This window comes from Epargyreus clarus, unplaced genomic scaffold, assembly GCF_041222505.1.
Source record: "Epargyreus clarus isolate Ecla_fem2 unplaced genomic scaffold, WU_Ecla_fem_2.2 ptg000019l, whole genome shotgun sequence".
NCBI classification, from domain to species: domain Eukaryota; kingdom Metazoa; phylum Arthropoda; class Insecta; order Lepidoptera; family Hesperiidae; genus Epargyreus; species Epargyreus clarus.
The window spans coordinates 10683511-10755599 of NW_027332227.1; the positions used below are offsets into that span (position 1 = coordinate 10683511).

At 34.5% G+C, this 72089-nt stretch overlaps 1 protein-coding gene across 1 annotated transcript; it reads right to left on the bottom strand.

Annotated features, from left to right (window-relative positions):
• Positions 1 to 28881: 28881 nt before the first annotated feature.
• Positions 28882 to 56335, bottom strand: LOC140750108 (uncharacterized). The gene is made up of 5 exons (XM_073083468.1): positions 56141 to 56335; positions 35171 to 35386; positions 31827 to 34949; positions 31021 to 31313; positions 28882 to 30658 (listed from the first exon to the last, which is right to left on the bottom strand). The coding sequence occupies exons 2-5, from the start codon at positions 35319 to 35321 to the stop codon at positions 30089 to 30091; spliced, it is 4137 nt and encodes a 1378-aa protein (XP_072939569.1). The 5' UTR covers positions 35322 to 35386; positions 56141 to 56335; the 3' UTR covers positions 28882 to 30088.
• Between the last annotated feature and the right edge of the window lie 15754 nt (positions 56336 to 72089).

The window sequence follows — 72089 nt, forward strand, 5'->3', positions numbered from 1 at the left end:
CTTGAGGTAGTCCATAAACTTATTAAAACAATAACTGATGAGCAGCATAGCAGAATATACTAAGTAATGTGAATTATTCGAATTCATATTACTTATTATATTCGGCAACAAAAACCTGCAGCTAAATTTGCTTCAAATTCACACACCTTTGAAAACTATCCTGTTTTTAAAACCCTCGGGCATGCAGAGATCTTCGCGATGCTTCCATGCACTGTTACAGCAAGTGTAATAAACTATTAAGCCTTCACTACTTTTCAAAACTGTTTCATCTGGTATGAAAGTATAAAAACATTTTAATTTCATAGAGCATACCTTTTGAATTTGAATAATGACATGACAAAATGCTTCGGTCGTCTCGTAACTTAAGGGCAGATATTCCACCGCATACGACTGGTTTATTCATTTTTCTTTTTCTGTTCAGGCAGTAATATCGTAATCATCTGTATTGTTTAGTTTACATAATATGTATGTATTTGTATATATTTTGATATATATCTGAACTATATATATACGTATATATATATATATATATATATATATATATATATATATATATAACATAATTTATTTTATGTATATATAATTAACACCTGCCGCCATTCTCTCCTTCCACCCAGGGTTGACTGGCAGAGAATGCCATCAGGCATTAAGTTTGCCCTATTGTATCTTTTTATTTTTATAGAGGTGCAATAAATAAATAAATAAAAAATAAAATAAATAAATAATGTGAGCTCGCTTATTTTTAATACGCTTTTTTATATTTTAATTCACAATACAGATGATATACTTGTAATGAATTAAGGGTAATAAATTAATATGACGCTTCACGTCTTATAAGAAAGACAAAAAAGAAACGGAAAGATTGAAACTTGAAATGGAAGGTACAAAACATTTGTAAAAGGAATTCTATTCGGAACAATCAATTACTTCGGTGTTTCTTGTAATCGCTCCAATTTCTAAGCAGTTTCGCCGACATCCCACTCTTGTTTGGTTTTTTAAAAGGAAAATTATTTCCACTTTGATAAAATATAAAGCCAGAGGCTTTTGTGTCGCCGGAGCGACGATTCAATCTAATACTGATGTTGAAATAGGCATTTGTCTCATGTTTCCCGGAAGCCGAACAGCATCTGCTTCTGTATTGTGTTTCGACTGATAACGATTATAATTGATTTTTTGTTAGAAATTGGATACGTTCTAGATGATTTATTAGAAATTAGGTGTGAAATATTAGGTATCTACATCATTGTTTTATTTATGATTTTAAGTTAAGATATTCGCGTAACTGATACTGATGATTTTTCAAGCTTTTTTAATATGTAACGGGTTCTCACGATTCGACATATTTTGATTTTCTTTACTGCCAATGTTTTATTATTATAAAATTGACATTATTTTTTGCACTTTAATTATATATTTAAGTTGTTCTGAGACGCAAATTCTAAATCGAGATTTTTTAGTAAAAATGTATTAAATATTGCTCATTATTATATTTCTCCTTCCTACCCGATTAGCAAACGTAAATAAATAAACGTAAAAACATTTCTAAAGTGTTAAAATACATTTCTAAGTATTTAATCGAATAAAAGTGAACCGAAACCTTTTTTTCTAAATAGTCGTATTTTTGAAGTCAAAAATATAATTTCTTGAACGACCCTACGAATAAAAATTGAAATCTAATGTAGGCACTATCAAGATTAATATAGTTACTTGCAAAATCATGCAGATCAAAGAAAAGTGGATTCTATACAGGATATATAAAAATTCAATTTGAAAAATGTATAAGCTTATACACTGGAATGCTTATGAGAAAGGTCTAGAGTGGGTTCTATTTATGTTTGGGATGTTATAAAAACAGGATTTTGAGACAGGAATAAGCGCCCCACGGATCACATCTCTAATATTAAACGGGAACCAAGTTGTGTACGTATACAGAAAATATAAAATAATATTTTTATTTTTAGTAATCGAAATAATACCCTATCGTCCATTTATAACCTAAAGTTTGAATACATCAGCTTTAACACAGAAATAGTCTGTGGAATTAAATTATTAATTTACGTCCATTATTAATAATTGATCCATCCAACGTTTCGCGTACCAAAGAACGAAGTATGACAATTACCTAGTGCTATTTAATTGTCCAATTTTTTGATTCATTATTCAAAACGGAATTTGATACTACTCAAACCGTTTACATATTTCAATACTAGCTCTGCACGCGACCTCGCCTGCATGTATTGGCTGTACATTTATTCCATTGGGATATTTTCGATTGCTACTTCATACTTATCCTCTGTGTCTTATAGATCTGAATATGTCGGATAAAGAGTTTTAACTAATACATATACAGTATTGTTAATAATCTAATCTGATAATCTAAGATATCTAAAATCTGATAATCTAAGATACTCGTAAAATTAATATTCTTGATGAAAAAACTTATGTTAAAAACGGTGTATTAGTTATAACGTGTTAGTTATAACGTGACACCAACCATTACGTTAAAAATTACTCACTTAACCATTTTACGTATTGAAAGTAGACGAAGCCGAATAAAAACACTAGTAAAGTAATAACCTCAGAATAAAGCCGTACTTGTTTACAAAAAGTGGTCAAATATTAGGAGGGTGCGCAGTTTATTCTGAGAGGATCATCCGAATTATGCAAGACCTAAGTTATATGTAAACACATAAAACATTATCCTTTCTATCATACATTTTATTTGCAATCCTAGTTTGTGTACAAACTGGCATGTTCTAAAAAGCTATCGTTTTTATAGATATAGATAAGTATACATATCTCACTGCCTGGAAAAGGAAGGACGGAAGCAAGGAAGCCTGAAGATTGACTTAAACAGCTGACAACTCTGTCAGCCGTTTAATGGCTGTCATGGTGTGATTTACGCGTTATAATGCCGATGCCATGCGCAGTTAAGACAAATCGAAATCGAAACAGAAATCGAAGAAAAAGTGCGAAGAAATATCGTTTAAATTAATAAAATTAATATTTTTCAAACACGAAAATAGTTGACAGTGACAATTGTCAAAAGGTTACATTTTCTTGTTAGGAGCGACTAATCTTTACTTATCTATGGTTACATATTATATCTTTCACATAATATAGTAACAGATGAACATGCAGTCCACCTGTTGGTAAATGGCTTCTGCCGCTCGTGGACATCTCTAATCAATCCCAGAAAAGATTAGTTTCTTACCTGAGGTCGGCGACAGGAGCATCGCAATCCCTGAATACTAAGCTGGAATGCCTCGGGAAATAATGCCTCCCTTACCACACCTAACCTTAGTTAAATGCTTTATGTGATATTCTCGTTCTTATTTACGATAGCCTAAATGTATTATTTTGTCCGTCTGTAAATTCAATTAATTTTGAAACAAAATATCCAAAGACATATAAGGACCTATGATTTTCTAATCAAGTCAAGGTATTTCATGTATTATAATCTAAACGTTCAATACTCAGAGTGCACAGCAGCGTCGTCAAAGAATTCACGGTGATAATTAAATACAGTATTAGGTATTTGCAAACCAGAATTTATACCTATAAGCTATTCACGTAGACTGACCACTCATTAATATAGCTTTCTTCTTTTACCAACATCAAATACTACAATATGTATTAATATTGTGTATTTAACCATAAACAGCCACTGTTACTCTTTTTAAAAGTCAAAAGATTTTTATATTTAAAAAAAACAACTTACTCCTCCCAATAGAAAAAAGTTCTTTTACAAGTATTTTTAGATTAAAAAAGATCTTTCCATTTAGGTTTACAAAACACTAAAAATGTTATTACGCAACTTTTAAAACCGAAAGGTGGAGATGGCGACCGCAAAGTTTTTCGTCCACCTTCCTAATAATCTTAGGAATTAACTGGCGTTTCTTAAACGAAGAAATTTTAATTCAAAAACTTTGTTTTCAGCTTATTAAAACGGTGCTTTTTCTTTGCCTTTTCTAGTTTATCCAACGGCCACTTTTGTGATAAGGTTATATTTTTTCATTATTTCAGAGAGGCTTCGATCCTTTCAAGAGTGGTTTAATTGAATTTTTATACGATTGGATTTCAACTTTAAAATTCGGGGTAACCGAGGGTTTATAAGTAAGTGGCTATTTTATACACGTATGAAATAAAAATAAGTTGTAAACATTTATTCCATTTTCAAAAAATATATAACAAAAGTAGCATTTCTAAATTAAATTAACTTATTCACCGGAATTTATTCATTGTTGTTCTGGTGCGGGGTTCTGTATCGTATTTTGGAATATATATAATATATATTTACAATGCTTAAGTTGATAGAGCTTTTTTTTATTATGTTGATGTAGCAGACGAGCAATCAGTACCTGAGGTTAAGTAGCCACTGCCACCCATGGACATCTATTCAACCTCAAACAAGACCAGATGCCCACTTGAGGTCGGCCACCGAAGCACCACTACCCCTGAGGACTGTCTCAGAAAAGTAAGATGGAATGTCTCGGAAAAGTATGTCTCCGTTAGTACAACCTTTAAACCAGAACGCAGCAGCGCTTTTCCCGGATTCTCTTTTATTTGTAGCAGAATTATCCACTTAGACTGACATACATTTAAAAGATTAATGCGCAGGTCGTGTCGCTTTTTTAGTCGTCAACGAAATTACGGATTCACCAGAAATTAAATTTGACTTCACTATCCGATGAAAGAACTCAATTTAAAATTTTTGATGGAAATTATAATATCAGAAAATGTGGCAGTGACTCGACAACTTCCTGAAGTTTGATGGTGATAGTAATACTTAAAGGCCAAGGTAACAAACAGACAAAAGGCAGACGCAAGCAGACATTCCATACCTGACTTTAATTTTTTATATATAAAATTCTCGTCTCTTACTGATTTTCACCAAATTTTATATGCATATTCAGTAGACCTGAGGATCGACTACTATCTATTTTTCATACCCCTAAGTGATAAGGGTTGTTCACCCCTAACATTTTTTTGTTTATATGGCAACACAACGTTTTCCGGGTCAGCTAGTAATTTTATAAACACAAAAAATAATTGAGAAATTGGAGTGTTTTAAGAATAAACGTATTTTTGTATGCAAATGAGGTGACATATTATCCTCCGTTTAACTCGAGTCTTGTTCCAAAGTAAGCGAAGAAAAAATATCGTTATTGACATTTTCTAAATGGAACGAAGCTTCTCTACACGTCAAACATGAATAATATACATAATTATGCATGACATATACGAGTATGTTACCTACTTATACACTTAGTTTGCCTACCAATGATCGACATTTAACAATTATTGTAACCACAGTTGTCATGTTTTGATTTTTGCTAGACAAAACCTTAATAGGTTAGAATATTATCTAGTTACATTATTATCTAATTGAACTTTTTATCTAACCTATCAAACTTTACTATTGTAAACAGGTATAAGACAAAACACTGTATTATAATTTTCTCTTTTGTTTGTTAATTGAATTTTTTATCTAGCCTATCAAACTTTACTATTTTAAACAGGCATAAGACAAAACACTGTATTATAATTTTCTCTTTTGTTTCTTAATTGAATTTTTTATCTAGCCTATCAAACTTTACTATTGTAAACAGGCATAAGACAAAACACTGTATTATAATTTTCTCTTTTGTTTGTTAATTGAATTTTTTATCTAACCTATCAAACTTTACTATTGTAATTATTATCTAACCTATCAAACTTTATTATTGTAAACAGGCATAAGACAAAACAGTGCATTATAATTTTCTCTTTTGTTTGTTAATTGAATATCTTTATTTGTTTATTTAGTAATTACTATTTAGTTGCTTTTGAGTTTTTATTAAAAAAAGATTTTGGGAGAATTTTGACTACCTGGCAAACAACTCGTATAATTAATATTTTAAGCAAGCAAAGTAGTATATAAACAATAGTGAAACGACACAAATAATGTCCCCCAAAGCGGGACTAAAAGCAAATAATATTTGCGAATAGTTTTATGAGTATTGTTTGCGAAACCGAGGTATTAGTTTTCGTTATCTCGCAGTATGTTATAACATGTGGGCACATTACTGTCCCTCTCATTTTTATATCGGCAAAATTATGTTTCTTCTATTATTTTTGCTGTCAAGTTTGTATTACCATTTGTACGTTAGCTAGCTACGGTGAATTCCCGTAATTGTTAAAGTGGTAATGGGCCGACCACGTTATTAGAAGGAATAGCTGATAGGGAAAAATTTTCCTCGAATATCGAATACCATCTATTATATATAATATAATACCCATTGCGTAAAGCCTAATTATTAAAATTAAACCCAAGAAATTTGGGCAAGGTTTTCATTTTAAGATGTAGACACACTAAGAATTTTTTTATGTTCCACTTCTAATGGGATAAATTAGAGCTTGAAGTTTGTTGCAAAATCTGTTTATTTCAAAGCAAGCACTTTAAAATTTAGCATTTCTTTACTGGTAACACAAAATTAATAAAGATGTACAACAATACGCAAAAGTTGTCAGGTAAACTAAAATTAATTTGGTTATTAATTAAGGCATTAAAGAAGGCATTCTTTATTAAAAGCTAAGTTATTCTAATTATTTTTATAAGCTCTCCTTGAACAAAATATAAAATTTTCCTCGTGTATTTAGACCGAGTGACGTCAAAATGGCTCCTTAGTTATCCCCGCGGGCGCGGTTCACAAATAAATTTATCTACGTTTTTCTTAAATACTCGTACCACCAAATATTTCCCTGTGAAAAATTTAATGAGACCTCCTCAAATAACATAATGGTAGGTACTTCCTCTCTTTATCAAATTCTCCTAAACGAGGTCGATAGAATTTTCGTTTACGCTTAATATGCTGTTTATGTAATATTTATACGGAAATCTTTTTTTTCCATCACATATTCCTAAACCTATCACCCGCTTGCTGTGAATCTATGGTGGAATATAAATTGTTTGTATGTCTTAGGCAAAGGGAGATCTCCCGCCGGGCTAGGTGATCATGCCCAGGGAGCGGCCGTGCTCGGACAGTCTTAGTTCGGAACTTGGATATATGAAAGATGTTTAGAAAACTTCAATAGCGTGATTCAACAGCGCCATATCTTGACGAGCTGCTGGAGGCTGGAAGACGCTACGCGTCTATTAAGTTCAACATAAATACAACTATATACATTATGATACGCGGCCTATTTCACGAGGCTGATAACTGCTTCGATAGAGCTTCGTCGCCTGTCGTTAAAAACCGTCTATCAACCCCGGTTGTGGAAAGAGACGACCGTCGACTGTCACGGCCCATCACGAACTGTAATTAGCTAATCGTCGATTTAGTAGAGAAAGAGAATGTGGAGTGAGTTAGCAAAGAATATATATAGTAATATCATAGATTAGTAAAGATTACTCACTCCTAACAAGAAAATGTACCCAGTTTCGAGAAATGAAATAGTTGCGTAAAAAAGTTTTGCCACGTCTCCCCTGCTAAAATGTCCCTAAAATATTTGAAATAATTATTTATTAATTATGTAAATTACGCAGTATTAGTTATTTATTCGTAAATTTTCTCTAAAAATGTTTTTATTTGTCAAGAATTCAAAAAAAGAACTTACTTACTAATAAGCCGTTTGTGGCTTTCAATTTCAAGGCGGCGAAGTATCTTTACTAATCTTTGAGTAATATAAAGATAAAGAATATACATACGTAATGTGCCTCTTTGAAGAAGGGGAACATTACGTATGTATGTATTCATAGCTTCTTTTAAATGATATTGGTTTTTAAAATCCATACGGACGACGTTGTGTGCTCGGCTAGTAATCTAAAACAGACATTTTAATTATTTTAAGATGAACAAGTCCTTGTAATAAGCCTACAAAGATTTCCGACACTTGTAATAAACTGTTATAAGAACAGTTCTCAGTAAATATTTTCGTAGGCAGCCGAAAACAATTTCAGTACCTCTATAGTAATGTTTTCGGTAGTGGAGAGAAAAAGGAATAATGAAAAAATGGTGGACCTTTGGCGTTGTGCCTCATAATGTTCCCTTTTTGTACACCTAATTTATGACGTGGAGCACGTATCGTATAGAAACGGAGGACGTGTACGAATATGCAGGTTTAATTTTACGGCCTTTTGTAAGAGAATGAATAAGGGCAAGTCTTTAATTATGAACAAACCACTAGTTGGTTCTCGCGTGAAAAATGTAATTGTAAAATGTACAAGTACAATACAATATGGTACAATATTGTATAGTGTAAAATACAATAGTTGAATGTTACTGACATTGTTATATTTGTTCCCATTTTATTCCAAATCTTTTAGTAGTTTAGATCAATTCGTAGCGATGCTACTAGCACCGCAATTTCTTCTTATAACATTAGTATACCGATGAGGTTTTTTAGATTTCAAAGTGAGAGGATCTAGGCCATAGCATACCACACTGGTCAAGTAAGGTTTAATAAACATCACACACTTTTGATAACTTTACTTTTTAAATAACTCTAAGGGTGACAATTCATGGGCGATTCTAGCGTTAAATTAATAATCGTAATATATATTTTTATTTAGATGGTTATTCAACAATATATAAAGCCAACGGTTTATATTATAGTCTTTTATGTGTTTAAAGCCGGATGGTTAGAGATAGTGGTAGATAGTACAGGGGTAACAGTTCTAATGTGTGGCCATAATTCAGAGTCACTCTTATTCATAAAGAAGAGTATGCTAAAAACAGATCTTTCACAGATATCATGTTATCAGACGGATTAGGATCGGCCTTATCTCTTTCTTGAGATTAAAAGTGAAAACAGCTTTATAATTAAAGTTTATAAAATAGCGACAATAATAAACCATAAAATTGTATAAGCACTACTTCATTTGATATAAAAGAAAATTTCCCGTTCCGTTCTCTAGATAAAATTTACGTTGCCGGCGAGTAGCGTTGGCATTCGCGTACTTAAGTCTTCTTCGAGAGCAGTTTAATACGGAACTGGATTACACATCAGCTGTGAAACAACGCGTACTGGAACCATATAAAGGAAGCGGACTATTTATAAGCGTGCGTTAATATCGTTGTTTATTGCGGTCGGTTGAAGCCAACCATCGCCGCAAATTTTGTCTTAACATTAGTATAATGATGTAGTGTTGTGATTTCATAGAGGGGCCTACTCCTACTGCTATTCCTTCTACTCTTGATTACTTTTTTTAATAACTCTGAAGTTTTATTATATTGCAGTATTATAGGTAGTTTGTTGTTGTTTGATTGTTAGTTTTTTAGCCATTTACGTCCTGTACATCGAACGATCGAATTTATAATACTTGTTTAGAAACAGTGGACTGTTGTAAAGACACCGGTTCTTATTAGTGGCCATGATTCAGAGCCAATCTTAGTCATGAAGAAGGAAATCAAAACAGATCTCTAACTACTCTCGTGTTATCAGAGGAAATAGGATTGGATTTATTTTGACAGTTTATGAATAGCGACAATCAAATCCCATAAAATTGTATAAGTACTACTTCATTTGATATAAAAGAAAATTTCCCGTTCCGTTCTCTAGATAAAATTTACGTTGCCGGCGAGTAGCGTTGGCATTCGCGTACTTAAGTCTTCTTCGAGAGCAGTTTAATACGGAACTGGATTACACATCAGCTGTGAAACAACGCGTACTGGAACCATATAAAGGAAGCGGACTATTTATAAGCGTGCGTTAATATCGTTGTTTATTGCGGTCGCTTGAAGCCCGTTTTATGGTTTGTTGTTTATTCATTGTCTGTTGAAATGTTGAGATACTTCTGTATAGAGATTTATTGTTGTCCAGTTTTAATGGAGACAAGTTTAGATTTTTAGATTTCATAATTAATGTTTTGTTGTTTTTTATGTACGCCGATTAGGGTTATGGACTTAAACATGTTTGATTATTTACGATCTCAAGAAGTTTTCTCAGTGAATTTTAATGACAAATTAATATGATTTATGAATAATTTACCTTATTTTATTACTTGCTTCTTAAATAATTTCTTTGAAAGTTTTACATAGTTACATACTTAAGCCTCACATATAAAACTAGTACTAAAACATCCAAATCCTAAGTCTAAAGTCATCATCATAATATATGTGTATTTGTCTATGTCTATTTGACCGGGAATCGAAAAAGTGAATCGTGAAATAAGACCAAACGCAAATTTTGTACTCAAATAGGTTATTTCCTATTTTCTAAGTTAATGCAAATTGCAAGTCCGAATATATCACACCAGACATGAAAGCTCCGCTCTACAGCACGTGAGTAATCCTACGTAAGCTACGTAACCTATTCCAATCTGGACTCAGACCTTCCCGTAATGTAGTTCCCGTAATGTCTAATTTACATAATCTTTCTATTCTAATGTATTCGTAAAAATATAATGTTATTTACATTTTGTTAACCTTCTATATATTTATAGCTACATAGATATTTGATTCATTTTTATTTTACTTCCTGCTCTACCTTGATGTTATAACGGTGAGAACGAGAGTGTTTCAAAATTCATAAGACCGCACTTTACAGCGGCTAAATTACCACCGCGGTGCAGAGGCGGTCACAAGCACGGCGAAAAATAATCGGAAATCGGATGCATTGACTAGACCCTCAGTTGAACCATGCCCTGTGCCGCACAACACACACCCGCTTGGGATTTCCGTGCACAAAAGGCGTCAGTTGTCATTTACCAACATATCCATATTGAATACTGCAACTACATATTGAAGTGACAGAAAAACGCTCCGTGAGTTGGAGAAATAGATGGAGTGTAAAGAGTTCAACGAAGACAACATTTAACTTTAACCACCATTGTTGTTTTCTAGTGTAAATAGCTTGGTAGCGGAACCTAGAATTTTACCACAATTCTCGTAAAAGTGTCTGCGGCGACGCGCGACGTAGTGATTTGCATTCAGTTTGCGCGCTGAAATTGTGGATTACATTCGAATGTTTTGGACTACGAAAAATTTAAATGAAATAAAAAAGATAAAAAAAGAAAACGAATAATGTTGTGTCAGCTAATTAGACGCTTTGTACAACGTCGGAGGATCGAGCGCCGGCCGGCGTATTTAGACACTTCTTGTTTAAACCCACGATTTATTGACGAACTTTAAAAGAAGGAGGTTCTCAATTCGACGCGATTGTTTTTAGTACGTTTAGACGCTAAATTTAAACGCATTTTATTCTGATAACTCTGTACATAAACGCTAAAAAAAAATATCTGTCTTATCTATCCATATATAGCACCTGTGATTTTTCGGATGTGCGTATTAGAAATTAATTATCACTTGCTAAAACGGTGAAGGAAAACATTGTGAGGAATTCTGCTTACCTAAGAGTTTTATATAAAAAATAAACTCAAAGGTATGTGAAGTCTACCAATACACACTTGGGCAGCGCGGTGGACTATGGCCTAATCCTTTTCATTCTGAGAGGAGACCCGTGCCCAGCAGTGGGACAATAATGGGTTGATGATGATATCTATCCATAAGACATAATAAATGTCTATTATAAGGAAAATTATTATATGAAAATCGAAAAAAATATGAAGCAAAAGTAATACACCATGTTAAACACGTATGTTTTATAAAATATAACATTCCATGTGCGGGAGTAGCCACATACCATCAGGTGGACTGCATGCTCGTCTGCTACTCTTATATTATAAAAAAAATCGGTTGTCTGTAAAGTCGGTTTACTAACGATAGTTTAATGTGACAACGTCATAAGAAAATACTGATGGAATGGTTGCATTTTTCAAAAGTAAATTTTAATTTAATTTGTTTGATAGATATTTTTTATGGATATAGAGAAGGAGGTAGATGGAAATCACAATGGAATTGACCAAGTTACATTAATTTGTACGCATAAATACAATTATGTCATTTCGAACGCTGCCGAACGCGAACGCCGATTGTGCCTCTTTGTCGCTCGTTCCGCGCTCTCGCTTGCACTTCAAGCCTTAAATGGAACGCCTCAGAGTGAGGTAACGCCTCAGAGTGAGGTAACGCCGCATGAGTAATATTTTTTGGTGCGTGCAGCCGGCTCCATCGAATTATAAGACGTTGTCACGTCAAAAACAAAGTAACTTTTGTAGTGCTATTCTATATTTCTACAATAATTTATTAAATTCTATTAACCTCGTGAATGCCATAGTGAACAAAGCGAACAATTGCAGCCAGGTATAAGTTGATATATACATAGTTTGAACAATTCTAACATTCGTATATTTCGTACAATGGAACGTGAAAACTGTGTTCGTCCGTTGTATTTGACTAGCAACTCGTTTTGCCGTATAACCTTGTTAGTGAAGTCGCTTGTTCGGCGGTGTAATCTCATTGTCGACAATAACCAAATCAAACGACATAGGGATAGCCGGATCGTTGATTGTATTCAACGTTTACGTGTGTTTTGGTAAATGCCTACATTTTTTACGTACTCGTACCTAAAACAAATGAAGGAAGATGGAACTTGTGTGGTAAGACAACATTGCTACACCTTTCAGTGTGAAACAATTTAGTTTCGGTGAAAGTTTGTGAACGCTGACTGAGTTTATGTGGTGACTTACTCGTAGTTTTCAGTACCCTTACCATGAGTTTTTAAAACACCCCACACTTTTATGTTACGTTTACTCAATCCTTTATTCTGTTCCGTTCGCTTCAGTAGACTGAGTAAACGTAACAATAAGTAAGTGCTCAAGTCTTTTTGTTTGCCTCACATGTTCGCAAAAAAGAGACAAAACATAAAGCTCCATTTTGTCAATTTCGACATTTAATGTTACGTTACTGACACTATAGTTCCTATACAATCCGCTGGGAGCGCTGATTGGAATTTGTAGGAGCAAATACGTAAACAAATACCAAAACAGTCTTGTCAAAACGTAAAAACCTCATGGTAAGTGTACAGAAGTGGTAACGCATCTGTTATCAGCTTCTGAAACTCAGTTACTTATTGAGACAGTGACTTACCTTAGGTGACTTCATATTCCTTTCCTACTCAAATAAAAAAATACATATTACTTAAGAAATTAATATTGTAACTTGCAATTGCAATCGTGAAAATAAATAATTTCATGTAGGAATTAGGACTGATAGATTTTTCATCCCTTTTTCTTTCGATTTAAAAGCAATTTATTTTTGATTTGTAATGATTTGTAATTGCAGCAAGTCTCTATAAAACATCATAAATAATAAGTTTTGATGCTATTATTAGTATATTGGTCCACTTTGAGGTCTATATTCAAACATAAATCATAGCGAATTGAATAAAGGAACTTTCAAAAGTCCTATGAATAAAATTATGAACTAAGCGAATGGATATCGGGAGCTCATTGTCCTGAAGAATCGTATTTCTTCTGATTGACTGAGCCAATTGTGAATAATCATTAGTCTTTTAACAAATGAATTTGAGTGAATTGAGCTGATATTTTTGAGTTTTTACAAATAAACGAGCTAAAGATGAAAAATTAACCATCAGTTTTCTTTGGGATACATTTTTGATATTCATTATAAGAGTATAGACATATAAATAACACTTATTGTAGCCACGATAGTGACATATCAGTAATATTTGTACTCGTATTTGTCTGCATTTGCATCTGTATGTATTTGCGTATGACTATGAGTGGGTGTTTGTATGTTGTACAAAATCTGATCATAAAACAGGAAAATAAAAAAAACTATGTTGATAAATTTTGTATCAAACGGAAAACTTACTTTAATAAATAAATATAATTACCCGACTGCCAAGGAAGGGTTATGTTTTTCGCGCGTATCTTGTATGTTTGTCTTTCTTTATTTGATCCGATCTTACGAACGGCTGGATAAATTTCGAAAGTTAAGGTGTCATTATATTCGTCTCAATGACCCGAGTGTCCTTAGATAGGTATTAGAAAAATAAAATCAAAAGGGCGAATTTATGGCGCGAAATAGTGACACATTTAAAAAAAAAAGTTAACGGAACCTATCAAGTGGGGTATCAAATGAAAGTAAATTAAACGTAGATTATAAAAACATATTTGTATATATATAAAACTGCAAGATGACTGACTGACAAACTAATTAAATGACTTTTTCAGTTTTTAGAAATCAAACTACAGCCAAAACCGCTCAACTTAGAGTTCTGAAATTTTGCACAAAGGTTCACTATATAGCGTAAATAAGTACTAAGAAAGGCCTTTTGGAAATTCTACCCCTAAGAGGGTAAAATAGGGGAAAATGGTTTTTTTGAAATCCTTTAATTTTGAAGCAACTGCTACAAAATTTTGTATTTAGCTTTCTGGATAGGAACAAGGACACACCTATTTATCCCCATCCAAAAAATTGACCCCGTAGAGGGTAAAATAAGGGTTAAAAGTTCATTTAAACAATCGTAAATTTTGAAGCAAACACTATGAAATTTTGTATTTAGCTTGTTGGATAAAAATAATGAAATTCTACCCAATACGAGGTAAAATAATGACCGAAACTTTGAATTACTGAAGTTATATATTTTATGGAGCGTAAATGGTGGATTGTTTTTGCGAAATAGTAACACGTTTTAAAAAAAGTTAACTAAACCTATCGAGTAGGATATCAAAATAAAGGAACTTAAAAGAGATTATACATACGTTATATAATATATACCTATGTATTACTCATCGAGATGACTGTCTGAGTCATCTTGATTGTTGCTGTGATAAAGATCAACGCAAAGGGAAACCGCTGAACTTAAGAGTGCTGGAATTTTACTCATAGGTTCTTTATATAGCGTAAATGAGCGCTATGAGGACAAAATAGGATAATATTGTTAGAACATCTTTTATTTTTGAAGCAGATACGTACTATGAAACTTTGTATTTGGCTTTCTGGATTAAAATAATAAAACGCCTATTTCTCCGTTTTTGGAAATTCTACTTCAGCTTTTATAGTGCAGTCGGGTTTTTTGATTTTTTAATTAATTACTTGTTGTATGTCTTACTCGTATCTAGGAGCGATAAATCGATCTAAATAGATAAAATCCCTCGATAAAATATAAATAACAAGGCTATACTTAAGCTTTATTTAATCCTGGGGTCCTACTACCATCTCGTGAAACAATAATAGTTTAATCGTACATTGAAATTTCGTACCACGACCTCGTTAAAGTAGGATTGTTTTTATAATATTACAAAAAAGTGTTTTATATGAAGTCGGTCGAATTCTTTTTTTGCAGTAAATTTACTATTTTAAGCAAAATATGACAATTTAAGTTGGTTTTATACAATGGATAAGCAAAAAATGAATAAGGGTTTAAGTTTACATCGCTCGGCAGGAATAAAACAAAACTGTTTTAAGGAAGTCGTGGTATCAAATAAAATAATGTTGATGCAATATTGAAATACAACTTTCCTGAACTATGATTGTTTTTAAAAGATGTTGGTAGGGACCCTGAACTTATTTCGATCGATCAACATACACTATAAGTAACAACTGATACTCAAATATAAGAATACTTTCACTGACTATGAAATAAGTCATGCGAGGTAAAATAACAGGAACTTTGTGGCCAATTCTTATAACAGACCAATAGTCACGGATGGCCGCCAATAAAATATTCTATAGCTGTCATTTGTCCTTTATTTATGACAAGTAGTAATTGCGTTCGTTTATTACGTTTATCTGAGGAACAAAATTGAGCAGTCTGTTTATTCTTTGTCAATGAAACATTTTCCTTATCGGCCGATTCCTTATTAGATTGGTACGGAGTTAGCCTGCATAGGGCTACTGTGTCGCCTCTTGTCTTCGGATATTTGTCCTATTTTATGCAAAAATTCCATAAAAATTATGCTCTATGCAAATGCAATAAATGTAAGTTGGTGCGGCAAGATTTTATTTCTAAAACTCGTTTAAATTTCTACATGCCGTTAATATAATTCTTAGACTTATAAAGTTTTATAATTATGATATGTTTATCAAGTTATAAATAATAGTAAAGCTTTTCGGGGTAGGTGTACACTTCACTTAAGACGCTTTTTACACTCCCATCCCAACAATGGGATTCTTTGTATTGTGGGTGCTCTTAATACACCCACACACAGAACAAATATTCTTCAGACATTTGTTTGGCCGGGGATCGAGTCCGAAACCCTTTCGAAATAAATAATTACTTAAATAATTTCAGATTAAAAAGTTACTAATATGCTCCCTTCAAGTTATTCTTTAACCAGTAACAAACGTGACGCGTCTACTTTTTTTATTGTGATAAAAAATATCCCGAAATTACGAACATCTGGTCCTGGAAGCGTATGGTAACCCTACCCTCACTTCCACCGTCAGACAGGCTTTCTCTTATTGTTGTTATTCAGTTAGCGAAGGGATCGCCACTGACGCGCGAAACAAAACTTGACTTGTTATGTCTCCTATCTTGTATTTGTTATCGTATTAACTGTTACTTCAATGTTGGGAGTGCTTTCTCCAAGTTTCGCGGAGTTAGGTGCGTGCAATTTCTTTAAGAATTTTATTGGGAATATCCTTTTTGGAGATAACTTACCCAGTTTATTAGAAAGACGATGATAGCTGATGAAACTCAGGATGAAGTATGTTTAATTTTAATACATTAGTATCATTACAACTAAGTAAATGTAAACATCTTAAATGCTAAACTTCGTCATAGTCCCAATGGGGTGGTATGAAGAGTCTAAAATATAACATAGGTAGGTACATGTAAAATGATTAATATCAATCCAGCTTAAATATTGGGAAAATACCCTTCCTGGACGCTTACGGACCTGGACGTGGCTACTGACTACGAAGTGAACTGTATGCTCATTGCTCATTTGCTAATTCAATCATATAAAAGTTCTATGTATCCACGTTAAATCACCCAGACCGTGAATAGGTACTTAAATATATCATTTAAACTGAGGATAATCCCGGATTTTCTAAATAGAGCGTAATTGCGTTCCACATGGAACGTATGTAAAGATAAATAAATAAACAAATAAATAAACACTTTCTACACTCACAGCCCCACACCCTGTGTCGTGGGTGCCATGGACCCACACATAGGCAAATACACAAACACCCAGACCCAGAAACAGAAATCTAAATTCATCATTTAGATATCTGTCCGGCCGGGGATCGAACCCGGGACCCTTTGCGCGTCAGACCTGTATAGTGACCGCCCCGCCACGCGGGTCGTCAAATGTTATATGAAACAAGTTATTTGAAACAGTTATATGAAACAAGTTATTTAAGAGCTGTGTATTAATTTAAAGGACTGCAGCAAACCTGGATTTATCGCTACACACACGAAATCCGTATTTTCGCACGTTTCGATCACTACTCCGGTGCAATTACGGATATCTATTTTTGGTGAGTATAATACATTTGATAATTCCACCCAATCAATAATTTATGTTAATTTAAATCCTTAGTAATATTATAAATCCGAAAGTAACTCTGTCTGTCTGTCTGGTTGTCTCTTCTTCAAGCCCAAACAACTGAACCGATTTTAATACAATTTTGTACAAAGATAGTTCCGAGAAAGGACATAGGGTAGTTTTTATCCCGGAAATCCCACGGGAACTAGGGATGGCGATCTAAGATCGATTAATCGGAGAATCGATCTTTTGGACCCAAAACATCGATTATTTTAATCGATATTAGTAATGATTGAATCGTAAACTATTCATTTGATCAAGTAATGATCTTTAGCAAAGTTAAAGGTACGAATTTTCAGTTTTATGTATGTTAGTATGTTATATTATTTTCTTTTAAACGCGGGCTAAGCCGCGGACAAAAACTAGTAGTATATATGTGAGTTCTTTGTGTTAAACTCTTCTGAAATATCATATTATATCTAAAGTTCATAGATTGTTTAATATATCGGGGTTCAAGGGGCGTACAGTATATTTGCTTGTAAAAGTATTTTTTATTTGAGCCGCGATCCGCGATATATTAATATGTACCTAATGCGTATCGTGAGTATCCGATACATATTAATATGTTTCAATTCCTCGATATTCATCATCAAGCCGTTACTGTTCCACTGCTGGGCACGGGTATCCTCTCTGAATGAGAAGGATTAGGCCAGAGTCCACCGCGCTGGCCAAGTGCGTATTGGTAGACTTCTACTTCTGTTCCCGATGTTATCTTGCAACATATAACGGAAGGGATAAAATAGTGTTAAAAGTACCCAAAGATTTGAACACTACAACATGAACACCGATAGGTATATGCACATTTACTAAAATAGCTGAAAACGATAGCAGAATAGATCGTTAAAACTTGCATCGTGCAATAGCGTTCCCGATGTTTACTTGCAACGTATAGCGGAAGGGATAAAAATAACTCATAAGCGTTCAACGGACCCACTGACCGAAGGTAACGTGTATTGACTTGCTTGTTTATCATGAATAGTGGATATAAATCGTTTTCAAAAGTTCGTACGATGTAGATAGATGTAGTTTTGCTTTTTATGTTAATGATTGTCCAGTGCCTTACTTTAAATAACCAATATATAAGCAAAAAAACAGTGATAGCAAAATGGTTGAAATTGAGCCTCTTGTTCCAGGAGTCCAAGGTTCGAACACACCTCTGATTTTCCAAGTTAAATTAATTATCACTTGCCTTAACGGCGAAGAAAACTTAGAACTTTACTTACCTGAGACATCTAAAAAAAGTTCTGAAAAGTGTGTGAAGTCTACCAAGTCTAACAAGATCTTCTCATTATAAGAAGAGACCCGTTCCCAGCAGTGGGACGGTAATGGGTTAACGACAAAACAAAGAAAAATTGAAAGCCGTAGGTATATTTAATTTTGCTATCAACTTGTAGTAAATATATATAAAAAACGCCAGTTATATCGATGAAGTCGTTTAAAGTAGAACGCGTGTCAACGAAAGAAAATCAAGACATACAAGTTTATTAATACTTGAAAAGTTATGTCTTACTGCCATCCATAGCTGACCTCCTTTGCTTGTTATGCACTTTTTATTAATAAAGAAAGGCTTAAGAATAAGCATATACATATTTATATATACATATTCAAACAAGACAAAACTTTTTTATATTATCTTTATATATCTAACTAAGATAGAGGATTGTACCGCGAATATCAAAGGCTATTTTTACCTCAAAAATATCTCGAATTCCACTCTTGTTTTGGTTTTGAATATCGGAAAATTTGAATCCTAGCCACTCGTTAAAATTCATATTTAAAAATCCAAAACAAATAGCACTGAAAAAATACGTTTTACTTTTGTCCTAAATAACACATTTCTCCCTGACATGCAGTTTTCTAACTAGAAATAAATAGTGACAGGATTTTTAAAGCAGTTTTAGATTTGTAGTCAAATGGACAAAATGGACGAGAAAATTGAACACTGTGCGCATTTTTTTCTTGTTTCTGTAACGTTAGTTTTATTTATATTTAAATAACGCTATACTTTATGATAAAAACTTCAAATGAAAAAGCGAAAAAGATTTGTTATTAAAACTGTACCTAAGAATTGATGTCTAGTCGTTATCTATTTTTTTTATTGAAGTAGTCATCGAGTAGTTCATCTGATGATAAAGGGCTCCTGCCGCCCATGGACATTTGCATCAATCCCAGATAAGATAAGAACCTTACCTGAGGTTGGCAACAAATCCGTTGCTACTCCTGGTAACTTTGTTGCGATGCCTCGGATAACTATGTTTCTCTTATCACTTTCAAAGCGGGACACAACAGCGTTTAACACTGCTGTAATTTGTCAGAAATACGTGTATTAGAGGTGGTTCCAGAGTCGAACCACAAAGGGTTCTACCACTTTCAAAATCTGCAACTTAAATGTAATCGAAGTTATAATGTAATCTGGTGTGAAATCAATATGAAATTTGTTACCTTTGTGTTGAATCAACTAATCTGCTTGCTACGGTACGTTCCAAGTTAGAACTATAATTACAAACGGCTTTAGTAGTTGTTCAATGTTCATAGCTTGGCACTTAATAGTGAATTTCCAGAAACGGTCAAAGAGAGCAAAAGCATCAGTCAGGGAAGGATTAAAATTTCATTGCCGTTTGTAATAAGAGACTAATGCTTGAGACTCCACTAGATTTACCTTACAGAATTTCAAATTCCATTATATTGTCTGCAAACATATATTAATCACAAAGAATTCTGCCTGTTTTAAAATTATAACAATTTTTTTTAGAGTTTAACCTAACGAATAGGCAGACGTGTTACCTGATGGAAAGTAGTCAACGCCGCCTATGTACATTTGCAATACCAGAGGAGTCGCCAATGCATCGCCGCCTTTGTATGAGAGCTCTTTTTGCACCTTTTTTGAAGAGCCCCATGTCATAGCGCTCCGGGAACATACACAAACATAACACATATTTACATTATTATCTATTCTGTTATTACTTTGTAGTTATTCACAATTCATATATCTCATTCCGCGTCACCTTATCTTTTTAATTTGTCTATGCATTGTTGAGGAGTGACATCACCAGCGGAGCATGACACCTGCGAGCGTTTCGCGCTTAATTCAAAAAAGGTAGAAAATATGCAATTATTTGCCACAATATTTAACGTATTGTCAAATCAATATTATTTAAAACAGTAGACGTGACTTCAAATAGTAGCACCGAAGGCCTAAGACGCTTAAAGTTTCTTGAAATTGTCATGTTTCCTAATTCGATAATAATTAACGCACAGATGTGACAGCAATAAGCTCTGCCATTATCTGAAATCAGCTAAATGACAGGATATTAGGAGGAAATATTTGTCGACGCATATGCAACTAAATTGGATTGTAATGGCCTCTTCCGAAACTTCCGAGGCAATATTATCCCATTCTTAATTATCCGCGTATTCATAAAACAAGAATATTTCTATTTGTCATGATGCCGGAGGGTAGTGTTTTCGAGCGAATGTATGTGTGTGTTTGTGTGTGTGTGTTTGTTTGTACGTCTCATTCTTTGGCACGCCCTGCACTCAAAACGGCTGGATGGATTTTATCACATGAGGTGTTGGATTTGTCTTAATTTTAAGAGTGGCTACATCATAATAATACGATTATGTTCGCGATATCTATTTAGACGACATAATTATCGAAGTAGTGTGTATTTCGCTTAAGAAGAGATATTATGTATATTATATTGTTATTTCTGCAAATAAATATTATTCATGATATGTTTCAATACTTATCATTTGATTTTTCATTTGTTTTGTACTTTTGATGTAATAATTATTAATGACAATTAATTACGTAAGTAAGTGGGGCTAGACTCTTCAATATGCAATATCGTTATATTCTTCCTTATGACGATACGTTTCGAGTGTCGTTCTCAATAAGATGGCTGACAACATCATTAGGCACTTGACCCACATGGGCGGCAAGTCATATTGTGTTACAAGAGTCATTTGGACTGAGCAAACGGGCCACGAGTGTCTACTACGAGTATGTGCACTTGTGATATCAATGTCGGTGCAAGTAGTTAGGGGAACTTACTTATTAAATGATGCTTTCTTTTTTTACCCGCTTGCGGAGAGTAATGTTTCTCGAATGCATGTATGTGTGTACGTATGTCTCATTCTTTGGCATGTGTCACAATTCTAACCGCTTGTCCGATTTGGACATATGAGACGTTTTTGGATTCGTGTAAATTATGGGAGTGTCATAGGGTTTTTTGTTTTTATAATAATGACGGGTTAATTTGTATTCAGTTAATTGTAACGATAATGTGCGGGATATTTATTTAGACGGCTTAATTATCTATATTATATTGTGTTACAAGAGTCATTTGGACTGAAAAAAACGCGGACCAAGAGTGTCTACTAGGAGTATGTGCACTTGTGATATCAATGTCGGTGCAAGTAGTTAGGGGAACTTACTTATACAATGATGCATTCTTTTTTATTCGATTGCAAAGGGTAATATTTTTCGAGCGTATGTACATACATATTAATGCATGGCACTGGCACGCGCTACAATCCATACGGCTCGACGGATTTTAACATATGAGGTGTCGTTGGATTTTTATAATTTGTTGGAGTGAGATAGTCTACTATCCACTTATTAGAGTAAGTTAGTGGCTATTTCGGTCTTTTAATATTTGCAATTCTATATAGAATTACATAAGAATCTTGTCTGTGGCCAGTCTTAGATCCACCCTTAAATGGGCATGTGACCACTGTCGCCCATGGACACCTGCAATCAACCTAAATAAGATAAATGTCCTTTTTGAGATCGGACACAGACGCGTTGCTACCCCTAAGGACTAACTTGGAACTTGGATAAAGGGAGGCACCCTTACCACTCCCTTCAAACCGAATAAAAGCAGCCAGAACATTGCTGTTATTATTATTAGGCAGAAAAAGCTGTGGCCGTGGCCTTCAAACCACCTTCAAACGTATCATTTAACACAAAAATAAATTTGTCTATAATACAGCATTTTTAGTGAAAAATCTGACTGATCTGAGGTAACAATAACTCGACTTTATACGTAGCGCTATTTGCTGAAAATCTGATATGCCGACTAAAAAATCCGCTGTTGAAAGACACAACAATGCTAGCTAGCCAGAGCTAGAAAAATGAATTTTGAAAAGAGATCTCTCTTCAAACATAAATATCTACGGTCCGGATTTTCGATAAATCGTCGAGAGCGTTGTATGGACGATGCGTATGGATTTGTAGGTATTCGTTTGTTGTTGTCGTTAGTAGTGATAGTCGAGTGGTAGGTTTTTATGACATAGTAGTAGCAGACGAGCATGCACTCCACCTGATGGTGAGTGGCTCCTACCACCCATGGACATCTCTAATGAACCCCAGATAATACCCTGAAAATGTATACCTCCCTTTAAACCAGAACACCGCAGCGCTTTATAATGCTTTATTAGGCAGAAAAGTGTATGGCGGTGGTGCCGCTGTTTATCTACTTAGTCTAAATTGATTAAAACCAAAAATGATGCGCATATGATAATGCGCATCACCACGCGCAACCGATATAAATAACTTTTTAACTACGGACATGAAAATTATAAAGTTCCATTCTGTAAAAAAAATCTTCGAAATCGCATAGACGGAAGCCTCTATAACATGGATTTTTTTGATAAAAACATATCACGGCACTTTTAATTAAATTATGCACTTGTATGATTCATCCGATTCGTATATATGCATATCGTATTCAACCGTAAATAAAATAATACCCTCTTTGTAAGCCCTGTACGTGGATGAATTTTAAACTTGGAAATCGAAAATATTCATACATTTACAATTATGCAATCGGGGTTATAAGATATAAAAGTTAAAATATTTTCATCGAAATAAATTCAAAAGGATTATACAATATTGTGGGGCATAATTGTCATATATCTACATAGATTAGTCACTCTTAACAAGAAAATGTACCCAGTTATGACAATTGAAATTTTCACTGTCATCTATTTTCGTGTTTGAAAAATATAATTTTTGAAATAGTTTGTAGAGCATTTACGAATGAAACGATATTTCTTTTTCTTCGAATTCGTGTTGTTTTTGCACCTTTTACACCATGACAGTCGGAGACGTAATGGGAAAACGGTCTGCCATTTTACGTATGGGTCTGCCATTTGTGGCTTCATTCAATTACAAGGCGGTGAGATATCTTTACTAATATATGTATATCTGCTAATATTGTTTTAAATCAAGGTTTTATAGTAACAAAGAAAGAAAGAAAGAAATAACAAAGTGAAGTCCCTTTTGGTTCAACCCCGGCACCACCATCGCTACACCTTTTTTTTTTTTTTCTCGAGGGGGAAACCTTCAAAAGGTACCCGACGACGTGGGAGCGACGCCGGGTTATGTGGGATTTTTACCGCACTAAAACCCCCCCGGTGGCCGTCCTCAACGCTTGTTGGAGAACTCCGGGATCTCCAACGGAACACAACCGGAGCCCTCCAAGCGCGATGCCCAACGGGCTCTACCCTGGGGGAGCAGTTTTCGCTCCTCCCACACCACGTAGTGTTTACGACGATATGCGACCACACATACCGCCGTCCTTCCCGGGGTCGCTTGCTGGACTATTTCTGCCTAATAACAGCTGTTTTAAGCGCTGCTGGGTCCGGTTTGAAGGGTGTGAAGGGTTTAAGTTGGACATATTTTTCCGAGGCTTTCCAGGTTAATCAACAAAGGTAGCGGAGCGTCAAGTAGGAATCCAATCTTATCTGAAGGTGATTAAAGACGTCCATGGGCGACAGTAGCCACTTACCGTCGGGTGGGCTGCATGCTTGTCTCCTATATTATAAAAAATCGTGGAAAAAGTGTGACACATTTTTTTATGTGACCAAACGTACATCTGTTTAGTGACCGCAACGCCATTTACACGTGTTGCCGTTAACATTACTGTTGTTTCGTGTCACATAAATTTTTATGTTAAAATTAAATATGGCGAAAATATTAAACGGGGACTTGGCGGCCGTGTAAAAAATAAATTAAATACTTTTGAGTTTCGTCACATCACAGGATCACTGTTAAAATAATTTACATGAAGTTTGAAGTCATTGTGATTTTATGGTGATGTTTTTTTTTAATTTGTAACGTTTTTTAATTGTTACAAAAAAATGAATCTTTTATTAGCTCCATAAAATGTTGAATTTTAAACGTAATCACAATTTAGAATTTATTAGTAAGTATTCTGAATTTTAATTACCTTTGCAATAATAAGTTATACACTCCAGTACAGTGACGTAACCACATACGTAGGAAGCTTTTATATGCCAATGCGTATTTTCTTCATTTAGCTAAAGTTAGACTATCTACGGATAAATGGCGTCAGCGGTAGTGGATGTCGTAGGCGGCAGAGGACGGCGTAGGCGTTGACAAAGAAGTCTTTAAAGGTGGTGCAGCGTTCTCATGTCAAACTACGGATACAGAACAGAATACAGCAGTATTAAGGCTCTTGTTATTGGGTAAAGACTGAAATAAATAGACACCAAGCAGTGGCATTGAACTAATTCCTTATTGAGTCAGACGTATGTCCTGGTGTGGGTTTCTAAGCTAGGTTAAGAAGCCATAGCTACATCATCTAGTTTTATTAAAAACAAAATATTAATACTTTTTTTTACACATAAAAATCTAAACTTGTATACGATATGACTAACCGGGCATAACAGAACAGAAGTCATCTATTTTTATGATTACATTAGATCTACGTGTTACGGCCCGGTCTTATCTTATTATGCTCGTTTGTCCATCTGAACATAACGACGATGGTTTTCCGATCCGTACCGCGCGCTTTTGTTCGTGATTCAATGTATAAGGGCCTGTTAAACCAAATGACATATCATTATAAGTAACAGCGAATTTTCATGGTAAACGGATTATGGACATTATTTTAAATTTAGAAAGGTGGTAAAATCAATATATATTTTTTTATAATATAGGAGTAGCAGACGAGCATGCAGTCCAACTGATGGTAAGTGGCTACTGCCGTCCATGGACATCTGTAATCAACCCAGATTAGGATTAGATATTCCTACCTGAGGTCCGGCACAGATGCGCCGCTACCCCTTAGGACTAAGCTGGAACGCCTCGGAAAAGTCTGTCTCCCTTACCACACTCTTCAAACCAGAGCACAGCAGCGCCTAACACTGCTGTTATAAGTTAGAAATAGGTGTGGCGGTGGTGCCGCCGGAGTCGAACCACAAAGGGTTCTACCACCTTCAAAAATAAATATCATCGCAACATCTATTTTTAGCGTGAAGTTGTACTTGCGTTTCTATGAAAGCGTGAGTCCCGGTTGACTTATGTATGCGACTTTTATGATCGTGTTACTAAATTAAGAAACGGCAAAACTACTGTGATCGGCTTCAGGAGACCCTCTGTTCTATAAGTGCTGCAGTGCTATAGTTTAACGAGTATGATAAGGATGAGATGAGACCTTCAAACTTGGGGATAGTAACGCATCTATGACGGATCTGAATAAGATTCTAATACTAGAGGTGATTGCAGAAGTCCATTTTGTCCACTGACGGATGTTACCATCATTAGGTAATTAGTATTATCATTTGCCACTTCTGTAACATAAAATATTTATGTAGATACTTATTTTTTATTTGTTCCACCACATCAAAGCAGGTATGACAAATGCGTTTATTGGTAATATTTGTTGGCAAATCGGTATCAATTAGTTTAACAGCCATTTGTATTACGCAATCGAGTTTATTTTATCGTGTTAAATGTTTAGCTTGATAAAACGCTTCCAATTTATTATTTCTATAGTCATTTTAGGTGTAATTAAATGGTTTATGTAATGCGCTGCTAATTACTTTATTGCGATATACATTTTCATAAATAATGTGGATATTAATCACAGGGTTTATTGGTAATCTTAGGGAATAAACACATAAGCGACATGTCATGTCGACGATTTTCGGTGAAGGTGACGAGAGGCGGCGACAATCGACGAAAGTCTGCGGCGATAGTCGACGAAAGACTGCAGCGACAGTCAATGAAAGTCCGCGGCAACAGTCGACGAAAGTCTGCGGCGACAGTTGACAAAAGTCTGCGGCGATAGTTGACGAAAGTCTGCGGTAACAGTCGACAAAGTCTGCGGCGACAGTTGACAAGTCTGCGGGGACAGTCAACGAAAGTCCGCGGCGACAGTCAACGAAAGTCCGCGGCGACAGTCGACGAAAGTCTGCGGCGACAGTTGACAAAAGTCTGTGGCGATAGTTGATGAAAGTCTGCGGTAACAGTCGACAAAGTCTGCGGCGACAGTTGACAAGTCTGCGGCGACAGTCAACGAAAGTCCGCGGCGACAGTCAACGAAAGTCCGCGGCGACAGTCGACGAAAGTCTGCGGCGACAGTTGACAAAAGTCTGTGGCGATAGTTGATGAAAGTCTGCGGTAACAGTCGACAAAGTCTGCGACGACATTCGACGACAGTCTGCGATGAGCACTAACGACAGTCGGCGACAGTCACAGACGACAGGCGATGACAGTAAGCGACGGTTGTTAAATACTATTTATGAGTGATAAAATATCGTTTAATTGAATATAATGTAATTTTTTTTAGGTATAGTTATTAAAAAAAATAGTATTGACATAATAAAGTAAAAGGTGCGTTGTGTAACATATTTTTTACTATTATATTTTAAATATTTTCTATTATCATTACTTTATGACCATTACATTTTTTAAATTAGCTTTATATCGTAAGAGAATTGTTAGAAACTGACAATACTTATTGAATACAATTTATAAAAGCCACATTGTGACGAGATCCAGTATCTTTGAAGGCTTGGAAAGTAGAAATGAATAGAGCGGCCGGAGGAATCAACGGGTCGCGACTCTTTGTATTGAATAATTCATTTAATCCATTTAATAAGAGGACAGTATACTGGGTAAATGAACGTAAAAGACAAGTTCTTGTATATTAAGTAAATTACGGTCTTATGGTTGAATATTCAAGTAATAATGTTGTGTGGAAAGCGCGCCGGTTTGTTTGATTTGTCGTTATACAAAATTAAATGGCGTCTGCTAATCAGTTTGTAAAATGGTGAAGGAATATTGTAAAAATGTAAATAATGTGTGAATAGTCCGTGGAAAAGACCTTTTTTTTATTTGTAGCAGACGAGCATGCAGTCCAACTGATGGTAAGTGGCTACTGCTGCCCATGGACATCTGTAATCAACCCCAGATAGGATTGAATATTCCTACCTGAAGTCAGTCAGATGAGGACTAAGTTTGGTACGCCTCGAAAATGTCTGCCTCACTTACCACACCCTTCAAACCGGAACACAGCAAAGCTTAACACTGCTGTTATGAGGCAGAAATAGGTGTGGCGGTGGTGCCAACGGAGTCGAACCACAAAGGGTTCTACCACCTTCAAAACATGCCGATTTGTAACAAGCTAAAGGAAAATCATTTAAACAACCATCGTTTTGTTTTCGGTTTTGCGATCGAATGCTATTATGAAAATACCATGGCGCATTGTAATAATAGAGTAAGCAAGTCTTGGTGGCTTAAGCTCGTTAGTTGGTAATAATCGAACTCAACCAACTTGTCCTGCCCAAAGTTTGAAATTCGTCAATTTTTCCAGGCTATAATTGACAAATTTTGAACTACGGAAAGCAAAAATTGGTTAAGTAAATAGCCATTCCTAATAGGCTTAAGTGATTTATTTTAGTGTCTATATTTGAAGCGAGTAATCAGATATATAATCATATTTACGGAATACATAGTTCTATATAGAATTGATTTGGTTGGGTTCTCTTAATTAAACAGGGACTTAAGCGAACCAGGTACGCCATTGCCCTGCCAACGGCTACTGTCAAACAAAATATAATTAGAAACATTCACAATCCCGGAATCTGGTTGGCGCACTACCGTACGTCTTAATTTGTCTTCAGAATTAAGATTTTATTTTAACAGTTGTTTATCTATACTAACATTATAAAGAGGAAAACTTTGTTTGTTTGTTTGATTGTAATGAATAGACTCAAAAACCACTGGACCGATTTTAAAAGTTCTTTCACTATTCGAAAGCTACATTATCCACGAGTAACATAGGCTATATTTTATATGAAATATATTTGATAAATAAATTTTGAGGCGGTACAAAGTTTGCCGGGTCAGCTAGTACTCGTATAAAGTACAATCGTACAGCCTGCAGATGACATACTCGTAATGTCGCAAAGATTACGATAAAATTTGTATTTTGCCGTATTTTATGTTAATATTATGTAGTTATTTCAATAGTATAAGAATCTATAACCAAAAATAATACTTAGTATAACATTATATTTTTGTGTATATTTCATATTATAAAACTATTAATGCTTAAGTACCCGTCAAATTATACAAAATATTTTTTTCTTATTTTAAATGTGCTTCTATTAGTTTTGAACCTTGAAGTTTTTATAAATTAAAAGGACAATAATAAAACAACATGTTCCTCGAAAAGTTTTATTACCAAATACTACATAAATTGCTAGTTTTAAACGCATCACGACGAATTTAAAACAGGAATCCAAGAAAAATTGGTACATTACAATTATTTAGTTACACTAAATTAAAGTCTGATATTTCGTTTACATAACACTATTATTATTTATATATTAACCTTATGTTAAGAAGTTTGCTGAATATAAATATTCGTTACATACGTATATTTTACGATACATCTATTTTATTAAATTACTATAATACAATCATACATTATAACTTTGACAAAGTTTGAATTACTAATCTTACTAATTATACAATTTATTTTTACAACCAACTAACAATTTTAGTAATCACAAAATTATAGTCCTCGCCAAACAGCTAGTCTTCTCTGAAGTTGTTGCGAGCAAGTGTAGTCATACAATTTGCTATGGCGACGTGACTTATTTCTATATTCAGAGCAGACTAGTAGTTTTACGCGGACTATACAAGAATAAACGTTAGACGTTTTGGTAACAAAATAATTCTAAATAGATTAATATACGAAATTATTATTATAAAAATAAAACTAAAAAATAGTATAAAACAGGTACATGATAAATAAATACTACATACGTAAAAGATGAAGTTAGCACATATTACAGGGAATGGGTGATAGAACGTAAATTACTCCGAGAAAAACAAGAAACAAAAAAAACAATTATAGTTTGATTCATAGGTAACCGACGTTATCGTGTTACTTAAAGTAATCTTATTATTTGTAAACACTGCTTACAATATTACTTGAAGTAAATAATTACTAACATCTGACTTTTAATTTTGTGTTTGTATCTATATTGGCGTCAGAAATCCAACTCCCAGTTTTTAATATACATTTTTGCGTCATTGTACTTGGATACATTGAATATAATAATAAAAATGACATTTATTACATGAAACATAATATAAAATGTATTTACTTCGTTATTATTATATACACCGAAAGTACCCCGTTAAATGAACAAGTTTTTCGATTATCACACATTTCGTTATTGATAGCCGGCAATAATTCATTCAAGTTAGACGAACTGCTCCAAAAGAAGTTCCGTAGATGAAAAGGTACAAAAGGTTTTATTTCTACACGAATAGTATTATTGGATTTTATTCACAAAGAATCTAATTGGACAAAATTTGGTGTTCTGTACAAGTTTTAACCTGATGGTGAGTATTATTGTCTATTCACACGGTTTGAACTGTGATTTCGATTTTTCCGTTATAGTATTTATGTCCATATCGGTCGTTTGAACCTCCACATTCGGTGCCGTAAAATTGTCATAAGATATATACTGGGGTGCTTGTTGCACTTCGGCTTTCGCAATGACCGGTCGTTTTTTGGTATTTATATAGCCGAATGCTGATACTAAAACTATAAAAACGATGAAACCTATACAACAGCCGACTACTAAGCTAAGCCTTCTGGTTAAAATGTCAGCGATACCCATGTAAGTATTTGAGAAAGGGCTATCTACAGCTGTGCCGAAAATCTCTATCGTACTTACAGTAGTACATTTGGTTGTCTGTGAATCATTCATGTTTGGTCTGAGATGGCTAAATATTAGTTCATCTCCATACAAATGAACGCTTGAGTTTTCTACGGAGGGTGCAATTCTTGCATCTGGTATCGAGTATCCCGACGATATTCGAAAGTTGCCGATGGCTATGACGCAAATTGTGTACCGGGCGCCGGGAATCAAATGATTCAACCTCGTCGATCTGGTCGTAGCGTTCAGGATCTTCCCGCGTATCTGTCAAAACAACAAACAATTTATCACTTTTACCAAACGTCACTCACCTATTTGTAACGAGTGGCGAAAAAATTTGTGGGTCATATGAACCATTGTTACAAGGGAAGATTTAAATGGATTCAGAGTACAACCGAATATCCACGAGCGAGAAGCATAAATATTTTTTATGGTCCATTGAAGTGATGCACAGCCTTTGTATTCAAATGTTTGTTGTAATGGATGCTGGGCGAGTTTTATATTACACGTTTTAGTAATCATTACAAAGTATTATTTATATGTACAGGTATAACTATTTTATATGGCTATTTCCCATGTTTCTAAACAAATTGCGGTAGGATATATGAAGTTGAAATGTTACTCACAATTGTTGGCGTCTGTTCCCCGTAGTAAGCCACTTGATATCCATTTAAACCGCTTTGATTACGGCTTTGCCAGGATACAATAACTGAATATGTTTGGATATCTTGTATGGCGACTCGGATTACGATGGGAACATCGCATAATTTCTGTGAGGTTATTTTGAGGAAACTATAACCGTGGAGCTCTTCAGGGTGTTCGCAACGAAGGTTACTGCTTCCTTTTAAGACAATTTTAAAATGATCTTGCATCCAGTTCCATACATTTTGTGCCTCGCAGTTGCAAGTTAAGGGATTCTCTGAAATTTATTGATGAAAATTAGCAACAAAGTTAAGGGCATATTATTATAAAAATAAGGAATACTGAGTCTACTACAAAATTAAAGAAATCAGGAAGATTAATAATGAACCAAAATGTCCTTTGACCTTTATATTATAGAGGCTGGTAAAGTCTCAAGGAATAGAAACAATGGCAAGACCCCTCAACTTCACGTTAATTAAAACGTAATAATCGGCTGTCATTGCGCGACCCTCTGAGATATTACAAGAGGTTCCGTTATAATTTTGCCATGATTTCAAAAACTAATTGACACAGAAATTGACAGACCAATTTTTGGTAGCCTGTTTAATAAATAATTCTTATAACAACGTTATGTGGGTTGGTTATATTAAGTGTTTTTTTAAGCCGAGATATCCCTGTTTAAGATTTTTAAACAAAAATCTTCGCATACATTTTAATCTAGCTCAAAATCAAGTCACATGTGTGTTTTGAAGTTTAGACTTAAGTAAATTATTATTTACGGAACACATACCATCAAATGATATTGATTTTATTTGCGTTTCCAAAGTCGTGAGGATCTTCATCTGTATAATTTCGAAGTAATTTCGGCTCAAGTCTATATGTGTTATTTTATATAACTTCTTGAAACTATCCGCAGCTATTGCTGATAACCAGTTACCACTCAAATTTAATTCCGTCAGACTGTGGAGATTCCGGAATACGTCTTTGCTGATCCTTGTAATATGGTTAGCAGAAATATCTAACTTTTGTAGAGATTGCAGATCCGCTGTAAATTCTTCAAGTTCTCGTATATTATTTTGGGAGATGTTGAGTAATCTTGCAGAATATAGTCCTTGTAGCCGCTCTCTGGGAATATTTTCTAATTTATTCTGACTTATATCCAGCATCTCTATCTTGTGCAGTTTGGAAAATGAGCCCGGAGATAGTCGGATAATACAATTCCCAGTTAGGATTAATCTCTTCAAGGAAGGAAAATTTTCGAAGTCTTTGCTTGTTATAATCGTTAGATTTGTGTTTGTTACAACTAATTCTTCTAAAAGTGGAAACTGCTTGATTGGATATGTTTGTAACAACTGTACGAGAGAATTTGATGACATATTCAATGTAGTGAGTGCTGGCAATACGGTTTCAGAGAGCCCATTACTTGGAATGTGTTTAAAGTAGTTATGAGATAAATCGATTTCCTTTAAACCGATTGAATGTTGAAAAAAATTTGGCGGAAGAACTGTAAGCATGTTTTTGCTCAAGTTTAATGATATCAAATTTTTAAGTGACGGAGAATTAAAACCGTTTAAAATTGATATGCGATTATCGCATAGGTTCAGAGTCCTTAAATTTTGTAAACCTATAAACTTGAAAAAATCTACACTGTGTAACTGATTATGGCACAAATTAAGTATCTCTAGAGAAGTAACATTGAAAAGAGCAACATGAGGAAATTCTGTGAAACTATTTCCTTTCAAGTTAAGTTCTTGTAAAATGGTTGTATACGCAAAAACGTCTTTGTGCAAATCTTTTAGGTTATTATTTGCTAGATTGATTCTTAGGAGATTTTGATTTTTGATGAAAGTTGCGGGACGTAATTGAGATATGTTAGACATTTCCAAGGACAGTATTTGTAAAGAAGGTAAATGAGAAAAAGTCTTGTTTTCTAAGAAAGTGAAATTATTATTTGACAACACTAAGGATTTTAAACCAGGAATTTCAATGTGAATTACAGCCTCCCATGTTATGAAATTGTTGCTTAATTCTAAGTCACTTAAATTTGGCAATGTTTTTAGCGAGTTCCCTTCGATAATTGATATTGAATTTTTTCCAAGACGGAGTTGCTTAATTGGAAGTGATGCGATATCAAAGTCCAATATAATTATTTCATTTTGAGATAGATCTAATATTTTTAACTTCATTAAGTGCTTAAAGGTGTCCTTTGATACTTGTCTAATATTATTACATTGCATGTACAGTTCTTCCAGAGTAACAAGATTAAAAAATGTTTCATTGCTTATTTGAGTGAGTTTATTATAACTAATATCCAAAAATTTTATTTTTCTTAAGTGCAGAAAAGTTTTATTTTCAATATGTACAATACTATTATTTTTTAAATACAACCTTTGTATATTAATTAAATCATTAAAAAGGTTTGAAGTTAAAACCTTAATATTATTTTGGGTTAGCCACATTATTTGAACATTTACCTGTCCTCTGAGGGAGCTATTTTTCAACAATGATAAATAATTTACGCTTAACTGAATCGAAACTAAGGATGAATTTCTATTTGGAAACACGTCCCCTATCGTAGTTAAGCGGTTACCCTGCAAATTAATATGTTGAAGGTTTCTAAGTGTTATAAATGCGTGCGAATCTATGTTTTGAATCACATTATTTTGTAAATGCAATTCTAATAACCCAGGTAAAGGGCTAAATACATTACGCTTTATATGACTTAATTTATTATTTTGTAAACGTATTTCTCTTAATTCTACTAATTTATCAAACATTAATTCATCTAGTTCGTTAATTTCATTGTTATCTAAACTTAACGTAACTAATTTTCGATTATTTTGAAAAATGTTATTAGGAAGCTTTGACAGAAAATTTGTTCCCATGTGAAGTTGCGTTAAATTTGTTAGAGTAGTAAAAGAATTTGGATGTAATTTCTGAATAGCATTGTACTCTAAGTTGAGTACAGTTAAACCCATGGTATTTAAAAATGCATTTTCCGGAATTTCAAGTATGTTATTTTCAGATAAAAATATCTCTGAAAGTTGGTGTAAGTTAGAAAATACACCGTCTATGTGGTGTAAATGATTGTGACTAAGATCTATTGTGCGTATGTTGTGGTTTCTTTGAAACGTGTTTTTTCCCATGTTTATAATTTTATTGCGACTTAAATCTAATGTCTCCAAATGTTCTAATGAATAAAACGCCTGCTCATCGATTTCTTGGATATGATTGCTAAAAAATGTTAACGTTTTTATTTTAGGCATACAATGAAACCAATTATTTGAGATTTTAGAAAATAAATTTGAATTTAAATCTAATGTTTGCAAATTAGAGATGGTCACATTTATATTTTCCGGGATAGAATGAATTTTGTTCCACGCGAGTCTCAAATTGCTGAGTTTGTTCAGGTTCCCCAGGGATTTCAAAGGAAATATATTCAGAAAATTTTCCGTAATATCCAACTCGCTCAAACTGTCTTCTAAGTTGTGAAATGCATTTTCCGAAATGTTGGCTATTTTATTCCCCTTTAAATTGATTTTCTTTAATTTCAGATTTGTGAATGTGTTCGTTTGTATTTCTTTGATGTCATTGAGCTGTAAATCCAGTGTTTCAAGATTGTACAATTCGGTGAATGTTTCATGCGGAATCCTGTTTAACTTGCTGGAAATGATGCTCAGAGAACCCATCGAATCCCGAAGGGATATGAAAGCATTAGGACTTATTTTGTTTATACCAGACTGTGAAATCTGTAAATTGATTATTTTCACTTGTGACGGAAAAAGGTCTGCCCTTAATTCCGTTGTTGAGCTCTCCAGATCGTAAATTGATAAAGATTGAATGGTTCCTTTTATCTTTGACAGTACATTTTTTACAACGCCGGGGGTAGCGCTCGGGCATTCTAAAAATAAACCTGAAATAAATGACACAACTATTTAATTGAATTGAATCGAATCATACAGAAAGCTGCTATAAATTCATTTCATTTTGTAGCAAGAAGTATACAATCAATATTATGTTGAAGAAAATACTAAAACTTGGTTAAGGACGTATTATTTTAATAAAAAAAATTCCTATGTATTGTGTCAAAGCTTATAGAAGAACATACCTTTACCATACCATTAAAGATCATACCTTCTTTAAAATTATAACAGGGGCAAATAGGGTTCTCTGCGAGGCTGGGGCATTGCGACTGTTCTTCTCCTTGCAGTATCGGAGTATGGATGATAATAAGAAAGATGTATACTCCGCATTCTACGATGGGTAATTGAGTAAATATGGCCATATTGATTGGACGTCATTTCAGTAACATGTTGCATCCGGCGCGTCAAGTTGTCTTGTTTCTTGACTCTGTAACAACGGAGACATCGAAATATTAATATTGTTTGATTAAAATTAAAACACTTTATGACTTCATAACAAAAAAACAGCATGTGATGGTGTGGTAAACCTCGGTAAAAGACTCCTACATACACAGTTTTAACAGTAAAAACAATTTGTATATTGTTTTCTCCATGGTGCATATCAAGCTTTGTTTACTAAGCACTCTCCCAATTAAGACGAGTTCAATTACATCCTATATGTTAAAATCCACCAAACCGTTTGGGCTGTAGGTTATGCATATGCTCAAAAAAATTACATTCCACACTCATAACAAAAATACAGCATATCATGGTGTGGTAAACTTCGGTTCAGAATTCCTTCTCGCAGTTTTGACAGTCGAAACCATTTATTTATTCTTTCCTCAATGGTATCATCCCCGTAGGACTAAGCTTTGTTTATTTGAAACATAAAGTCATGTTACGTGTTTATATAGAAAAAGTAAAGTTTTTGTGTGGGATTCACTCGAAACTTCACACAAAAAAGTTGGCCTTATTATTTAGGAAGTAAAAAGAGACATTTACGACGAGTTGGGAGCATTTTGGGCAAAGAGACAGATTTTCCTTAAGGCTAAGTTTCTACTTACTTTATGGAGACATGCGACATAATTTCCAAGTTTTCCAAGAATAGAATCTCATGAGTACCTAAAATTTTAATGCATGCACTGCTGTGATGAATTAAAGCGATGAAACTACAATAGCATGTGTGCCTCCGGCAGTCTTGACAACTTCTATCTAGCGAAGACAACGAGGAATGCTGCATGTTCTCTCCAGAACAAAGAGATTAAATATTTTATATCTCAGATAGTCGTGTGACCTACATTTATCATGGTCGCATCCAGTGGGACGAGCGGGAATAACTATCGAATTCATAACAGTATCGGATGTACGTTGCGATGTTGAAATATCTTCAGTTAATGCACATGTTGCTGCATGATTTTATCTGAACTTTGACGTTCTGTTCTCAATATACATAAAGTCATTCTGATATTAATTATGGAAATATTATAAGACCGAAACTGAACTGTTTGAAAATATATTCACTCCAATTTAGATGAATTCAATGATACCTTAATTAAATCCAACAAGCCTTTTGGGCTATAGGCATGCTAAATAATTTCACACACATTATGTATATGCTCGAAGATCTTACCTTCCACAGTCGGGTATAATATATCTTTTACTGGTTTTTTCATAATATGTAAAATTATGATATTACTCATAATACTAATTGTAATAGTGTTTATATCGCTTAAAGTTTTAATTAAATGTTGCGGGACTGCACTAACTAATGTATAAAAGTACCTATAAATAATTTTATTTGCATGACAATCCGCGCGAAAGAGTAATTTTATTGTATCTATTAATAATATCGGGTTATAGAAACAGTTGTCTTGACAATAAATCATTAATATTTTCTCAATTGTTCACGAAATTCTCAGTACGCTGGATGATTTTGTTCTAATAAATACTTAAAAATTTAAAACTCTAAATTGTAACAAATAACAATACTATTCACTCTAAATCTATATGTAATTAATATAGAATTCAAATAAACATTAAACGCTTTTTACACTCACAGCCCCGCACTAGGTTTCCCTGTATCGTGGGTGCTATGGACACACAGAGACAAATACACAAACACCCAGACCAGAAACAGAAACCTAAATTCATCGTTTAGATTTCTCTCTGGCCGGGGATCGAACCCGGGACCCTCTGCGCGTCAGACTGGTATGGTAACCGCTCCACCACTGGTCGCCCCCACCCGTAATTGACAAGATTATTTACGTAATTTACAATACACTTCACATACTAAAATAATTTCCTTAACAACAAAAAACCTTTTGTTGACGTAACAAATGAAAGCCAGTCGCTATTCTTAAACCTATTACACAAAGGAAATACCACTTGCTTTCTAATTTAAATGTACCGCCAGAAAGGGGTAATTAATCGTTTGTCCTGGATATGCACTGTTACTCCCTTTGTTTATATACCCTATTACAGTCCTCCACGTAATTCATAATCGATTTGAAAGGTATTGAAAAGGACCCAAATAATTTATCGTCGTGACTCGCAACTCGTTTGTCTTAGAAAGTTGAGATTTATTGTTTTCCTTACGATGGTTAATTAAAGGAGGCAATCGTATACTTGTCAAAAAATTTTAAAGTCTAAAATATTTTAAACCATTGTATTAAAACCTTTATTTTATGTCTTAGGAGAGAGGCATTTGCAGATTAGACATTTAGAAAGTTTTATGCGGCGAGCTAAAATGAACAATGACTGATACTCGTATACGTAGTTTTTTAAAAGAAGCAAGCAGCCTACTATCGCTTATCGTGGGTGCCATGCACACACATGAAAATCAGACCCAGAACAGATATCTCAATTCATCATTCAGATATCTGGCCGGGGATCGAACCCGGAAGTCTTTGCGTCAGACCGGTATGGTGGCCGCATCACATTTGAAATCAATATTAAACAAGATTCCTAACCGAATTGCACCGACACATATCCGTTACAAGTTACAACCCCTGAGGACTCAGTACCTGGTATAAACGTCTTGATTATTTATAACTAAGTTCTAAAGGTAATCAATGTATTTATGTCTGATCTTATCTTGAATTCTGTATCCTTATTAGAGCTGTATCAAGTGTATCTGTATCAAGTGTACGGAGCGGTAGCTTGGTTTCTCTACGCAGGAAGTAGAGCCCAATAAAAAAGCTGGAAATTGGTGCTGGCACAAATCCAAGGCACCTTTGATTTTCCAAGTCATGTACTCATTATATTATCACTCGCTGGAATATACCTTCATAACGGTGAAAAAACTTCGCGAGGTAGTTGGCTAATAATGTTCTCAAGATTGTAAATTTTACCGAAGAACAGTCTTCTTAGTATGAGTTTTTACAAAAATTACTGTTTTTGTATTTGTTTACGTATTTTCCCATACATTTCCAATCAGCGGCCCTAGCGGACTGTATCAGAACTGACTGGAATTGTATGGGACATACGTAAACAAATACAAAAACGGTCATTTTTGTAAAAACTTAAAAACTCATACTAAGGGTACTGTACCCTCAGATTACATTTCGTGGTTTTCATAGATTATTCGGGATGAAGGTGGTAAAACTCTTTGTGAGGCGACTTCGTAGGCACTACCTCCATAGCTTTTTCTACCTCTAGCACCAGTTTTAAGTGTAGCTGTGTTTTGGTTTGAAAGGTTTGGTGAGTGATTAAGATATTCTTATCCGAGTGTCAACTTAGTCCTCATGGGTCAAAGGGCATATGTTGCTAACCTCGGGTAGAACATTAACCTTATCCTGGGATGATTACAGGTGGACTGCTTTGTTTGCTATACCTAAGTATGTTAAGAAATTATTATAGTTATTACAGTATTATATTATATTTATAAACTGTAGATTTCACTTAATTTTGGCTGACACATTCCGTTACTTATGATTAAAAATTATATTCACGTTTCTAATCGAATTTCCTTAAAACCACGTTTGAATCAAAAGACCGTACAAGCTTATAGTCGCTGCGCTGTAAGAAATATGAAACTAATACCGAACACATCCATGCCTGAATTCGGTCTAAAATAACGAAGCTCGCCATATCGCCGGGTCGGTGAATGGCGAAGAAGCTTCGAAAACCTTTGTTACTTTGATGAATAGATCCAGAGGAGCAAGTTTTAACGATATTATTCCTGGGAATATGCTTCTAATTTTAGCTGAAACCACATTTTGGGAAATGTTATCTATTTTATAAGGTACATATACATTGTACATGCTGTTTAATTTTTAAATTATGTTCCTGTGTCTATTCATTGTAAAATTGAGACAGATTGCAGTTGTTATCCATATTCGCTTAGCAGACTATGTAATTCTACCGAGTACAACTACAATAGTTTTAAAAATTGTAGTGCGGATTCTGTATTACTTTCTGACACCATTTCCACACTTGCATGTCTTCGCCGTCTAATTGACCGATCCGTCGAGTCAATAGTACAAAATCAACTTACCACATGTCAGAAAAAAAACGCATACTGTAAGTAAAGTTTACGTAAAGAAACTTTTTATGTAAACTTTACATACATACAATAGTACACAAGCACCTACAATATAAGGTTCGCTTACATTTTCTGTTGCAGTTATTAAGGAAAGTTGCTACTAGAAAACTTGCATTTTAATAACTACTTTCGTCAAAAAACTTTGCGCACTTTAAAAGAAAGTCGAAGGCGCAGTCTCTTCTAAAGAGTTCTTAGAGTTTCATCAAGAAGACTTATGCTGTGGTATTAATCTACGGTCTCTTCGAAAGAAAACGTGTAGCGAAATACGAGAAATTATGTTTTATAAGAGTCTCTTTTAATATTTTTTCCGAAACGCCTAATTTCACTCCTCTTATTTGAGTTTGAACAAAGAAAATTTCCTCAAATGGGAAATCAGTAAATTCAATGTTTTAACGGAACAAATGCAAGTACCATTAAAAGGCGGCAACGCGGGGCAAAATTAAAAATCGATTTGTTCTCGAAACGTTTATTTTAGACAAAGCACCCCTGAGGGCACTGAAAAATAATAAAGAACAAAATTACCTTCAAGCTTAACTTCCTCAAAGCCGGCGGCCGATCGCCAGCGCCTTCAGACGAAAATACCCCATAGACGGAGCCAACGTTTTTATACATATTACGTTCGGTCGGTTCTTTAACAAGATAATAATCGCTTTTTAACGACGGAGTAGTGTACCCACACGTATTTTGAGCGTTATTTAATTCACGTTCCGCCTCCATAATCTATTTTCATTTCAAAAACTCCTCAAAAGGGGCCTGAGTCCGCTTATTAAAGAATCGAATTAAATCGTTATAAAAGCGCTTCAAAAGCTGAGTCGGAACTCGGTTTAATATTACAGTATTCCGACTGTAAAAGAAGTTGCTACAAGCCATTCATCATGCGATTATTCTGAAATCACAATATAATTACGCTAATGCCCTGAGCAGCGATTCATCACTGGTAAAGTCGTGTAATTAAATTTTATTGGCCATATATTTTCCATCAGTTTCAGAAAGTAGGCCGCGAAGTATTTGTAAGTAAGCGGAATTGTAGAGGACGGATTTCGACTTTAATAAAGCATGTATCAGCAAGTAAACGCGCCAAACGCTTTTGGCTACTTTCGAAGTGCGACGCCACACAATGGGGTCACCGTTAGGGTTGCCAATGATACTATATAATATACTATTGTTTTATACTTTCATTAGATTTACTTTTGACTTTTGTGTAATGATCGTTTTTTTTAATATACAAGTAGCAAACGAGTTTACAATCCACCGGATGTAGGCTATTGCCGCTTATGGAGATTCATAATCATCCCTGGATAAGATTAGACAATTGGATACATACAACAATTGGAGGCACTGCTACTTCTGAGGACTTGTTAAAACGACTCTGGTAAGTATATCACCCTTACTACATCCTTCAAACTGGAATATATCAGCGCATAATACTGTTATTAGTTGAACCTCAAAGGTGGTGGAAGCCACCTAATATAAACGAAAAATGTTTATTGAACTTTTTTACTCCTCATAAAATATATGTAATGTAACCATAGTAGCACGATATATTTAACGGTATGGTTTACATTTTTCACGGTAGTTGGCAACCCTAGTCACAACATAAATATATATGCACTTACAGAAGTTGTATACTTGTGTAAGTTGGCCTTCCCCTGCTTTTGTAGTAAGTTCTTTTTAACTTACTGCATCCTTAGCCGGACAGGTCGGCGGACCAAAGTTACCATGTGAATTTATAAAGGTTCGTTTGAACTTACTGTGATACGATAAACTACAAAATAAGGAAAAAATAAGAAAATGTCCCCGAATGGTTCACTTCACTAGTTATGGGTTCTTATTTTTTATGAATAAACGTAATGGATACGATTTGCGTTTTATATGACTCAAAATAAAGGGATTTTTCGTCACGTCATATCGATTTTAAGGATAAATGCGCTATGCCGGTATGTAATTGAATTTGAATTATTAATTATCACCTCTGGCAGACTAGGGGGGGAGGTGAAAGGGGTGGTCCACCTCGGGCCTACGATTTTGAGGGGCCCCCAAAGACAGTTGCGGACCTTAACTGCGAACTGATAATCACCCAAAAATTTCGTTTCTTACTCTTGGGAACCAGAATTTATATTCCAGGGTCAAACCTCTTAATTTTTAAAAATAATATAATATAAAATATTTCAAATAAATTGAAATGTCGAATGGTAAGCGTTATTAAGTTATAAATCATTACTGAAGATATTTTGTAATAAATACTATATACTAGCTGACGCAGCAAACATTGTGTTGCCATATAAATAAAAAAATGTTAAGGGTGAACAACCCTTTTTACTTAGGGGTATGAAAAATAGATAGTAGCTGATTCTCAGACCTACTCAATATGCATATAAAATTTTGTGAAAATCGGTAAAGCCGTTTCGGAGCAGTAAGGTAACTAACATTGTGACACGAGAATTTTATAAATAAGGTTTAGCGGTTCTTTTGTGCACTTATATAAAAAGTCTATTAGGTAGCTAATTACCTGGATTTCTTACTAACCAGCGAACAATACCAATTTCATTCGCTGAGCATGAAAATAACAATGAAACCATATCAAATTTTATAAATACAAAGTGTAATAAGAAGTCGGTAATAGCAGTTGCGGAGTTTAAAAACTTTGTTACGAGCTATTTAATACATAACTTCCGCACAATAAAGGGTTATTATACAGGAGTTTAAGATTTTTCATATTCTTTAACTTGATTTAAAATTGTTTTGAAGATTATTTTCATTTGGTCTTATATTGTAAATTGCAGGGACATATCATTTACAAGTTATGTGTTACTTATTTGGTTAGTTTGTAGAATAGATTTAACACGCATGCAGTGGTTATAGTTTCGCTTTATCACAATTTTTGAAGTTACATATTTTGAGAGTAGTAGAGCCATTACAGACTGGACTTAAGAAATAAGAGATACTACCAACACACCTACTTCTTTCCTAATGCAATGCTGTTAAACGCTGTTGTGTTCTGGTTTGAGAAGTGTAAAAGGCGTTGTCCCTGTAGTTCCGGGACCAGAATAGGGCTACGGTATCCCCTGCCTGTCGTAAGAGGCGACTAATAGGGGCTTCCGGGGTTACGGGCGGCAAGAGTGGAAGCTCAAACCGCCAGGCCAGCGATCCCGGGAGGACGGCGGTATGTGTGGTCGCATACCGTCGTGTATACCATACAGTGTGGCGAGCGACATGCTCACTTGGGCGGAGCCCGACGGGGCAACGCGCTAAGAGGACTCCGGATGCGTTTCTCTGGAGATCCCGGAGTCCTTTACGCAGCACCGAGGACGGCCACCTTGGGGGGGGGGGGGGTTAGTGCGGTAAGAATCCCACATAACTCTGTGTCGCTCCCACGTACCATTTCCACGTTTCCCGAAAAAATAAGTATGTTTCCTAATTTACATATTACGTATAATGTATCATTCTTAGCACGTGTTAAAAAATACAAAAATGATGACACATATATTGTAACACTTTTCAATTTTTATCTTAAGATTTATATAGCGGAAAGTAATGTGAAGTAGCCATTTGCCATAAAATCGACGTCGGGATAAAACTCGTTCGCTGTCCGCCGCCGGCGGTATCCAGGAAGGCGGGTAAGAGTCTATATAAATTGCGAAAACGTGAAGTATTGGTTAAAGTACGCTGCAAAAAAGTTGTGAGAACCTGTCTATAATTATTACGTCATTATACATATGAAAGGCGCTAGAACTCTGTGGTTTTACTAGGTAGTTTCTTACTCATTTGGTTTTAAGGGATATGCAGGTACTTACTATGCTAATTTAATAATGAAAACTTATAGGCAGTAGCTGCTTTGGCAGACGTTTTCCAAACGTTGCCGGTAGATGGTGTGATGAGTTTCTTTTCTTAATACTGTTTTTGGTGAGACTGGAAATTCTTAAATTAATAATTGTGTATAATGCCACCTATTGCGTACTATTCTTGTTATTTTTGGCACGAAACCGATATAATTATAATATGAGACGCGCATGCAGTCCACCTGATGGTAAGTGGCAACTGCCGCCCATAGAAATCTGTAATCAACCCCAGATTGGATTAGATATTCCTACCTGAGGACTAAGCTGGAACGCCTCGGAAAAGTATGTCTCCCTTACCACACCCTTCAAACCAGAACACGGCAGCGCTTAACATTGCTATCATGGGGTAGAAAAAGGTGTGGCGGTCGTGCCGCCGGAGTTGAACCACAAAGGGTTCTACCACCTCCAATTAGGTTTATGAGTTAGATTCCATGCGTTTGTTGATTCCATTACAGAAACCAACTTCCTAATAATTAGAAGCGTGTAAGCCCGTGGGTACTACAAAGTAGATGATGCTCGCCTGGAATTAATTAAACGACAAGCTAAAAATTCTAATTAACCTGATTTTGTTTACATTTACTTTATTTTGTACTCCCGAGTAATTAATTCGTTGTAGCTAAAAATAGAGCATGACTTGAAAAGTATTTTTATGTTTCTAATAATTTTAATAATAATTAAAAATTGACGAAATATAGGTAGGTATTCATAACATTCAACGGCGTGCCGGTTTTTGGGTTTTTTAATATTTAACTTTTTTAAAGTAAATCTTGAAATAATTTTATATTTGAGTCACATCCCTCTATAAATATAGCCAGACAAATGTAATTCATTGATATCTGTATTATTGTTTGAAAACTGTATAAATACAATTACTTCTTATACTTTTATTACAACCTTGATAATATCGAAACAATATTTTCTTACCTGTCAAAACATTTTCCTAGTTTCTAGTTTAGTTGAGTTAGATAATACTAAATGTCTGAAATATCAATACGGTCTATTGTCTCATGAAATAATTTGGTATGAAATGGGGCGAATAATATTTCGTATTATAGTTGCGGCTAATATCTTGTTTATAAAGGTGTGTTTACTTATTATAAAATTATATGTCACATAGGCGCGTCTGCTGGAGAACTCTGGCATGTCCGACGGAACACAACCGAAGTCCTCTGCTCCTCGGCTCTGCCATGGGGGGAGCAGTTTATGTTCCTCCACCACCAAACATACATTCTTCCTGGGGTCGCTTACTTGTTTCGAGCTTCCACTCTTACTGCTCGCAACTCCAAAAGCCCCCATTTAGTCGCCTCTTACGTCAGGCAAGGGATACCGTAGACCTATTCTAGCCCCGACTACAGGGACAAAGTCACTCCCCATACCACACCCATTGACCCAAAAGACACCTATCCTGAGATTTTTTACTAATCTTGTTTATGTTAGCTACGATAATAAAATTAATTATAAAAAAAATATAAAAAAACACTCTTTGTCTCAATTTTCAATTACATCTAAATCTCGAGATGAAAGTGGGCGCTGAAACGACGTCTCTCTTACAAGATATCTTGTACACGATATATGTTACTGTTCTATTATCGAAGGTAGAGTAAGTCAATATTTATTCTCATCAAAGTGTCAACAATGTTTCTATATTTGCGAAAGTATACAGAAGTAATATGAAACTACAGATATCTCAATACAAATATCATAGAATTGTTCGATAGATGTCTATAATATTGAAGATGATTTTAACATTATTGCGAAAGAATAATAGGATAGAAGGGAAATCAATACCCTATTCGTCTCCGTTTTATCAAGTACTAATTTTATTGTTGATTTTATGTTACGATTCTAATTAAAAAGACACGCGTAGATTAGTATCTAAAAATAGTTGTTTACGAGTTTTTCTTTAACTTGCTTTTTATTTCACAATGTTTGGTTTATTATCTAATCTATGTTTATTATGAAAAAGATACGATTAGCTTAGTGACGTAATTCTAAATACAATATGGTGGTCGCCACAAGATGGCAGACTTATTATTTATACCCATGATATTGATATCAAATGAAAGGATTTTTAAGAACAATACGAGAAAAAAGCCTTTTTTGAATCAGTTTATTATTTAGGTCTATTAGTAGGTATTTTAGGTCCATAACAAGCGTAGCAAAAATTGCTTAGGTTGATAATTTTAAAGGTTAATTTAACAAATCGACAAATATGAACAACACATAACGTAAAGGTACCTAATCTCGACCCTTAAGCAGTGTAAAAAGAATTATTCTCCTGATAAATGTATTCAAGACTCCAGAATAATATTAGTATGTCGTAAAAATATAGGCATACAGCTGTATCAGCTGTTGCCCTTCACATTCGTGTCATAAAAGTGTCTTAAAAGGAAATTCGTTATCTGGTACGCGACACTTGACGTGTTTTTACCCTTTGGGGAATAAAAATATATTAATGTATGTCAATAATAAATTTTATGACACCTATATCAAATTTTATTACAAATTTTGTGTTTCTTTACTTTGTCTTCACGGGTAAGATTAATTTAGTGCATGTGGTCTGCCACGTTTGTTACCTTGAGGACTAAGATGGAACGCCTAAGATAGGTATGTTTCCGTTAACAACCCCTTTAAACCAGAACACAGAAGTGATAAACATTGGTGTTATATATTAGAAAAAAAAGTAGAGTCGGTGGTGGCACAAATGGTTTATCTACCTTTATTTAATATATAGATTTCTTACTATCTCCTTAAGCATTTTCAGAGCACAATAGAGCACTTTAAAATCATAAAATGAACTTTCCTTCAAATCCGGTGGTAATGCTAACAGGCTGAGATGACATTCAATTTAAATACAATTTTAATAAGTATTTGAAATACAGTTATGCCACGTTGCTTAGGTATTAAAAATAGCCACAAACAATTTTTGCCAAAAATAAATTTTATTCATAGTCAGCGGTCACCACTATCTATTAGAAGGCTCGCCTGTCTCTTCGCTAGGTTTATATATAAAAAACGAGGAATGAAAATACTGAATTGCAATTTATTTTATAAAAAATATCAGTCCATTTCAAGAATGGTAATGAATACTAACTGCGTTAAATCCGAACTGAGGAAGAATAATTAAATCCTTCATTCAAATCAGAAATGTTTTTCTTTAGTACCTACTGTTCGCTCTCTTTTTATTTATGGTGTTTGTTATAATCTGCGACATAATAATGACTCGCACCATATAATCTGTGTATACTTGTTTAGACAATTAGAATATTCCGACACTAGTATAAAGTTCTATAAATATTAGTTTTTCTTTATGAAATAATACGATAAAAGATACATTATCATAACTGTGTGTTAATATAACGGTTTCAAAAGTTATAGCCCTACAATAGGTTTTTTTTTCTATTTCGTGGGGACAGTAATTTAAATTCATAATTAATGTTACTGTCCGGCCGGGGACAGAACCCGGAACACGTTGCGACACTATACGAGTTGCGGGTGTTTGTGTATATTCGGTATTATACAAGAAGCTAGATTTGCTTTTGATGAGACTTGTTCTAAAAGTAGAAGGCTGTTAACAAATTTTATTTTATAATTCAGGGCTTTCACTGGGATGACGCAATGAACTCTTAATTATACGCCGCGAGTAAAACACAATAATGTACTTGCATTGAAGTTCAATAACATTCCTAAATATATACCAATCTATATGTGCACTAAGCCCTATGTACGTAATTTAGGAGACGGGGCCCAGCAATGGATACCGATGACGATAAATAACTCAGCGTAATAGAAACATAACAATCTCCAAGTACACTACCATTCAGTTGTAGTGTACAGCCCAGAAAACGTACTTCAGTGATTAGGTCGCATTGATAATTTAGTCACGTCTAGACGATCTAGTCCGTCTGAGCCACTGTATTTACATATTCATTCTATTTAGTATTTTAAAGCGGCTTTATCGTGGAGATAGTGCAGTTAGTATTCGAAGGCAGGTTCGACACCATTTCGTACCAAGGGCAATTACAATTACGTATTGTTTCTTCTAAAATAGTATTCATTATTGCTTAATAAGACCAGTAATTTTTATTGAAATGGGGCTGGACTAAGCTAACTTTAATTTTAAATTTTCTTTGTGATTAACGGAAACTGGCTTAAAACCAAATAAACCTTATTGCAGTAACTGTAAATGAATATTTGAAGATATTTTAGTACTAAAGTATAAACCAAGTATATGTTTGTTAGTTATAATGATAATAATCCGAAAATATGGGGTTATTACGCCGCTTATTGATAACAAAACACCTTCCGTAGTGGTCGTAGATAGAAGATATTCAATCAATAAATTTTGAAGATATTCAAGAAATTAATTAAAAAAATACGAATTGAATTTAAATGAAGTTGTTCAATCTCATAAACTTTATGTGAAAACCTATTTGAAATCTTAAAATATTATTTTTACATCACAAAACTATGTTCACAAAATCTATATTTCAGTGTCATCAAGGAATAATTTTAGCATAGATAGAAAAGGGAATTAATTGTGGTACATTCGGCAGTAGATTACCGAGGTTGTCCCGAGGGTCGCCATTTGTCAATGTAATCATCTTTTCATGGGCCTCGGCACTATCGTAGGCGAACAGTTTGACTATCGCGGCTTCTATCAAATCGGCTTGCGGATATATCCCTTACGACATGCCAAAGTTACATTTCATATTACTGACGCTATCATAACAGGCACTATAAAAATGGTAAAACTAAAATGGTTGTACCGCGAAGTTACCATCCCTTACGAGATGCCAAAGTTAAATTTCATATTACTGACGCTATCTTAACTGAAACTATAAAGATGGTAAAACTATAATGAATAAATTTCATATTACCTACTGACGTTCTCGAAACTGACTCTATTATAATAACTATAAAGATGGTAAAACTAAAATCGTTCGACCGCGAAGATACTACCGTCATGTAAAGCCTGAAGCAGACAAGCATGCAGTCCACCTAATGAAGTGGTTATTGTTGCCCATCGACATCTGTAATCAATCCCAGAAGTACATGTCATTCTTGAGATCGGCCACAGATGCATTTAAGTTGCGATGCGATGTCTAAGTTTGATCCCCTTGTGTATACTTGTGTGTCTTTAGTGTATAAATGTATATGTTCCTATAATATAAAACACATTTTAATGATTTTATTATGTAAGTTACGTTCCGTTTCGATCACAGCTGTTATTATCTTAAGTTATCTTAAGTTATTATGTTCCGGATATTATGTACATTAGCATCAATTCCGTACGAGGTTTGATTCACTATTATTGTTCAATTTTATACATCGATGGAGATTTGTGGGATGTGCTTAAAAACAAGATAAAATTGTATAGCTTTTATACTTATATTTTTGTTACATTTATAAAATACTATAGCACACGTAATAAATTTAGGAAATCATATATTAAGCACAAGTCACTTTCAATTAATTATTATGGTTATATGTTTAGTTCCCATACAAATATAAAAATATGTTGCTTAAAATAAATGAAATTTTTGTGACATAATTATATACTTATGTTAGCATTTGATGTTTATTAAAATATTAAGGCAATTTAAGGATTTAAACTTATAAAATAAGCTATTAAAATCACAGGAAGTATAAAAATAGCCCAACATTGTAAAAAAAAATCCATTTGTAAATGTATTTTCTTAATAATAAACTACGCAAAGTTTCACAAAATATTCGACAATCTGTCTTTATGAGTGACGTTAATTTCTATTAAGAAATTATATTATTAAAAACTCCACCTTTGCTGTAATTAAAAAAAAAGTTTCAAAAAGTTTTCGCTAATATAAAATGTCGACAAAAACATTAAAAAAAAAAAGTGGGACGCAAGTGTAAAAATAACCTGATAAGAAAACACGAAAGTTTTGAATTAAGAACTTTTTAATTCCGGTAATTCGAAAACAACATTTCATACTTTTGTAAGTGTTCCAGCATTTCCTTGCTGGGGTGAAATTAATCTTAGATTTCCCGGCCAAGCCATTTATTTAAATCCAACTTCTATAAAAATTCTATAATTCAACGGGATATTTGAATTTCTAGCAGTAAGCACTGAAATCGTTGGTGGATTATATTTACTATTGTACCGGCATAACTTAAATTTTATTAATAATGCGTAGTGTTTATCAGTACATATTTTCGTTAATATGTATACAATTTATTTATTTAGTCATTTTTTTCTATTTTAGATTAGATTTAAGTAAAAGAGCAGGAAGTATATCTGAAGTTAAGCGGTCATGTTATCAGAAAAAATATTAAAAATATATATTTATATATAGAAGTATATATTTATATTATACACTAACTTACTCATACATTTCTTTTATAACACTTAGTACAGGTAAGTACAGTTCACTGGTACAATATATAAGTAGGTGAAAAGAAAATATCACCGCGATGAAATTTCGGATAATTTTAATTTCTTTAAAATTACTCAGAGTTTTAATTGTATATTGGACAGAATTAAAGAGTGACACATACAAAGGCGGCTTCGTTGTTTTCCGATACATTTAATCTGAAATTGTTCTAGAAAAGAGTTAAAGGCTTTTTCTAGACAACTAAATAGTGTTACATTTAAGGCTGCATATCACTTAACAACACTTGCAACCAAACGCAAACCTATCATAAGTTAAGAAAGTCACCGGAATCGAAGCATAAAGAGTTCTACCACCCATACATAACATTTTACCATATAAAACCTACATTTATTTTTAACGCGCTAAATATATTCCCCGGAGCTTGATTTGATTGTTATCTTTTCTAAAATGGGTCATTCTACATCCGCAAGCCAAAACGCGCGTTAGATGTTGAGTAATACCCACTCATTTTTACGTTTCCATTGCTAACATTAAACATTTAAGCATAACCTTATTTATTTTGTCATAATGCTATTGTCTTTACATTTCAAGCTTGTCATATTATGAAATAATAGTAGATAATATTATCAAGAAATTTTATTTATATGTCAAAGGTTATATAACTGTAATATCCGAAAAGAGTTTATATGTATACAGTCAGCTTCAAAATTAGATGAACACTAACGCGTCAAAAATAGCTGATGTACAAAAACAGCTAAATTCACTATATGATATGTTGTTGTTCAGCTACTTTTGACTCTGTAGTGTTCATCTACTTTTGAAACTTCACGACGATTATCTACGGTACTAGTTGTGTTCAGCTACTTACGAATGCTTCGCTGTATAGGTATTCTTGGAGGGGACTGTACATAGAATTGATATACTTACTATTTACCTTAAATTACGATATGAAACTCTATATTCCTTTCTGGGAATCTTGTAGATACATAATTAAGTTGGCCAAGAAAGTTATTTTTAGAATGTAAACGCACATTTTCCATTATTATTCTCTATACATATGTATACATTAGAGCAACGTTGTGGAGCATGCATGCATGCTTCGGAGGCACCACCGTCACACCTATTTCTACATAATAACAGCAATGTTATCGCTGTTGTGTTCTTGTTTGAATAGTTCTAAGACAAACACACTTTTCCAAGGAATTGTAACTTAGTCCTCGGGGGTAGCAACGCGGCCAACCTGAGATAAGAGTTATATCTTATCGGGGGTTGAATATGTCGATTGCGGCAATAGCCTTAGCATTAGATGAACTGCAACCAAGTACTCAGTAGCAACCAATTGGTTGCTACTGAGTACTATACTATAAACATACAGGGTTCCATTGTGGGTAAAGACCTACTTATCAATGAAACATAAAAAGTGCAGCCAATTGAATATTTCTTTCAATTTATATGAAATTCTCGCTAATATGTTTTTTATGATATAGGAGTAACAGACAAGCATGCATTCCACCTGATGTTAAGTGGCTACTGCCGCCCATTTGCACCTGTAATCAACCCCAAATAAGATTAGGCATTCCTACCTGAGGTCGACCGCAGATGCGCTGCTACCTCTGAGGACTAAGCTGGAACGCCTCAGAAAAGTATTTACCCTTATCACACCCTTTCAACTAGAACACAGCAGCTTTTAACATTGCTGTTATGAGGCAGAAATAGGTGTGGCGGTGGTGCCGCTGGAGCCAAACCATAAAGTGTTCTACCACCACCACACTACCACACTATACATAGTTTGAAGGTGGTAGAACCCTCTGTGGTTCGACTCCGGCGGCACCACCACCACACCTATTTCTACCTAATAACGGCAGTGTTAGGCGCTGCTGTGTTCCGGTTTGAAGGGTGTGGTAAGGGAGACAGACATTTCCGAGGCATTCCAGCTTAGTCCTCAGGGGTAGCAGCGCATCTGTGGCTGACCTCAGGTAGGAATATCTAATCCTATCTGGGGTTGATTACAGATGTCCGTGGGCGGCAGTAGCCACTTACCATCAGGTGGACTGCATGCTCGTCTGCTCCTCCTATAATATAAAAAAAAAAAAAAAAAAGTATACACCTTCAATTATCAATTATCAAGAAAACTAAGTACTAAATAATTACCATGCCATGATCTTGATTGCTTGATTGCTTGATTGCCATGACATGATTCAATTTTTAATCCTATAACACGTACAAAAAGTAAAGGAAAAATGCGTGGGCGGAACTTGAAACTAACAAATGTTGGTTATCCCTCACTCGAGATAAGCGTAGGCCGACAAGTGTAAAGTGTAGAAGCTTATCGATGTCGGTATGTGTGTCAACACTTTAATTCGATGTGAGAATATGTTTTGTGCGCTCTATCCGATTTGTCGCGAATATTCAGTTATTTATTTTATTTATGTATTTCAATTTAATTCAGACATAGTCCATATTTTGTTACAATTTACATTGTACTTAAAAACCTATGTTAGTAGAATTTATCATAATTAAAAAGAAAAAAAAAAAAATAACAAAGATTATGATGGTATATTATATATTAACGTTTTTATATTATAAACGTAGCAAACGATCATGCAGTTTACTTAATAAGTGACATCAGCCGCCCAAAGACATTAATAATCAATCCCAGATAAGATTCTATTCAGAAAGTAGGGAGTTTCTACTACCTGAATCGACCAATGACTCACGACTTACTATCCCTGTCAACTAAGTTGGAATGCCTCGTGTAACTTACCCCACCCTCCAAACCAGAATGAAGCATTACTTAAAACTATTTTTATAAGGCAGAACTACATAGATTTTGCGGTGGCGCCTACGAGCTGAGTCATGAAGGGTTTTACTACTTAACTTTACATTTCTGCCTCATAATAGCAGCGTTAGGCGCTGCTGTGTTCTTGTTTGAAAGATGTGGTAAGCAAGATATACTTTTCCAAGGCGTTCCAGGTTAGTCCTTGGGGGTAGCGGCGCATCTTTGACCGACCTCAGGTAGAAATATCTAATCTTATCTGGGGTTGATTTCAGATGTCTATTAGCGGCAGTAGCAGTAGCATGCAGTCCACCTGATGGTAAGTGTACCATCAGGTGGACTGCATGCTCGTCTGCTACTCAGCTTAACGGTATAAATTAAAGAAGCTCTAAATACATTTCATTATTTATAGTATTTCCATTACACATTTAGATATGCAAACCAAGTGATGTTAAGTGGTTCCTACAGTTCGTAATAGGTACTTTGCTAAGTCTGTGAACTAAGTTCGAACGGCATTCTCAGGCTAACATATAGCAAATACAAGCACTGGCCTAGATACCTACATAAAGTCGCTAACGTTTTGTTATTTCTGTTCTAAGATCTAACAGATAGGTTTAAGCTGTATCGATTCTACAACTGGAGATAAGTTAGACATATATTCGTTGATATTGTTTAGCAATACTTTAATACGAGTATATGGGCCAAGAAATATAATATAATTGATCAAAAGGTAATATGTTTAAAAGACGTAAATAATATATGAATCCTGAAAGTAGGGTGTAACAAGTGAGTATGTGATTGTTATTCTACGATATCTGGCAATGATAAGTGTATTAACAATTACATTGTGTCTCTATAATGTCTAAAACGCGCTTCAGTTTATTTTAATCATTAGTTCTTCATATCATGATCATTCAATGTTCCAATTAATATGAAATCCTCGCTAATATCGCTTTTTATGATATAGGAGTAGCAGACGAGCATGCAGTGACTAATACTAATGTATAAACACTGACCAAAGGGTACCATTTATATCAGTTTAGAGTAAGGGTTAAGTGCCGTGGATTATTTTAATAGGTTAAAAGGTAAATGCCATGGATTTATACATTAAGGAACGGAGTTAATGGGTTTCGAATTCATAGAATTATACCTTTGCATAAAATTTAAATAATCCAGCCGGCCTTTATTAAAAGAATACACTTTGGGGTGTTTCTCTGAAGCCAATAAACGGTGTTTTTCCTCTGTCGAGAAATAAATTGGTGGTGTCAGAAGTATCAAGTATCAAGGCTTGTGGATAACGAAATAAATACGTACTGTAACAATTTAATTAAATATTGAAAGATATTTCCCGTCATAACTTATTTATTAAAACGTCCTTATCTTTAAAGATAAATAAAGATGAGCGTTAACTTCCGTAGCTTATTAACAGTAACATAAAAAGCCTAGAGATTTAATAATAAATTATGTTTAATATCGTATCGCATAATTTTTCAATTTGCTCGTAGGCGTGAAAATGTGGGTAAAAAATATAAGCGTAAGTGCTTTAGCCTGGAACTAACAAATGGTGCTTATTCCTCACTCTCGAGATAAGCGAGGGCTGACGAGCGCCGAACGTCGCGGTGTCGCGGCGTGTCGATATTGAAATACACCAGTAGGTGTTAATATGGAGTTATGAATTACTTCAGGCGAGAATATTTGAAGCCGTAAAGGAATTAGTTTCACTAGAGGGAATATAAAACAATACTTTAATCTTTTACGTAGATCTCATAAGTGTTTCAATAAATTACACTCAAGATAAGACACGGCTGACAAGTGTCCACTTTGTCGGTATTGAAATATATCAATATGGAATTATGAATTATTTATTCGGGAATATCGCAATAGAACTAGATATAACGATACCTTTTATCTTTATCACTGATCTGATAGTTATTTTAAAATTTGCTTATTCCTCACTCTCGAAATAAGCAATGGCTGATGAGCGTAGTACGTCGCGGTGTTGTGATGTCAGATATTTAAATACACCAGTAGGGGTGTTAATATGCAGTTATGATGGAGAATATGCGGGAAAATTTACCATCATAATAGAATTAGATTCAATAGAGAGAGAAAGTACAACACTTTAATCTGTTACACCGATCTGATTAATATAATAAATGGTGCTTATTCCTCACTCTCGAGATAAGCGACGGCTGACGAGCGCCTAACGTCGCGGTGTCGCGGCGTGTCGATATTGAAATACACCAGTAGGTGTTAATATGGAGTTATGAATTACTTCAGGCGAGAATATTTGAAGCCGTAAAGAAATTAGTTTCACTAGAGGGAATATAAAACAATACTTTAATCTTTTACGTAGATCTCATAAGTGTTTCAATTAATTACACTCAAGATAAGCCACGGCTGACAAGTGTGCACTCTGTCGGCATTGAAATATATCAATATAGAATTATGAAGTATTTATTCGGGAATATTGCAATAGAATTAGATATAACGACACTTTAATTTTTATCACTGATCTGATAGTTATTATAAATGTTGCTTATTCCTCACTCTCGAGATAAGCAATGGCTGATGAGCGTGGAACGTCGCGGTGTTGTGATGTCAGATATTGAAATACACCAGTAGGTGTTAATATGGAGTTATGAAGTACTTTAAGTGAGAATATTTTCGAAGCCCATAATAGAATTAGATTCACTAGCGAGACAATACTTTAATATTTTACGCTGATGTGATAATTCAAATATTTAATTATTAGTGTATAAATAATGTTTACTAAAACAAATATAGACTTTTCATTAAAATTGCATTAAAATATATTGTTAACATAGTAAAATTTAATTTTAATAATGTTATTGTGGTCAATTGACTTTAATTAAAGTTGAAAGAAAATTGTTTTCGGAATTAGCTAACTTAAAGTATTTTAAAAATGTAATATCAAAGAGATTAAGAACCATTAGCATGAATATGGGGCTGGGCTTGAGGTGCGGTCTACCCGAGTACTTCTAATTTTTCAAAGTGTTGTATTTGGGAAATGAATTAGCAAGAATAGTAATAGTACCCTATAGCGTTATCCAAGATATGTGAATGGCCAAAAAATGGAATTGTTCAGAATGGACTAATTTTTACTCCGAAATTGACTTGTACGGGATAGCTTTTTATTTTTTAATACCGTTAAAGTACGATATTTACAAAATCCATTAGAAGGATAAGTAATCAAAATAAAAAAGAGTTAGAGAGAAGGCTAATTAAAAAACATATAATGGATTCATATAAACATATATGAATGAGTCCCAAATTTTAAAATTATTCATTACATTAAAATGTTTTCATAAGTTAATTTTCATTCGGTTTAAAACACGAAATACCTATTCTGTACCAATTTAACTTTTACGTCTCCGGGAGTAAATGAGTTTGATTCATTAATTATTCACAATGAAAAGACAACTGTCGAACGAAATGTCGCCAGCGTCAATTACAGCCGACGAAAAGTTTCACTTACCGAGTTACTAAACAATCCACTGTGAGGATTCACTTATTGGGAGAGTGAAAAAGCTCCGCGAAAAGCATTAAACTTTAAATGGGAAATGCAAATTTTGAAACGAATCTCAAAAAGTAATTATACACTCGTTCAACTACGAACGAAAAAACCATTCGAGCTTCAAAGTAAACTTACCACTTTGAGGTTTTAATTAAAGTGTTCCAACTAGCATAGTTAACTGCGTGAACGCACGAAACACAAGCCACGGAGCGTCACAGCGTCAAATGTCGTTGAACCAGGCAAACTTTTCGCGTACCACTGTATCGAATCCAACGCGCGATAGTTCCGGAAGTCTGGGAGCGTTCGGGAGCGACCGTCACGTTCCCACTCCCGCAGCTCACTGGAGCAGGGATCTCTTCGGAGTCTGCGTAATAGAACGGCATCCCTACAGATTGCTATATGGGAATAAACGCTAATAAATTACGAACATCGTACACGCGTAACGCGAACGAGACCGTGTTCTTGATTAGTTTGAAGTCTACCGCTAATGTGTTAGACACGTATATAGGAAGATACTTCTGCTCTCAAATTTGTTCGACGCTCGAATGGGAGTTGTCATGCTGTCGATCTCAGAGATAAGTGTCAGTTAAAGTCGTTAATGACTGTTTAATAATTAAAACATGCTGCCATGTATTGAAGTTAATAGACGTTTCTGTAGAAAATGTTGTGTTCAAATAGTTCTTGTTAATGATAGTTTGCGTGCATTACTAAGCTTAACGTCCTCTACAATAAGGTTAGCAATGTAATCATAGATTAGTAAAGATACTTCGCCGCCTTGAAATTGAATGAAGCCACAAACGGCTTATTAGTAAATTCTTTTTTTGAATTCTTGACAAATAAAAACATTTTTTGAGAAAATTTACGAATAAATAAGTAATACTGCGTAAGTTACATAATAAATATATAATTATTTCAAATATTTTAGGGACATTTAAGCAAGGAGACGTGGCAAAACTTTTTTACGCAACTATTTCAATTCTCAAAACTGGGTGCATTTTCTTGTTAGGAGTGAGTAATCTTTACTAATCTGTATTTTTTGCTTTCGAAATATCGAAGTATCACAATTTCTAGTGTGACAAAATTTATAATCGATCTTTGGTAGGCAATACATTGATATTAATTGGTAAATAAAAACTGGCGTTCATGAGTTATTTACGGTGATAATTATTTTCATTAATAATTGAGCTAAGAATGGAACAAAAATGAATGTTATTTTCAATCATTAAGAGTAATTCTCAAATAAGTATACGTCTTTTACACCGTTGCGTGCTTAAAAAACTGTTTTTACTTTACTACTTTTCTATTAGTGCGATATAATATGATACAAACGATACTTTAAGATAAGTTGACGACAAATTAACATAATATGTTAATATGTACACATATTACGCAATGTCATTGGACTTCTGTTATAATAATTCTAGGCATTATGACGGATCCTATTTTGTCCCTAGCCGGGTCTATTCAAATCTGGGATTCGCTTTAAACCTCAGTTGTGTCTCCGTCTACATGACATGCCATAAATCAAAGCACTAGGACCACTACAATAAAATGTCAAGCGAGATAAATGAAAATTCGTAAGCAATCTGTCCACAATCATCCGAATATGAATGTCTTGTATAGCATTTCTTTGAGTTTTGGCGTCATTAATTCTTTTGATAAGACGTCCCATTGAATAAAGACGGTTTTATGTATTTTTTTCCTTTTCTTACATGAAGTGGTCCGTTCAAATTAAACTTTATTGAAAATCGGTCTTGAATGTTATAGTCCGCTCTGAAGTTGTTGCGAGATGTTGAATTGTATGACCACATCTGCATGTGGTCATACAATTTGCTATGGCGACGTGACTCATTTCTATATTCAGAGCGGACTAGCAGTTTTACGCGGACTATAATTGTTTACTAATTAAGTCATAATATTGGAACATAATACATATTTAGATATAGGGCTCTACTTCATAGGGATGACACGACACGGCACCGATATTGAAAGAACGTCTATCAGACACAAATCTATGACGTCACAAGGACGTTTAGTGATTCTCTGTCCGATCGAACCAATTCAAACTAAAGATCTCAGAAAAATAATCGAAGAATAGATTTCGGACCAAACACGTTAATTAATTGATGATTTCATCGACAACAAGTAATTAATTAATCCAGTGAACGATTCTCAGGTGCTGTTCGGTTAGTAATGATCTGTATTTTAACTCGCCTATTACTACACTTGCGTTCGGCATCTATTTAGATAATTATTCTGCCTGTAGTGTCGATTCACGTCGTGTCGTATCGTCGTAATGAAGAAGCGCCTGAATTCTGATGCACAGATTGAATTGTGCTCGTGTGGGCGCGCTGACGAACAACAAAGTCTTTAAACCCATCATATGGTGATATAATCCGTTGCTCTGTTCTTAGAAATACAAAGACCGCTCTATCAATCGCTACCTCTATATCTGTTTTCTTTTATGTCGCGTTAAAATAAACGCAATTTAAATCCTAATCTCTCGACTCATAATGAATGAAGTTTTCGTTAAGCGCAGAGTTATTTATCATCTAGAGCGAGATATTGTTTCGTTTAAACTATAAATGCTGTTGAAATTTGGTAACTAAAACATTTCTGAATAACTTTTTGAAGGGTTTACTAAAGTTTTTAATTACTAACTCATTGTAAACTAGTTGACATTCATTTAATTTTGGAGACAAACTGATGTTTCAATGTTATTTATTCGTAACATCTGTGCCCTTATGCCCTTAGGGATATTAAGGTACGACTATATACATACATATATTAGGTATTATATATAATTTGAGCTGTTTTTTGGTGACATTCATATAAAGTGTTAAGGAGTAGTACATTAGTAATTAATGTTCATTTTTTTATTAATTTCGTAATTTAACGATCATTAATGAGTATTAAATAGTTGATGATTACGTTTTTTATTTATAAGTGAGGAGATAATCTCAATTTAACTACTATATTATGTAGTTTATTTGTGCCTACTATGTACGTTGTGCATCTTCTATGGCCACCATAAGCTTCACCAACATGCAGCATATACATAGGTGTAATAAGACAGAAAAAGGAGTTGCAAACGTGACATAGACAATAATAGACATCGGTTATAGTGTTGTTTTTATCCCCTAAAATTACCTTTGGAGGTTAATTACCTCTGGCACCGCCAATACACACATTTGTTAAGTTAGTTATAAGAGTGACAGAAATGTTGCAAGAAGAGGTCTTCTTCTACATACCTGTCCTACATACCTGAAAATTATTTCAAAAAAAGTTCCCTAAGGTGTGTGGGGTGCCCAATACGCATTTAGCCAGTACCGTGAACTATGGCATAAAGATCTCTGACTTTTATGGGAGATCCGTAGAACCGCGGACCAGCAGTGGAACCATAGGATGACGACAAAAATACACGCAAAACTAAATAAAAAATATGTCAAATCAATGTGAAATTAACACGCTATATTCGTATCATTAAATATTCGTAATGAAGTGTGTACAAGGCTTTATGTTAATAATTCTGACTTTAATTATTATACTGCCTACATTACATTTGTGACTTTGCTAGTGTTTGTGAAAATTAACATAACATGTCCTTAAGTTATAAACTTAGTTTTATCAAAAGAAACTTTGCAATATAATTAAGATATAATAATATGGCTATGTATACGCTTAGAGAGCTTAAATAAATATTAATAAGTGTTTATCTATTTTTTTTTGTATATAATTATCTCACATGTTTATTTAGTAAGATATACTAATTTCTGTGACTAAGTTGGAACGCCTCTAATAAGTGTCTGCCTTACATATCCTTCAACATGGAACACAATTGTGCTTAAAACTGTTGTTATTAGACAGAAATAGTTGAGTGTTGAATATAAAATAATCTGCCAAGTGCGAGTCAAACTCGCATGACTCCGGGTCACCAAATTTTTATTTTTTTAATTCATAGATTTTATGTGAAATAGCGTTTTCTTGTATGGCGATTCCAATTTATTTTCAATCTTTTTTTGTTTTTAGTATTTGTTGTTATAGCGGCCACCGTTATACATACTCTGTAAAATATCAAGTGTCTATCTATTATGGTTCAAGAGATAGACCCCTGTGACATACAGACAGACGAACAGACGGCCAGACGGACGGACTGAAAGCAGGACAGACGGCAGAGGCTTGGTAATAGTTTTTGCCTTTTGGGTGCGGAACCCTAAAAATGTTGCAGCTAGGTTGTAACGATCGTACATCATGGAATAGATTTATCGGATTGTTCAAGCAGAACCGAAAGCTTCTAATTCAACGTCGAATTCATCCGGTAACTTTGCAATTCGACTAATTACCGGATATGACGGCTGTAATCGTAAGCGGTTAACTAATGAGTAGCCAACGGATCGCGGTTAATGTCATCTCTATACGGCGAAGAGATAAAACCAGAAACAGGATTTCTCATTATTCATTAGTGTAAGAGCATGGTGTTAGGGTACAGATCTATTTGGAAATTACAGTTTGAATACACGTAAATGTTTTAATCACTATGATTATGATTTGACTTTAAACATAAGGGATAATATATACATATATGTTATAAGTGGGCGTGATAGCCTAATTGTTGAAATTCCCAGTCCCCAGATATGATTTTTAGAGCGAGAGTTCTTGAAAAAAGTACTCGAAGCTTCCAAAGTCTACCAATACGCACTTGGCCAACGAGATGGACTATGGCTTAAACCCGAAGGGGGTTATACTCGATGCCATAAACATGAATGATATCAATATAACATTAGGAGATCGAGTTAACATGTATGTTTTCTTTAAATTCATGAAAAATAAATGGATCTAAATAGATTTGAAACTAATCGCTATCATAACACTACACATAACATAAGTAGATATTCCTTTTCAAAGCCCAAAACCGAATTGAATGTCTGTATAATCTTATATATAAAATTCTCGTGTCACAATGTTAGTTACCGTATTCCTCCGAAACGGCTTTACCGATTTTCACCAAATTTTATATGCAGTAGGTGGTAGAACCCTTTGTGGTTCGACTTCGGCGGTACCACCGCCACACCTATTTCTACCTAATAATAGCAGTGTTAGGCGCTGCTGTGTTCCGGCTTGAAGGGTGTGGTAAGGGAGACAGACTTTTCCGAGGCGTTCCAGTTTCGTCCTCAAGGGTAGCGGCGCATCTGTGGCCGACCTCAGGTCGGAATATCTAATCCTATCTGGGGTTGCTTACAGATGTCCATGGGCGGCAGTAGCCACTTACCATCAGGTGGAATGTATGCTCGTCTGCTACTTCTATATTATATAAAAAAAAGGTCTGAGAATCGGCTACCATCTATTTTTCACCCTTAACATTTTTTTATTTATATGGCAACACAACGTTTGCCGGGTCAGCTAGCAATATTGAAAAGACCATCAGCAGTCATATACAATACATTAACTGGTTTGTTCATAACTAAATCGAATTACCCATCTCATTTAACAACTATGGTAATTGCACTATCTAAATATTTAACTAATTTGATCAGTTAGAATGAATTCGGCAAATTAGATTAAACACATGAATATTTACGAAGTATTGAATTGTTTGTAACAATTCAATTGACGCAAAATATAATTTGCATTTAATTATATTGATAAACAAGTTCCGCAAACAAATATTGACTTATGAAATGGCAGGCGATTATTATTAAATACCTAACTTGGTTTGAAATTTATGATGTTACCCTACATATTAAGTATATATTGTAATTTTGTTAGTAACTTAACTCTTAAGTTACTAGTGATGAAATCTTAAATCATCAGTAATTATGTTTGAATGTGGTAAAACCCTTTGTGGTTCGACTCAACCGCCACCGCGGCACTACCGTTACACCTATTTCTGCCTCATAACAGCAGCATTAAGCGCTGCTGTATTCTGGTTCGAAAGGTGTGGTAAGGGATACATAATTTTTCCGAGGCATTCTAGCTTAGTCCTATAGTAGCTTAGTTAGTTAGTAGTAGTTAGTGGTTAGTTAGTTAGTAGTGAGTTAGTTATTCAGGAATAGCACCGCATCTGTGGCCGACTTCAGGTAGGAATATCTAATCCAATCTGGGGTTGATTACAGATGTCCATGGGCGGCAGTAGACACCATGAGGTGCATTGCATGCTACTCCTATATTATAAAAAAATGTTTCGTTATTTTTTTTCTGTAAAATATTTTCATAGAAAAATGAAATACTCTTATAATGTTTTTAAAACAGAAAATAAGCTCCAAACTTAAGACCTAAGCACGGCTGATCTCTGTTTTTATCAGAGACTGGTTTTTATAGAGCTATCGAACTAACAAACTCAACGCTTCAGTTGTTTTTAGATATAAATGTTTGAGTGATTTATTTTCTTGAAGTACTAAGATGCAGTGTATTGATAATAAATGGCAACTGCCGCTCGTATAAGTATCGTCAATCTTAGATAGGATTAGAGTCCTATTGGAAGTTAGACACAGAATGTGATACATGAGCACTAAGTTAAAACGACTCATAAGTAAATGTCTCTTCTTCATTATAAACTAAAACACAGCAACACACACAGACACACACAGCAGCATACGATTGTTTTTATAAGGGATGCTTCTAGGAAAAAGGTGAAATTAGTGTGGCGGTGGTGCAACCGGATTCGAACCACGAAGGGTTCTACCACATTTATATAATGGGTATTTCACTAGAACAATTAACATTGAATCATCGTCAATGATTATATCGTATAGTAGCAAATTAATATGCAGTCCACCTATCAATTCTTAGCCACTGACGCCTCTGAACATGACATGTGTAATCAACCCACAGTACTGTCTAAAGCAGATCCTATCTGCGTTGCTGCCCCTAAAGTAAACTTTGAAATATTACTGCGTATAACTTTATATAAACTTACCCTCTCAACCAATGGAGGTCTCATTTGAATCCATTATTTAATTATGTACGTATAACAAAATAATTATGTATCACTTACTTCAGCTTTGACAGAGAGGTAGACTGTGTCCTGATGTGGCTTAAACCCTGGGAACAGAACTTCGTCTAAAAGTGGGACAGTAATAGGTTGACGATGACTTTACCAATCCTTTAACCTAGAATTCAATAGTGCAAAAAGTGCTATACAAAACATCTGTTTACACCTACACCTATTAAGCTAATATTTCAAAACACCTAGGGGTAGGCCTAACCGTGGTTTCTGGGACCAGAATAGGGCTACGGTATCCCCTGCCTGTCGTAAGAGGCGACTAAAAGGGGGCTTCCGGGGTTGCGGGTGGCAAGAGTGGGAGCTCGAACCGTCCGGCCCCGCGAAGGACAACGGTATGTGTGGTCGCATATCGTCGTACGCACCAGATGGTGTGGCGAGCGTCAAGCTGACCTGGGCGGAGCCCGACGGGGCAACGCGCTAAGAGGACTACGGTTGCTTTCCTTTGGAGGTCCCGGAGCCCTCTACGCAGCGCAGAGGACGGCCACCGGGGGGGTTTTATTTAGTTCGGTAAAAATCCCACATAACCCGGCGTCGCTCCCACGTTGTCGGGTACATTTTGAAAGCTTCCCCCTTGATAACAAAAAAAAAAGGCCTAACTGTGGTACAGATATACGAATCAAAGTTGGATACGACTTAAAACCACAAAATTTGCGCATGATATTTTATCAATTCAAAAGCCGGCGATGCATCGGCGACTCCACTGGTGTTGCAAATGTCCATAGGCGACGGTGACTGCTTTCCATCAGGTAGCCCGTCTGCCTTATCGTTAGGTTAAATATAAAAAAAAAAAAATATAAGTCGAACAAGTATGTACGGTTGAAATGAAAATATATTCCAGCCAATAACGTACCAACTCAAACGAGAAATCATTTCACAATAGTCAAATATATGTAAACCGAACTGATGTGCATTTTGATTGTTTTCTTTGTCACATTTCCCATTGTTCAAAAGAACAATTGTCGTTAATTAATAACATGCAAATGTAGCAATCATGCTTGAAAGCTTCGTAATTAAGGCTGTACATTATTCCCACAAGCCCGTTGTGATTTACTCATTGTTCCGTTAATATACAGACTCATTATATTCAGTTAAAAACTCTACACGTATTGGCATGCGAGTTGACAATGTGTATCTATATAATAAATGAGTGGAAGTTTTTTTTTATAACATTGAAGTAGAAATGAGCGTGCAATCCACCTAATGATGAGATATAGTCCGCGACAAACTGCTAGTCCGCTCTGAATATAGAAATGAGTCGCGTCGCCATAGCACCTACACCTGACTACGCCTGATCGCAACTTCAGAGCGGACAAGGAGTTTAGGATTAGGATTATGGGCTCGAACATCCCACCCAACAAATACAGGTCTGTGCATCTTCCCCACACGCTGTCTCAGAACGAACTAAAAATGGCGTCAACAAGTGTGACGAAACATCGCAGGAATGTGCGATGCGAAGAAATTCGCAAGTTCTTGCGATGCGTCGAGGGAGCTCGCAGATTTTTACGATGCGACGTCGCATCGCAGTTTTGTGTACGAGCCCTATACCAGTGTCGTAAATATACGACAATTAATTTTATCGAGAACAGAGGTTCTACCTGCAGCCGATTACAGATGCGTTATCTCCCCTGAGGACTAAGATCTATGTAAATTAGTAAGCTTGCACACATTTCTGCTGCAATTGACTACATAGGGATGCAAGTTGACTAATTTCTTTACGCTAGAAATAGGTGTGGCAGTGAACAATCGCGATCGAACAATAATAATATTACATTTTAACAATATTTAAATAAACAAAATTGAAATGTTTTCTTCCAAAATAAGAGCCATTATAACAGATCAATTAACTTGACACTGCTTGCCACTCTTAATAAAATTAGTGTAAATATATTTATACTATTTTTTCGTACTATGTACTCGTATGCAACTTACCATACAAATTACTTACGAAGGAAAATGAATGATAAGATCAAGTTCCTTATCTTGTATTTTATATTTACACAGTGTATGTGAAGTTTGGTTATAATTTATTCATTTCTGTACGTAAATAAACTATTTACTTAATCTGTTGGCTCTAAGACAAAAGTGGTTTTCGGCTTCCGCCATGGCTTGCCATATCCCTCGATTGTATGCTTTGTCCCTCATTTCTTCGGGAATATTAGGCAACTGACAAAATAGGGTTGCCCGCCATTTAACAAGCACTGGGACATTCCTTTAGGGTCTTGGAGAATACGTCCCATGAAATGTGTACGGGACACTGATTGTTCCATTTTATGGTAATGTTACTTAATAACGCATACCAAACTTTTGGGCATTTTGGGCATGCAAAGGGAAATGAATGCTTTTCATTGTGTACACATCCATGTCTTGTATAAACGACATTACTTCACAATTTTTTTCATTATTGGAATAATTTCCAAGATAAATATAATAAAGAAAGAATAAGTAAATTTTTAATGCTGCCACAGACATTTCGGTCTTATTACACCAATGTTAACGCCATTGTATTCGGGTTTGAAGGGTGTGGTGTGGTGTGGTGTTTACGAGATATTCCAGCTTAGTCCTCAGACGTAACAAAGTATATCAACTTGCCAGATGTATCGCATGGACTGTAGTAATAAAATCTTTATAAGGTTTCCACTATATCATGGTTTCTGCCAATTAGTCCTCTTGTAAAAAATAGATGACCTTGAAACATACCTTGACTATTGATCCCGTTTAATTTTAACTTTCCTCATATATTTGTCAAAAACGGTAAACCTATTAAAAAATCAAAGTTTACATTTAAGCTCGTCAAAACTAGGCGGCGTATAGCTCGGGTGTCATAACAAAACTCCCATTTTTTGACAGCGAAGATTAATTGTCGTAAGATTCATCAACCTTCAGACGACTTCTGAAATTAATCGTGGTTTTTACAGATCATCTGTTAAGAAAGATATTGTTAAAAGTGGAATAATTTAGATTGTCCATATTAAGGTCAAACTTATTATTTCCATGTCATCGAGGGTGATAAAAGTTTAAACTTATTTAAGCAGATAATAGATTTCATTAAATAGGATGAGATGGTTCTTTTTAGTTTAGAAATCACCTACTTATATGCAAATTGTGAAGGTGGTCTAACCCTCTGTGGGTTGACTTTAGCGGTACCACCGTCACAATTATTTTCTGCTTAACAATATCAGTGTTAAAGTCTGCTATGTTGTAGTTTGAAGGGTGTGGTTAGAAAAACATAATTCTTCGAGGCATTCTAGCTTACTTCCTCAGGAGTAGCGGCGCATTTGTGGACGACCTCGTGTAGGAATTTAATCTTATCTGGGGTTGATTACACATGTCCATGGTAGGCAGTTACCATCAGGTGAGATCCATGCTCGTTTGATATTCTAAAAATTGGGTGTAGTAAGACGGAATAGTAGTGGAAGTCTTGTTGCAAGAATGTAAGCAGGAGAAAAGTTTATGAGACTACAGATCAGCTCAAATTCTCTACAATTTTTCAATACACCGTACAAAGTTTTATATACTGATAAATAATAGGAAAAAAATGCTAAGAAAAGTTTCCAATCAAACGATATATTTTGATAAATATATACATTATAACATTTATACTAAATAATGGCTACTTTGAAACCTGAGGTTTAATTTAGAAAGTATATTTCCAAGCTTTATCATAGCATCGTGATCACGTCAATAGTGTAGAAAAAGATGAAGCACTGGTAAAAAACTTATCTCAAGGGAAATAAGGAAAAAGTCTGTATTAAGAGTTCTATCTTCAAACCTCTTATTATCCTACCTACTTATCATCTTATCTCATTTTACAAAGTAGGAGTAGTTCCTTTTTAGATGGCCTAGTAAGCAAAAATACGTCTTGAAAATTAGTTGTTACTTAAATTTTTTTTTGTATTACATCATTTAAGTTGTATACAAGTATTCTTACACGGCTATATTAACCTGCTAGGCATGATATTTGAAGTCACTTTTGCGTTTTTGAAAAATGTTGAAAGTGATTTTTTTCTTAAGAGACGATTAAACCCGACACTGTCAAGCTAGTTTATACCTAAATGTCGCTATTTTTACAAAACATCCTAAAAATAAGGGATTTTAAACATTTTATTCTATAAGTAGTGATATGATACGCCACCACGACACGAAAGGATAACCATATTTTTTTTTGTAATATTCTTTTTTTAATTGTTTTGCACATATACATATTGATACATACATGCTCTCTTTTTTATTTTATTATTAAATACGGTAAAGAAGTATGACTTCTTACGTGCGTTTTTTCATAATTATGAACATTTTCAAGTAAATTGTAGCCTGTACTATTCTCCCTCAGGTCAATTATAATTTTGTCCAAATCCCTTCAGTAGTTTTTATTCTTTATCAAGACGTAAAAAAAAAACAAATTAAAACATTTTTTTACGTTTTTTAATAAATATTTGTAATTTACAGACAGAAGCATCAATTTCGGTTATGTGTTTCGATATCTCATGTCTGAATAAACAAATAATTTATTTTAGCTTAGCATATGTCTCTTTCCCGATATCGGTACAACTTATGTCCCCAGTAAGTTGACTTATCCCAAGGGAAATAAGGAAAAGCAGAAAATACGCTTGAGACCTCACGCAAAATATGTCTTGAAGTATTATTCTTCATAAAGTAGTGGGCTTTAGGAGATATATGGAAGTTTTATTAGGCATTTGTTTAAGGCAATAAATTTCGGGGAATCGCACCATTAACCCTTCTAGAATATTATTCAATTCAGGTAAAAAACTTATTATTGCGATTTATTAGTTTTAGTAGAAAATATTTATTATGCTTCATATTGTGGAAAACTAGACGAGTTTATTCTTATTTAGTAACAACAGTGTTTTGAGAACTTAAATTATTCATAATGCTACATAATTTCTATTTCTGACATACTTATTTTATTTAACTAGTGTCTAGCCACACTATGTCTGGATGCATCAATGCATAAGCAAGATCGTTGAAATAATTTATAAATATAATACCACACTTTTAGGTACCTAACTATATTTTATTGTGTTTACTGACTGATTTAATGACTGATAAATGTATCTTGTGACGCCTAATATCTAATAATGCCTTACTTTTAACAAAATTTAATACATACCGTTAAGGTATGCTTTAACCAGTGTTATGTAAAATATTTTGCAAGTGACAGTGTAATAAATTCTTTTACTGAGTACCTAACTTTCACCGATATTTTATACGAGGAGCTTGTAAAGTTTAGTTGGACGAGGGCTTAAGAAGTTACTCTGTTGTAATTTGAACGTCGTAGAGTTGACGTTTTACTTTTATCAATTTCTTTTAAATATAACGTACCTTGAAGCGAAGTTAAGCTGGTAGAGAGAATGAGAAAAGAAAACGTGTTTGTACTTACGTAGGCTCGTAAGAAGTTATACTTCTTTGGCGTGATTAATACAAAAATTAAAAAAAATGCGCGCTAAATGTGTATCGTGGCGTATCGGACCATACAGTATCGTTTCATATCATAACAAATCTAAAAAATAATATATTTAAAAGTAATTTGTTTATAGCTTTCCCTGCAGAACGTGCGACAATTACGACTTTATGACTAACTTTATGATAACTGTAATCAACCTCGCATAAAATCTTGCTTGAGGTCGGCCACAAGTGTGTTGCTGTTTTAGAACAAGTTGGAATGCCTCGGATAATAATATCTCCCTTACTACATCCTTCAAACCAGAATACAGCTGTGCTTAACACTGCTGTTATAAATAGGTGTGACATTGGTACCTCCAGAGACGGACCGATAAAGGTTGAAGAGGTCGAACTTCCACTTTCATCGTTTACCTAAACGCCTCGTCTCAAAAGAGCGCAACTTCTAAAATGTAAAAGTAAGCAACTCCTCGAGTAACAAAGTGTAGTAATTGAGTGCGCTTGGTGTTTGTGCAGCGGCGAAGCTGTTATCAGCGCTGATTGGCCCTCACTGTATCTTACTAACTGCGTCGTTTGTTTATTCGATTAGCAGTTGGACTTGTAAAAAGGTTTAGTGTTTATCCGTGATTCAATAATCCTGATTACATTTTAAAGAAAATAGATGTATATTTCTAAAGCTATGTCTTATTACACGTTATTATAACATCATAACTGGTTTTAATAAATCCAATACGAAATATAAAATAGTTCATGATGCTAAGTTATTCAGTTTGAAATGAAGTAAACCACAGCCGATATGAGTAGCTCAAGATTGCGGAGTACAAAACGTTAATGACTTCAAGATCTTCGATCACTTTGGTTGAATTAGGAAAATTATAAGAATACATCCATAACTTAAAATGACATTTTAGGTACAAAAATAAGTATAACGTTTGTTGAGGTTTATATAAATAATTCTTAGAATTAATTACAAATAGTTGTATTGAGGAGGACTGAAATTGAAATGTAAAATTAAAACACCAAGACTTTATACAAAATCATGGTCACTTTAGTATCTTTTGAAACAAAAAAATAATAAAAAATAATAACGTATGTGAGGAAATAGCAAATGTATAAATCGTGACTGTAAAAAATTTCTAACACAACAAACACGACAATTGATTACGCTGGCCCCATGTGTGCGCCGTGGAGTTGTTATCAGCGTCGATTGCCACTCACAGCGACGTACAAACTGCACCTTATCCACTTCAATTAAGCGTTGAGTACCTTCGTATTTTCACATAAATTCTCACCTGCTTACCTATAATCCAATTATAAATTATTGCAATTGTAAAAAATAAGTATGAAATCGCGACTGTAAGAAATTTGTAACACAACAAACACGACAATTGATTACGCTGGCCCCATGTGTGCGCCGTGGAGTTGTTATCAGCGTCGATTGCCACTCACAGCGACGTACTAACTGCACCTTATCTACAGGCTCAATTAAGCGTTGAGTACCTCCGTATTTTCACATAAATGCTCACCTGCCTACCTATAATCCAATTATAAATTATTGCAATTGTAAAAAATAAGTATGAAATCGCGACTGTAAGAAATTTGTAACAGAACAAACACGACAATTGATTACGCTAGTTATCAGCATTGATTGGTACCCACAGCAATGTACTAATGGAACCTTGTCTACGTTCTCCATCATGCGTGAGTAACTGTATATTCTCTCATAAATGGTTACAAATTATCCAATAATGCATATTTAACTTAGAGAAGATAAATATAAATATCTTGACTGTAAGAAACTTCTAACACAACATTGATCGACCATTGATTACGGTGGCCCCATGTGTGCGCTTCGGAGTTGATATCACCGCCGATTGGCACTCACGGAGACGTACTAACTGCACCTTATTCACTTGTTCAATTAAGCGTCGAGTATCTGTATTTTTTCGTAATTGCTGACAAATTATCGAATTATACTTATTGCACTTGAAAGAAATAATGTACATTTTCGTATATTTTTTCTCAATTTAATGTACGCCACACGTAAAATACACTTACTACTGAGTTTTAACACGTAGACATATAAATTATGGATTACTTAGTCTTCTGTTTTTCGATGTCGAACTGAGCTGAAATGCCAAAATTCATTTATCGTGTTTATTTCAAAATTATCTAAGAAAAATGTTTTTTGGCAATTAAATTTAAAAAGTTCGGCTTCTATAAAATATAAAATATGGTATAGCAAATAATGAGTTACATTCAAGTTGAATTATAAAGTTGCACTAAAAACATGAGTTCATTTTCTGTAAAGAGTGAGCTCACCAAACTCAGGCCAAGCAGCCAATTCAAAAAAACTTTAACAAGCTGCTTGAAGAAAAAGAAACGAATGTGTATAATACGTTGCAAAGCGCAGTAATTGAGTACTAGCTCGATGCTAGCTCCTAGGGGTTATTATCAGCGCTCATTGCCTTTAGCTCAGAGGTTCTCAACTTTTTTCTTGGTCAGGGACCACTTTTATGACATTATTGTTAGTAGGAACCACTATATAGGTACAATAAGAATAAACTGTAATAATCTAGTAGTTTTGTATTCATGTAATTTCTGTAGGTATATTGTTCGCGGACAACAATTTGGCTTCTGCGGACCACTGGTGGTCCACGGACCATTGGTTGGGAACCCCTGCTTTAGCTATAGTTTATTTATGGTACATGTTCAAGAGTAATAACTAAATGTATTTTTTATTATAAAAGAAATACAACACTATTATTTATTAAAACATTTTCCTTTTCCGTTACTTTATAAATTTTGCAGAAAATGGAGTGTAGTTATTAGGTGCTAACGCGATAGTTGCTCAAAGGAATTATTATCAGCGCTGATCGCTTTTAGTAGCATCTCGACTAAAGTGCAAAGTTCAAAGGCAATGCGCCGGTTATATAAAACTGGCTTAGTATTAAAATATAGGTTCACTAGAGTGTTAGAATGCTATATGATATTTTTTCAAAACAAAACGCTTTCAATACGCTGACACGATATGCGTTCAAATTGTTGTAAACGTTGATTGCAGTAACCAACGTCGCATCATGAGTAATTTTCCATCATAACAAACCTGATGATTTCGTCATTGAGTTAGTGTTTCCAGCTAAACTGTATAGATCGACGTCAATCAATTACTGCTGGGCATGCCGCACGGGCATCCCAGAGTTAGATAGATTTAGACCGTATTCGAAGCCGCTAAGGCCAAGTGCGGTTATCTAAAAAATCGTAAAACACAACTTGTTGACGTTTTTTTAAGAACACTCAGATGTGACAGTTCAGAGGTTCCTCGCCAACCATCACCGTTTAGCGAGTAGTAATTAATTTTAAATGTCAGAGTTACTTACCTAGAATTTAGACCTCGGACTCTTGAACTGAGAGTCTGAGTTTCAATCGTAAGATTATCACTGGCTATTCTAAACATATTAATTATACATATTATGTTTATTAGTTAATTTCTCGCATGTAAAATGTAATTGGGTACTTTAAATCATTATGCATACATAAAAGTCATCAGCGTTTAATTCTGTTACCTACTTAAGAAGGCATTGTCAGCGCTGATTGCTAAGAAGTGTCTATTAGAAAGGCAAAATTTATTTCTAATTTCTTATGTATTTTAAGAATCCGTTA

Excerpts from the sequence above, each read along its gene's own strand:
- LOC140750108 (XM_073083468.1), bottom strand. The coding sequence starts at position 35,321 with ATGGCCATATTTACTCAATTACCCATCGTAGAATGCGGAGTATACATC. Across the intron at positions 34,950-35,170 it reads CTGTTATAATTTTAAAGAAG|GTTTATTTTTAGAATGCCCG; the intron begins GTATGATCTTTA and ends CATTTATTTCAG. Across the intron at positions 31,314-31,826 it reads AAAATCAATATCATTTGATG|AGAATCCCTTAACTTGCAAC; the intron begins GTATGTGTTCCG and ends AATAAATTTCAG.